The sequence below is a fragment of the Mizuhopecten yessoensis genome, unplaced genomic scaffold (genome assembly GCF_002113885.1).
Source record: "Mizuhopecten yessoensis strain PY_sf001 unplaced genomic scaffold, ASM211388v2 scaffold8361, whole genome shotgun sequence".
Classification (NCBI taxonomy): domain Eukaryota; kingdom Metazoa; phylum Mollusca; class Bivalvia; order Pectinida; family Pectinidae; genus Mizuhopecten; species Mizuhopecten yessoensis.
In genome coordinates this window covers 1,055,660-1,123,569 of record NW_018407509.1, presented here as the reverse complement: position 1 = coordinate 1,123,569, position 67,910 = coordinate 1,055,660, and the positions used below count along the sequence as shown (strand labels likewise).

The 67,910-nt window shown below is 35.5% G+C and overlaps 4 protein-coding genes across 15 annotated transcripts in view; 2 read left to right on the top strand and 2 right to left on the bottom strand.

Annotated features, from left to right (window-relative positions):
- LOC110455672 (unconventional myosin-XV-like) overlaps positions 1-1,184 on the bottom strand; it is a 125,171-nt gene extending 123,987 nt beyond the window's left edge. For all 3 annotated transcript variants that reach the window (XM_021505938.1, XM_021505934.1, XM_021505937.1), the window contains exon 1: positions 966-1,184. The gene's annotated coding sequence lies outside the window, so the exon portion shown is untranslated. The remainder of the gene's footprint in view (positions 1-965) is intronic.
- A 6,057-nt stretch (positions 1,185-7,241) lies between these two features.
- On the top strand, positions 7,242-43,816 carry LOC110455662 (low-density lipoprotein receptor-like). Of its 10 annotated transcripts, XR_002463484.1 has the most exons (19): positions 7,243-7,803; positions 16,845-16,967; positions 18,526-18,648; positions 20,824-20,946; positions 22,357-22,476; positions 23,670-23,789; positions 24,661-24,792; positions 29,003-29,186; positions 30,166-30,396; positions 32,010-32,128; positions 33,012-33,145; positions 33,956-34,106; positions 34,902-35,084; positions 35,724-35,870; positions 39,023-39,060; positions 39,854-39,964; positions 40,732-40,851; positions 41,704-41,823; positions 43,344-43,409. XR_002463484.1 is itself a non-coding variant. In XM_021505915.1 (18 exons), coding segments are annotated over exons 1-18 (2,415 nt in total). In that variant the 5' UTR covers positions 7,243-7,664; the 3' UTR covers positions 43,346-43,433. The 10 variants fall into 10 exon arrangements, 9 of the variants coding, with proteins under 9 accessions (XP_021361593.1, XP_021361590.1, XP_021361592.1 ...); XM_021505915.1 differs by lacking the exon at positions 39,023-39,060 and having other exon boundaries at positions 41,704-41,856; positions 43,344-43,433; XM_021505913.1 differs by lacking the exon at positions 39,023-39,060 and having other exon boundaries at positions 7,244-7,803; positions 43,344-43,815.
- On the bottom strand, positions 43,673-58,521 carry LOC110455665 (chitobiosyldiphosphodolichol beta-mannosyltransferase-like). Its single transcript, XM_021505923.1, has 13 exons — positions 58,261-58,521; positions 56,564-56,644; positions 55,843-55,946; positions 54,779-54,927; positions 53,740-53,826; positions 52,700-52,810; positions 51,828-51,937; positions 50,588-50,626; positions 49,942-50,007; positions 47,717-47,827; positions 46,911-47,025; positions 46,042-46,117; positions 43,673-44,014 (listed from the first exon to the last, which is right to left on the bottom strand). The coding sequence occupies exons 1-13, from the start codon at positions 58,457-58,459 to the stop codon at positions 43,862-43,864; spliced, it is 1,401 nt and encodes a 466-aa protein (XP_021361598.1). The 5' UTR covers positions 58,460-58,521; the 3' UTR covers positions 43,673-43,861.
- Positions 58,522-58,721: 200 nt separating this feature from the next.
- On the top strand, positions 58,722-65,541 carry LOC110455682 (ankyrin repeat domain-containing protein 54-like). The gene is made up of 3 exons (XM_021505959.1): positions 58,722-58,915; positions 63,105-63,716; positions 64,887-65,541. The coding sequence occupies exons 1-3, from the start codon at positions 58,841-58,843 to the stop codon at positions 65,061-65,063; spliced, it is 864 nt and encodes a 287-aa protein (XP_021361634.1). The 5' UTR covers positions 58,722-58,840; the 3' UTR covers positions 65,064-65,541.
- Positions 65,542-67,910: the final 2,369 nt, after the last annotated feature.

The window sequence follows — 67,910 nt, the reverse complement described above, 5'->3', positions numbered from 1 at the left end:
CCCGCCCACCCCACCCCCTATGAAATGCCCTTGTATTTCAATCATTGTCTATATGTAGCTGTGAGTGAGTATATATTTATATGGTTGCATTAAAACATGTTTATAAAAAAAACCAGTTACAATATGTTTGTTGGCAAAACACAATTGATCATGAGTAGACATAAATATAATCATAGATTATAAAAGTGAATGTTTATTAAATATTTATGCATACAAATTAGCTGTATTTCAGACATTTAATTCACAGCTAGATCTGATGAAGAGATTAAGATGTATCAATGTTTCAATCAATACTTATATACATGCACAGGTAAATTACAGGTATCTGAGCTAAAAGTGCAGGTATATATTCTTCAGAAGTTTAGTTGTAATTAACTTAACATAAAAAATGAAAACCAAGGTAAACTGTGTATGATACACATAAGTATATATATGTATTCAATCATTATACCATATATGTTCACAGGTGTGGATTCGACAAGCCACCTGAAGACAGGTAAATGGTTTTTACGTACCAGGTATTATATAAAGTTGACTACTATATAGGCATTGTACATGTATATAATTGAGCAGGTATATACACCAGGTAGAACTACGTAAACGAAACACTTCTAAAGACAATTACAAAACGTATGTATAACCACTTGTACGCTACACGTATATTATATATACGTACCATGCTACGTCCTACCGCATATATATAAATATAGGTAATATGCCGACGACATTATTCCGAATACAGGAATACATTTATGTCAATATTGCAATAAGATAACAGAGCTAAGCTATATAAACACAGACCATAGAAATATTATATTATGTCTCTAATTAAAAAATATGAACTCCTTCACTGTCCATACAAATGTTATAGGGCTACTTGTGTTTGACAGCTATATATCTACCCGATTGAACACGGGACATTTAGACGGAAGGCCCCCATTCATTGACGAACATTTCACACTTACCTGGACTGTAGCTACGCGCAGCCTTTGAGATTAATGGAACTAGTCTCCAAATTCGGAATATATTTCAGTATTTTCTGACACAGTCCGTGAGTTAGGTGAGAAAATGAACAACTTATTCTACTTTTGGTACATGTTTCGTGTTCTATCCTCGTCCATTGCAAACACGATCGCTATCGATTTTCTGCTCTCCACAACATAGTGCCGACAGGTAACTGTCATGAATATTCATGGCGCCCCGATCGCGATACTGCAAAGTTATTGGATGAAATAGCACGGTGTCAAAGGTCGCGCTGTAGCTATTGCCGCGAAAAACACGTGTGAATTTGTTTCACTTTTCTTGTACATTTCCTCAGTGATTGAATTTGCGTCACCGGTAAACAGATTAAGAGTAATTTATAAATTAATAATAGCGTTTGTTAATTATAATGATACCATAAAATATAATTTCATAATTTTATTTTACTTCTTTTCTTTAAGGCCAGTTTAGTAGTGAAAATAATGGGGAAAAAAACACACACAATGAAATATGAGTGAAACATTTTTTACGATGTTTTTTGGTGGTTTTTTTTTTTTGCTGTTTGCTGATTTGTTTTGATCACGAAATAAGATATAGGCCACATATGTCGCATCGTAACCTCGAGAAAAATTACCTTCAAGTTAGTCAGCAGATGGCGCTTGGATCAAATTACCAGAGTCAGGAAGGAGGATTACATAAATCTTTTGTTCATTTTTCATTTTACATTCTTTACTAATTCCGGGGGTAAAACATACACAAATAACGATTACAGCCTCTTATAAGCTTGGCCACGACGTGTTTATATGCCGATTGGATCGAAGCAGACGACTTATTTATTATGCAAAGATGGGAGGTTTTCATGTTGGTTTATAGAAAAAAACGAGAAATATTTTCCTACCTAATTCACGGACTGGGTCAGAAATATTCAAAATGAAGAAGTTAACAAGACACTGGCCAATTTTGATAATCACGAAAAGGATTGTTTCATAAATGTTTCAAAAAGTATGGGGCGCATACATTATAGTTTTTTCGGGGAATTTGAAGACATCAAAACTGATGTGCTGTCACAATTGCAGAGCTTTAAGTTTTTACAATATTTTTTTTTATATTTTTATAGATTTCTTCAATGATGAATTAGAAATATCAAAACCTAGTAAACTTTTATCTTGGGATGGCTTTCTTGTACGTATACATTGCTACCCGTGTCTTGTATATATATATCAGTCAAATAGATTTGTGTTTGCATATGCAACGATTTTATGCGAGTAATTAATACTATTTGCTTTAACTCTTTCAGTATCATCTTTCTCGATCCCTTTTGAGAGCGTGACAATTCTTGGATTTGACCTAAACTTACATGGCGGGTATCGTCGATGAAGCAGAAGACGCTGACCCATCCGGAACACCTGGTCTTATTCTCCGTGTACTTTTTCACTGGTCTCGATGTAATTTATTTTCTTTGTTCATATTTCGCCCTAGTTTCAATTAAGCATTTGTTGACACTTATTATTATTATTATTTTGTCCCATTACGTTCCTTGCTCTCTACGTTCCAGAACGCGAAAGTGGTAAGAAATTTTGATAATCAGGGTATAACCGATCACTTTTTCTCCAACCTACATTTAATTTTGAAATGTGCTATTTTCTTCTTTTTTTGGGGGGGGGGGGGGGGAGTACATTCCCTTTTCAAATAATATTATTTAAATTTATTGCAGGAAATAACTTAGTAAATGACGTGTAGTAAACATTAAATTAGTTTTTAATATCCTACTTTGTCACTCCAGAGGCTGGCGAGTTTGGTAGACTTTGCAGAAATGTACTTCAAGGAAGTAGAATACATTTATATAAGTCTGCATTATTTCCCGAATGGACCTTTTAACTAGTCATTTGTTTAAAATTGTGTCAAAAATATTTGTCTTTATACCTTTACGTTGTATTTGTTTATTTGTCCGTCTGTTTGTTTTGTTCTATTATTTTTTCTTATTGATATACAAGCCAAACAGATATGTCAAACAGACATGACACAATCAAATATCTTTGTGGGTAACTTCCTTGATATTGAATTTCATTTAAACACAACACAAGCCAAATCGACCGGCTAAACACCTGTTGTTCAATGCTAATATTTGATACCGTAACAAGAACAAAGGCAAGGCTTGGATACGTAGTGATATGACTGACAACAATTAAAACGATAAGACAAAATGACAAAGGTTTTTATTTCCTATTTACTCTTTTTGTGTGTTATTTTTTTTTAAATATTTTTTTAATAAGACGTTCATTTCAACTAAAAACATGCATTTTATGTGCAATGACGTCACATTATACATTTTTTTGTAAATACGTGCTATAATGGGGAAGAAATCAAACATATTATTAAAACACGATATGTTTCTTTTCATTTAATTTATTATCTGTCCAAGCACAATTAGCGAACACCATTATATGTAATTAAAAAATATCAACCGCTCACTTAAAACATTTCTAGTTAATACTTGGAAATATTTCGATTCAAATGTCAAAATAATTCTTGTAGCGGTTCCTATGTGATCAAGGAAACAAGAGTTATCGTCCTTGAGTTAGTCTAGGATGGAAGGAGTTGTCTTTCTTCATAAGCTCACATGTCGTATTCTTTCTTTACTTGCGTTCAATCTGTGCCTCTCTTTACTGGTTTCTGAAAAACTGCATAACAGCAAATTGAAAATTCCGTAATAAAATCACACTCAAGCCACAATAACTTATAGTTATTGCAAAAACAAAAAACACAAAAAAAACACAAAATTAAAACAAAATGGATATCTCATATACTTCAGGGGATAAACTAATTTAAATGAAAGATGTCACCTTTAATTCGTTTTCAGACATGTAAGATATTTCTATTAAAATTCTATCCAGTAAGGAATGGTCACCTTTGATTGCCTATTCCGTCTTTGCATATTGCAGAGTTATCTTCTCTTGTGAGCGTGTATTGATGGTTACGTCATTGGTTGAAATGTGCTATTTTCTTCTTTTTTTTTTGATGTGCTATATTTAATTCTCAAGATTTATTGACAAGGTCGATCATATCACTGCCAAAAACTATAACTAAATGTTGGGAACTGGTTTTTGTCCGGCATGACTATATCTTTAATAATAGATCTTTTCTGAAGGGAAAACCATATACCTTGCAGGACTTTTAACAAAATGTAATTAACAACAGTGTTATGGATGAAAAAAGAATCAGCATGGGGCTAGACCGATATTCGAACACTGGGACACTTCATTTTAGTAGCCTATCGCTCTAACCCACAGCGCTATCTGGTCCAGGAAAGTGTGCTAGTCCCAACTGTGCTACTGCTGTATTCAAACGGACATTAAAGGGAGGTAACTGTATTCTCGAAAGATACTACCGATTCTTCCACTTCAGACCCTTTTCGACATTTAGCAAGGGTAGCGCACTACTAAGCTGTAGGGAAAGGGCTTAATATAAGTTGTAAAATCTTGCGCCCAACTCCCATTGTATATAAATTACAATAAAATATGTTTAAAACAAATACTAAGCTGTACAATAAGCGAGTTTCGGATCGTGCTCGTTCCCTTTCTGGATAGTAACACCCACGCGTCCCAAACCTACGGTGTTTATATGTCGCAGTTGATTAGATATTTAAGAGTTTGCTCAGAATATCACGATTTTTCGTGATAAATGTTGACATATGATACAAGCAGCACAGAGTTTAAAAGATAAAGGTTAATGGAACATGGTTAATAAAGAAAATTGACACATGCTATGGTCGCCATCATAATCTGACTCAGATATGCTATATTTTGTGTTATGTGAAGGTCGATATTATTGATAATTTTCATTAGCGTGCGTTGTTGTTTTGTTGTCAATACCTCCAGGTTTCGCTGTGACGACATGATATCATTTGCACTTGATCCAGATTTACATGGCGGTGTCGTTAATGAAGTAGACGGCGCCTACCCTTCCGGCACACCTGGACTTATTCTCCTTTTCCCCTCTTCTAGGGACACCATGTAAAGTTGTCCTTTGTTCATATTTTGCCCCAGTGCTACCGATTTTGAGTTCAAATATCGGTTTTGTCGTCCCTTCGGTTATCTATCATTTTTCACATACCTAGACTATCGTTATTTATTGTACGATCTTTCTCTCACGAATACACTTGATCATAATTGACTTGGGGCGTTATGGGTCGTTTTAGGTCCCATAAAAAGTAAATATTTCAACTTGAACTTATTTACCAATTTCTTTCATAAACATCATATTAATTAATTGGGGCTATCTTTCTTGGTGCAGATTTATTTTATTGCGCTTGCGTAGATACCCCACGATAGAAACAAAATTGCGTTGCTATGCAGAAATAACCAAAATATGTTGTTTTCGAACAGTTAGCATGCAGAAATGAAAGCGTCCGCATGATACAACGAAATAGTCCTTTCTATAAATGACCACTGGTAATGACCACTGGTAACACTGGTAATGACCACTGGTAATGACGGTAATGACCACTGGTAATGACGGTAATGACCACTGGTAATGACCACTGGTATGACAATGTTTAAGCATGCCATTTTTTTGTGCATGCGGAGGCTTTCAAAAACTGAACAGTATTTTGTTAATTTGCTTCAAAATGGCCAGTTTTCAACGTAAAAAGCACACAATTAACGATATTCATGCATTTTATTGTGAAAATACCTGTATTTATTATGTCAAATCTCCTACACCAGATGTCGGATGAATTTGAATTTTTGTGTACTTCATTTATTCCAGATTACGAATAAAACAACTAATTCTAAATCGCTGATGATCCCGGGAATGGCCCTTAACGCCCGTAGTCCATTGTCTTGTTAAAAATACTTTAAAATGTCAGACAACCATAAAAATAACAAATGTATATAATTTGAAATGTGACCTTTCCCCTCGACGTTTTAGCGAGCGTGAGTATACCGTGGGAGAGTACATATGTGGCTTCGATTACCTTTGTCAGAACAATACAAAACAAAAATATTCCATCAACTATTTTTTAACAATACAGAATACATACCAATATTCTGCATATATATCCGGAAAACACGTGTACGTAAAGCATTTAGACCGATCCTTTCGACACGCACACTGGTTGCATAATCATATGAAACGGCCGCTTGCTTTTTCGTGGAAAATTAACTCTCCTATATAGCACGAAAACGCCCTTTCCTTGACACGCCTGCTTTTCTCAGTATTTCTATGTACGTCACCCACCTACCCAAGATTCATTTTTTACACATAAGTCGCATTGATTAAATTGACATCAACGCATACTTTCTTTATCGCACTTTCAACGATTTCCATTTCGACGTATTTGCTCTGAAACAATGCTGTTTGAGTGTTAACACATGACAAGCTCTTTGGGTGTTTGTCTATTTAAACATATTTGTATAAAAAAAATACAGAAGGGTATCTGTTTATAAAATTATACATATGTGAATTTAAATAACAAAATATCTGAAATTAGGCAAATCCGCATATAAATTCGAAGCATTTCTAATTGAAATATCAATATTTGTACTTTGATATATAAAATACTGTTTAACTGTATTTGAAATAGAGATATTTGTTTTTATTTTAAGAAGAGACATCTCCATTTTATTTTTAAATTTTAGATGAATGTAAGATACGCACGTGCGATTGCGCCTAAAACATTTGGTAATAGATAGTGTGTGCCAGAAATGATCTACAATGCATCATACAGCTGTTTCGTCCTTCTCGGTAGTGAAGCGGACGTAAAACCAATCAGTCAATCAATCGATCAATCAATCAATCATAGATATGTGTGTGTGTGAAGAGAGACATACATATATACCGAGTCAGAAAAAAGCAGTAAGATAACCCTCACTCATATTCCACCGTATCCCACAGCCCTCCCTGTCATAACTACTTCAACAGACAGAGAGACACAGACATAGACTCTGACAAAGAGAAACAGATGCAGACAGACAGGCTGAGACGAGGAGAGACAGACACGTCACACTCACAGAAAAAACAATAGAGACACAAGACAGAAACAAGGGGAGACAAATACACAGACAGAGACACTATGTGCAGGGAGAAAATGAAATAAACACAGACAGACAGATCCAAGATGAGACACAGACAGACGGAGACACAACAAATAGAAAACAAAAAAGACACAAACAGACGGACAGGACTGAAACGCTCCAGGATGAGACACAGACGGGCGGACAGACAATGCAAAATAGACACATTCAGACATGTAGGACTTAACTGATCCAGGATGATACACAGACGGGCGGAAAGATAGACCCACTACACATAGAACACAAAATAGACACAGTCAGACATATAGGACTTATCTTTCCAGGGTGAGACACAGAAAGACAGACAGAGATAAGGAGAGACAGAAACACTTCGAATTCGTAGAGAGACAAAATGGAGACACAGACAGAGGGGACTTAACTTATCTAGGATGACACACAAACAGACAGAGATAAGGAGAGACAGAGACACTTCCGATTCGTAGAGAGACGAAATTGAGACACAGACAGGACTTAACTGATCCAGGGTGAGACACAGAAAGACAGACAGAGATGAGGAGAGACAGAAACACTTCGGATTCGTAGAGTGACAAAATGGAGAAACAGACAGAGGGGACTTAACTTATCTAGGATGAGACTGTCCTGTACCGGATGCTCCATCCCCGAGTTATAAATATTACATACACATCTATTTATATACACTGTAGACCAGTCAACATGGCTGTTGGGACGTACCTTCTTACCGCTGTATTCTTCTCTTATTTCATCGCTATTTCCTACACTCAGCCAGGTAAGACATATACAAATGTTTATAAATGTTGTCCATTAGAATTTGTTCCCTTAAGAGGAAAGGTAAAATGCATTCTGCGTGCTCCTGATGAAAATGCTTACAAAGCAAGTATCAGAAAACGTTTAAAATGTATACTTGTGTACTAGATAAACAGCTTGTTATGCATGTATAATAATCTTCCATAGCTGGCTTTGTAGTATGTAGTTATACTGTTATGTAACAAAAGAAAACTTTCATGAATTTTATTTCAGTTTTATAAGTAAAAGCCTATTAGTAAAGAAAAAATCACTTCATAACGTAAATTTCATTACTGATAATATATTGAGGAGGTACCTGAACTTAACAGAAATAACCAGTTTATGAGAAAAACTATCATAACATATTTTTAATAAACTATGGGCAAAAGTAAAATTATTCGAGAAAAGCAAAGAACTTGGGGCGTTATAGGTCATTTCTGGCCTCATAAAAAGTTAAAAAAAAATCATCTTGAATTTATTTACCAATTTCTGTTATAAACATCATAAAGGTTCATTGGGGCTATCTTTCTTGGTGCAGATTTTTTTCCCAATGCGCATGTGTAGATGCCCTACCATAGCAACAAAATTGCGTTGCTATGCCGAAACAGCCAAAATACGTTGTTTTTGGAAAGTTTAGATGCATAAATGAAAGCCTCCGCATGTGACGAACAAATATCTTTTTTCTACGAATGAACTAAGGTATGATAATGTTTAAGCACGTCAAATGTTGGTTTGTTGCATGCGGAAGCTTTCAAAAATTGGAAAGTGTTTTGTAAATTTCCTTCAAAATGGCCAATTTTTAACCAAATAACACACATCAGACGATATTCACGCATTTTATCATAAAAATGCAGGTTTATTTTATGTCTCTCTTTGTCATACCATATCTGCAAAACAAGTTGTCGAATGAATATGGGATTTCATATTTTCGTATTTCATTCATTCCAGATTACATATTTAACAACTAAATCTAAATTCCCGATGAGGCCGGAAATGACCCTTAACGCCCCTGGTCCTTTAAGTATGAAATCTTAGGTGAAATCGTTTGTCATATTGCTTTCATTACTTAAGCGTATATATATATTTTACCTTACACTCTGTTTTAACTAATTTTTATGTTTTATGTATTCATGTAAAACGCCCATTTTATTACATGTTATACATGCAATTGATCTTATAGTAATCAAGCCGAATTCGTTTCAAAAAAAAGAAGCTTGATTCAGAAACAGCTGGATTACTGGGAAAATACTGCATAGAAACCATAAAATCCAATTTCTCCAGTAAAATACAAGTTTGAAAGTGGAACAACGGGATTAGTAGTTGCTAAAAATTAACGAGCTTAGGTTGTAAATTGCATGTCAACATAAAATGTATCATTACCGGGTCTGGTGTCATAAGATATACACTCGCGACAAAACACTTATGTTCGGCGATATATATCTCGCGTTTATTCGCGAGTAAAGACCTGAGGCGGATGTGTGTTTCTCTCGGATGTTTGTTTATGCAGAAATTAAGTAAACAAAAGTTATGCTTTCTTTGTTTTTTGTACCTTTTTTTTTTCTCTTTATGAAATTTGCGAACTCAATTCCGAGTGAAAAATGTCTTATCATAAATATTCGTTAAAATGACTATTCGCATAAATTAGGTGATAAACTGTATGTAACTACATATGTGGATATTTACCATCGTATGACATTGTCACTATATAACCTTACTAAATTCAGTTGGCATTCATATAGGCTATGAATGCCATGGAACGATTGTTGACGTCATGCAGACATTATTTGAATTAAATGCTGAATAATGATAAGTGTAATTATTTTTTTTATGAGATAAACAGATTCCAAAAATGGTAAATGTAAGTATTGAACTGCTTTCAGTTGGCATTCATAGGCAATATGAATATGAACAGGAGCTGCCTCATCAGGCGCTAACTACTAGTCCTATACCACCTGGCTAATATCTCCCTATGTGTGTATGCCTGCTTAATGTCAATTTGTCAGATTTCCTTTGTTAATTTTACATTTATTTAAAAGGATTTTATGAGGAAAGATTACAAAATGACAATTTTGTTCAATGCGTGCATTTATATTACATATTACAAGGTATTAATAATTTAAATATAAGAATTACATAATACTAGCGGTGTTGAAGTGACGGTATTGTCACAGTAAAAAAATAATATTATTTCAACAGATTTAAGGACACCTTAAGGCAGTGCTTCTTGTTAAAACTGATTCAGTTGCGTTAAAGATCCTCGTACAACTGGTAATAAGAAACTATGCATTCGAAACTTGTTTTTTCGGCATGACTATAGCTTTGGTAGATCATTTTTGAAAAGAAAAATATACCTTGCGGGATTTTTACGAAAACATAATGGAGATGAAATAAACAAAATATAATCAACAAATATGTTTGGACTTTTGAGTGTAAAATAATCTGCGAAGCCAGGTCGGGATTCGAACCCTGGACTTCAGATTGTTGATCTAATTCATCATTATGCAATTTGTGATGTTTACATTTCCCCAGCAAACACGCTTCATAAACGTATAGAAGCATTTTATAAACATGATTTTAGTTTTCAAAACGTGTTAGCTTAATTAATGAGTTATCAATTAAAAAGAAATATTCCCTTTCGGTGTCGGGAAAATAGCCTGCTGTATTCCACTACATTATCATATGTGGCGACTTAATTACCACCCTTCAGAATTTGCGGTTTTTATGTCTCGTTTTATGTCGACGATCGATCTCTTGCAAGGATTGTTACTCAATACTTTAGATCTTGATTTTTTCTTGTTTTTTTTTTACCCCTGCCATTAACGTTTTTTCTACTGTGTCCTTTTTATGTATGATCTTATCGTTTGATGGGCTCTGATATTTGAACGAATTAATTTAAAAAATCAAACTAAATTCTTTACAAAAAAACGTTTAACAATTTTTGGTATGTTTTCGAAGAATCTCAAGAATACATATACGTAAAATTCACGCAGGAAGTAATTTCTGCAAAATATGGATAAATCTGCTTTAAAAAATGAACTTGACCTTTGAACGAACTCTTCTGACTGTGATGAACAGTTCATTTTAATATTTTTTTTGAGATTTTAAACTGTTTTCAAGCAGATTGCAGATAAAACAAATATCCATTGAGTTAATTACATGTTTTAATGCGAGTGTAATAAATTCGCCCCGGAATTACAAACAATGACAGCTATACAGGCTGTGCATGTAATAAACACCAACGACAATCCCATGACCCGTATATACGTATTGTCACGTGAGCTTGTGCCGTGGCGCAGCGTCTTCATCCGTTTGTTCTTTTTCGTTCCGTCTCTCAATCAGTCAACTTTGCCTTCAAAATTCTTTAATTTCCTGCATCATTTATTGGAAATATTTGAGATCTTCAGTCTAAAACTACATGCATTTTTTTCTGGACGTTATATAGTATATACAACCATGCTACTAGGATCAGCCTCGGGGTCCAGCCCCGCCTCTTAGGACTTTGTCTCTGGGACACATCATGGCATCGGTTGTAATCCCCACACCATAACCATACACACACTTTCCTGGCTCGTAGAAACGAACACATCAATGCTATTAAGATGGGCTTCTGGTTTCAGCCCCGCCCTCTGGTGACTTAGTCCCTAGTTCATAACATTGAAACAGTTGAGTATTCACCCTATACCCACATGCATATTTCGGCTGGCAAATGTGTCTGTGGTCTGCCCCGCCTGTGGTCTGCCCCGCCCCACTTAGTGAACAATTGATGTGTAAAGTAAAAGTAGAGCTCACCCATCAACATCGCAATTGCTCTATTNCTGGGACGATCGGAAACTAATTAACCCAGTAGCACGGAAACGTGTACAGAGACGGTTAATTGTACACGGGCCAACACCAATATATATACAAGCAAATTCAAAAGTTTTTGTAAACTTTTTTTTTTAGTGGAAACTATGTTAAATTGTCGGTAAGAAAACCATTCGTTAAATGTATATTATAAACTCAACTTGAATATTAAATATGTAAATATATATGTTATATGCCATCTTGATAATTTGTAGTAATATATTGTAGGGAAAGGGCTTAGTATAAGTTGTAAAACTTGTGCCCAACTCCCATTGTATATAAATTACAATAAAATATGTTTAAAACACAAAAAAACGTTTTCACTGAACTCCAACACTAAACATTTAATCTCTTTACAAATTAGGTTGCGTTCATGTAATATTCATCAACATTATGTTTTACAGTGTTGGCCGCCTTTACCTGGTGTTGTTTTTTTTATCACGTTTAGGGATTCTTGTCATTATTGTAATAATAATATATCAAAAGTAGAAACTATAACATCATGATTACAAAAACCAGGCAAGGACAGACATGTCTGAATTGGGGCATTCATCACGTTGCCTCGTTTCGCCAGCTGTTGATAATATATTTATAGTACGCATGCGTCATGTGTCCAAAAATGCACGAAAAACTTGTAAATACATATTTCATGCTATGGCAATTTCACTTAGTTTAAAAGTATTCACAGTTCTGTTATAAAGACTTTAAATGTATAAAAGCATAAAAAAATCTTAGAAAAGTAAAAAAAACAAGTGAATATTTTTCCATCCAGAACTTGTTTTTTGGTCTTTCTGTTATTTATTTAGTGTAATCGGAGACAATTCAAGTGGTGACATCAAATTCAAACTTTTTGACCTTGGATCCCTGAAATACAACGATGTCCGAAGTATACCCATACTTGACCTTTGTATAAAGTTTGACCAAAATCTGTCAAAAAATGAAGTTGCTAAGTGTTTACATTGAATCGGGACGGGACGGGACGGGACGATTTTCTATATATAGCAAGTGTGACCTTGGCCTTGACCTTGGATCCCTGAAATACAACGATGTCCGAAGTATACACATACTTGACCTTTGTATAAAGTTTGACCAAAATCTGTCAAAGAATGAAGTTGCTAAGTGTTTACATTGAATTTAGACGGGACGGGACGGGACACCATATGCCCCCCCACCCATTTTATGGCGGGGGCATAAAAAGCACATCACATAATGACAATAGCACGTCATTAGCACAAGCACATAATAAATTGAGAAAAGCACATCACACAATCACAAAAGCACGCCATTAGCACAACATTATTAATTGAGAAAATCGCATTATGTAATGACAAAACACATTCGTTAATGGAGACAAAAAACATGGTTAAATGACAAAATCACATATAATGACAAAAGCGTATTGCAAAATGACAAAAGCAAATTATATCATGTTAAAAGCATATTATATAATGGCAAAAGTACGTGATATAAAAAAAAGTCACATCATATAATAATTACATGATATTGTTTAATAACGAAATCACATCATATACTGGCAAAAGAACTTGATATAAAAAAGTCACATTATATGATGGCAAAAGTACGTGATATAAAGATAAAGTCACATTATATAATGATTAAATTATATTGTTTAATAACGAAATCACATCATATAATGGCAAAAGTACGTGATATAAAAAAGGCACATCATATAATGATTAAATAATACTGTTTAATAACGAAATCACATCATATAATGGCAAAAGTACGTGATATAAAGATAAAGTCACATCATATAATGATTAAATGTTATTGTTTAATTACGAAATCACATCATATAATGGCAAAAGTACGTGATATAAGGATAAAGTCACATTATATAATGATTAAATGATATTGTTTAATAACGAAATCACAACATATAATGGCAAAAGTACGTGATATAAGATAAAGTCTCATCATATAATGATTAAATGATATTGTTTAATAACGAAATCACATCATATACTGGCAAAAGTACGTGATAAATAGATAAAGTCACATCATATAATGATTAAATGTTATTGTTTAATTACGAAATCACATCATATAATGGCAAAAGTACGTGATATAAGGATAAAGTCACATTATATAATGATTAAATGATATTGTTTAATAACGAAATCACATCATATAATGGCAAAAGTACGTGATATAAGATAAAGTCTCATCATATAATGATTAAATGATATTGTTTAATAACGAAATCACATCATATACTGGCAAAAGTATGTGATATAAAGATAAAGTCACATCATATAATGGCACACACACGTGATATAAAATAAAGTCCTATCATATAATGATTTAATGATATTATTTAATAACGAAATCACATCATATACTGGCAAAAGTATGTGATATAAAGATAAAGTCACATCATATAATGATTAAATTATATTGTTTAATAACGAAATCACATCATAAACTGGCAAAAGTACGTGATATAAAAATAAAGTCACATCATATAATGATTAAATAATATTGTTTAATAACGAAATCATATCATATAATGGCAAAAGTACGTGATATAAAAATAAAGTCACATCATATAATGATTAAATGATATTGTTTAATAACGAAATCACATCGTATAATGGCAAATGCACATTATATATTAACAGAAGCACATCATATATGATCACAGAAAAAAAGCTTTGGCGTTTCATGTATTCAGAATTTTGTTTTACAATCATAAGTGATGGATTTTCATATAAATGTTTAAGATATAGAGCTATTATGATGACCCTTTTACTACTGAAATTAAATGTTGCCAAGTATCAATTAACCCCGAGTGCATCAACCTTTGATCTACGGTCACGTGATAACAGGGGGAAGCCAGTGAAGTTACTAGTCTAGTTCAACCAGACTCTTGTTGCCTGCGCAAGCTACGCCGAATAGAATTACAAATGATCAAGCGTCTGGTTGAACGAGACTAGTGAAGTGACACACATCCGGTGCACGGACTTCCGGGCTCATAGTGCTTAAAGGTCACCGGAAAACAGCCCCCATACACAGATACACATATTCGCAAAATGTTCATACTTTTAAATAACTTAGCTATTTTAAGCTGAAGAAGCCCAGCTTAATAACTCATCAAAATAATGCCTTATTTACTGATGTTTTACTCTGTGATTAATAAAAATGATAAATTCACCATAAACCAGATTAAACATTACCGTTGGAAAAAAAGGGTCCAACAGCGGCGGAAATATATACCCTCGTCAAAGCACTTCGGCTCATTAAGATATTATACAAGTAAACAAGTGTCTAGGACAGATGGCTTAAAAGTACAAATTTTACCTGAATCAACAACCTAAAATACTTTGAAAGTAGAAATTCTCGCAAGAGGAAATATTCGCGTGATGCTGATTCTTTAAACTGATCGCGGTGTGGAAATTTTCACTTCGGCAATAGCTTTAGTCTATATATTATATATATTATATTATAAATAATCTATTGAATAAATAATTGAATAAATAATCTATTGAATAGATGATATATTGAATAAATAATCTATTGAATAAAATTAATAATCTATTGACTAAATCCCGTTCTCATATGACCCTGGTTGTTGTGTCTCCCTAGTCACCCGTCCTCATATGACCCTGGCTGTTATGTCTCCCTAGTCACCCGTCCTCATATGACCCTGGCTGTTGTGTCTCCCTAGTCACCCGTCCCCATATGACAATGGCTGTTGTCTCCCTAGTCACCCGTCCTCATATGACCCTGGCTGTTGTCTCCCTAGTCCCCCGTCCTCATATGACCCTGGCTGTTGTGTCTCCCTAGTCACCCGGCCCCATATGACAATGGCTGTTGTCTCCCTGGTCACCCGTCCTCATATGACCCTGGCTGTTGTCTCCCTAGGCACCCGTCCTCATATGACCCTGGCTCTTGTCTCCCTAGTCACCCGCCCCCATATGACCCTGGCTGTTGTCTCCCTAGTCCCCCGTCATCATATGACCCTGGCTGTTATGTCTACCTAGTCCCCCGTCCTCATATGACCCTGGCTGTTGTCTCACTAGTCCCCCGTCCCCATATGACCCTGGATGTTGTCTCCCCAGTCACCCGTCCCCATATGACCCTGGCTGTTATGTCTCCCTAGTCACCCGTCCTCATATGACTCTGGCTGTTGTCTCCCTAGTCACCCGTCCTCATATGTCCCTGGCTGTTATGTCTACCTAGGCACCCGTCCTCATATGACCCTGGCTGTTGTCTCACTAGTCCCCCGTCCCCATATGACCCTGGATGTTGTCTCCCCAGTCACCCGTCCCCATATGACCCTGGCTGTTGTCTCCCTAGTCCCCCGTCATCATATGACCCTGGCTGTTATGTCTACCTAGGCCCCCGTCCTCATATGACCCTGGCTCTTGTCTCCCTAGTCACCCGCCCCCATATGACCCTGGCTGTTGTCTCCCTAGTCCCCCGTCATCATATGACCCTGGCTGTTATGTCTACCTAGTCCCCCGTCCTCATATGACCCTGGCTGTTATGTCTCCCTAGTCCCCCGTCCTCATATGACCCTGGCTGTTGTCTCACAAGTCTCCGTTCCCCATATGACCCAGCTGGCTGTTATGTTTCCCTTGGCACCCGTCCTCATATGACCCTGGCTGTTATATCTCCCTAGTCACCCGTCCTCAGTTGTGTCTCCCTAGTCACCCGTCCCCATATGTCCCTGGCTGTTGTCTCCCTAGTCACCCGTCCTAATATGACACTGGCTGTTATGTCTCCCTAGGCACCCGCCCTCATATGACCCTGGCTGTTGTCTCACAAGTCTCCGTTCCCCATATGACCCAGCTGGCTGTTATGTTTCCCTTGGCACCCGTCCTCATATGACCCTGGCTGTTGCCTCCCTAGTCACCCGTCCTCATATGACCCTGTCTGTTGTCTCCCTAGTCACCCGTCCTCATATGACCCTGGCTGTTGCGAGGACGTTAAACCAAAAACAAACAAAACAATAGCGATAAAATATTTGGGTGTTTATATTTTTGCGCCAATTTACTTAACGCGAAAAACGCGAACATTTCTACACCGCGAAAATGCTATCATTTACAGTACGTCTTCATTATAATTAACACTACTTATATTGTATGTTGTCACGTAATATAGCATTATAAATGTTTACTTAAAGTTATCTTACCCTGAATGCACATTTTTTTAAAGTAGATTCAAGCAAGGCGTGTAAACCAGGAATGGTGCTCTGCGCAAATACCACGAAGTGTATCCCCCGGAAGTGGGTGTGTGATGGTGATGCAGACTGCCCCAACAAGACAGACGAAGTTAACTGTATGGATATGTACTCATACCGTGTTCAGTTCCGTATACCGTGCCTAAAAGATGATATTGGATATTAAGAACCATCGACTAGGTTTGCAAAAAAACACAAAAAACCTGAATCGAGCTTTTCAAGCATAATGTCATAGTCAGTGAATTACCAATTGATACCATTTTCGTAAATAATGTTGGTTTTTTTTGAAAGGTAAATTGTTTAGATAATTGTTTGATGAAGTAAACAACCTTGTTCTAGCTGCTTGTAGATGATGTCTTCACCAGAGAGAAAATAGAATAGCACAGTATGGTTCTTAACTTGCAATATCAGCTGTTATCTTAAAGAAATCAATACTTGCGCTGTTGTGTTGTCTGCTAAATAACTCATCAAAATGGAAAACCCTAACCCGTTAATTGCGTACGTATATGGTGAGATGGTTTACAATTGATGAGGATGAGGAAAGCGTGGTGTCGGCTTAATCATAAATGAAATAAGATATATGGTCACGTATGTAGTCTATTGCTGATTGCAATCCTCCTTGCGTTTTGTCTGTATTTGTTGCCTCCAGTTGGGTCCAAGATTTGCTGTTATATTTTATTTCTGACACTACTTCACTAAAATCAGCTGGCCTTTAGGCGTCCCCTCTTCCTGTTTTTTCCCCTAAGTAGGCCAGTTTCTTTAACTTTTATCCTTATTCACATACTTTTTCTTATTAGTTATTCCGCAAATTCGTATTCTGCTCACAGAAAGTTTTCCGTCATGTCGAAGTAGTTCATTATGATTGGAATAAGTATTTCTGTGTTGCCATGTTGTTTCATCGGCACTCCAGAATAATCACCAAACCAGACTGCCAAATGCCCTCTCAATGTGTACGAAAATTACACATTTAAAAGGATGTATTCCATTCATTGAACTGCATCAAGATGTCGAAAGGAATGACCTTATTTAAATTAAACCCTCGGCTGCTTCCAGCTTCTTCACGCTTAAGGCGTTGCAGTGATATGTCGCTTTGCATAAACTTGCAAGTAGTTCTGATAAATTGAAATTGCATAAAAAAACTTGTGTGTATATTCATGTGCAATATACATATATAGATTTATAGTTAACTTGCATTTTGTCAATTTTAACAATTTTGTTTATATTGATATATGTATTTATAGGCAGTTTCGTTGCATACCTACAATTGTTTTATGCGATTAGAAGGTGCGAATCATTCTATTTATTATAATGTAGTGAATATCAAAAAGGATTCCATCGACACTTTCATAATTCAAGAAATGCTAGTATAGTAGACACACATCTTTCCGTGAGCTTTCCGTTGATTTTTTTGAGAAAAAAACCTTATATAAGAAAATAAATGATGTAGATGTATGCATCTCTTTAATTTGAAATAATTGGAGAAAAAAAACCTTGTACCGATTGAATTTTGTGCTATCAAAGATGAGAAATGATTGAGGACGTTTTATTTATGTTTTCTCATTTTGAATATAGGTTCGTCCGAACATTTTCATGACTTTTTAATCAGTACAAAGCATTATGGGAAGGCCAATATAAAGTGTTTTCGGTGTTGAACAGGTGAACCAACCACCTGCGGTCCGGGCTTGACCCTGTGTGCCAATTCGTCCCAATGTATTTCGTCGGTATGGGTCTGTGACGGTGATAGAGACTGCATATCTGGATCGGACGAGGCCAATTGTGGTAACAATATTATACGCTTTGAAATTTTTTAGAGTGTTTCTTGTTTTTCGTTTTGTTCGCCCTCCTCAATTAGGCGAAACTGTCATGTCGGCGAAAATTACGACGCTGCTTACTAAATGTGCTATTTTTATTGTGTATCGCTGAAATTGCTTCAAATCTAGTGACATTTCAGAAGACACAATAACAACATATTTCATATGATAATTTTGTTTGTATCTCGGAAATGTGTCCATTGATATTGATATATTAAGTAACGCATTATATTATATCTGTCAGATGTACTGTATACCGGGAAAATTTCGCCCAGTCAAACTTTTGCCGTTCGTCAGTAAAATCCAAATGAGCTCAGTTTTAATTTCACACGTCACATTTAATCACTATGTTTTATATTGTTTATTAATGTTCGCTGTAATGATAAATTCGCCTTCATTACTGAGGGCGAAATAAAAGCGAAAATTCAATTGCAGCGATTTTTTTTGGGATACAGTATGTGACATGAGTACATATATCACTAGTCATCGAAACGTAACACAAAAGCGTTCGCTTGTTGTGATATATAAAGTCTTCACTTAACTCATTCACCCCTGAAGACACATTTGAACTCTTCCAATTCAAAATTTGGAATAGGTCATTATGAAACCCAAAGAAAATGTTTTGGAAAAATGAGATTTAGACAGAATACTGTCAACGTGGGTGTCCCTAATTTTTTTGACGCTGTATTCAATCAATGGAACGATGATTTTGAAGAATTCAAAACACATTTAAAACAATCTTGAAAGTCCTTTTCTCAATAATGTCTATTCTTTCAAACTTTTGACTTTTCGACTCATTACATCATCATACCCCATACCAAACTGAAGGCACGCATTCGTTCTCTAATAATTAGAGTTTTTGTTTCCAAGAAAGTCAAACGGCGATATCAATATATGATATCAAACGTAAAAAGGATGTAGTGAGATTGATCGACAACAAATTCGTTGAGTCAGGTGACAAGTTTTTTCCAGCAGAATGTAGGCTTTCATATGGGAATAAACTGTGCCCATTTTCTGACCGATTTATTTTGATTTTATACGTGGCTGAATTTATTGATAACCTTATCAGGACTAGTATCAAACACCTATCCGAGTCCTTCCATTTCACATTCAAACATAAAGACGATGTGCGGCCTTTAAATTATACTTGACAGACATTCCTGACTCTTCTAGTTCAGCCGCTTTCCTTGATCATTCTTTACTTACAGCGTGATCGTCAGGGCCAGCTTACTAATAAGATGTACGATAAATGGGATGATTTCGATTTTCCGACCGTGAACCTTTCCTTTATTGTCAGTAACATCCCTACTTCCCCTACCTACGGTATTTGCATGTCGCAATTGATTTGGTATTCAGTAGCTTACTCCGAATATCATGACTTCTGTGATAGATGTTGACTGCTGACGGACAAACTTACAACACAGGGTTTTAAAAAGATGCAGGTTGATGTTGACTATGGACAAGTTTGAACGGTCGCTATTATGATCGCATTCGGAATTACGCTATTTCTTTGTGTGATATGAAGTCTGATGGGTTTTTTTTAAATACGCTCATTAGTGTGCCTTAGGTTTTTCTTGTCACTACCAGAGTTTTCGTCGAGAGGAAGTGATAGTACTTGGATTTGACGTAGATTAACATACCAGTGTCGTCGTTGAAAAAGATGACGCTTACCCTTCCGGGTCTCCTTGTAAATGTTTCCTATGATCACGTTTTTTTAGTTTAAATGTGGTTTTGTTGACACCTCGGTATTTTCTTTCTTTCATTAATTTCTTTTTCATAAAGTAAAAATCATTTCTTTATGTACATTGTATATGCAAATATACGTGATTTGTTAATGCAAGAATTATCATTTTATGAGATCGATACATTGATTCACTGCTCTCAAATACTATCGAATAAATATGGAATAATTTCCAATCAATGGCCGACAGTTCAGGAAATGCAGATTACACGTAATGATGGTCAAACATTTTTACTCCAAACGTACCGTTGCTCTTCGTTTCTGATATCTTTTGTAATTACTGGTTTAATTATTCTGATTTCCCCCCTGCTCAGCTTAAGTAGTATTGAATAGCCGTTATTTTTTTTCATAAAATATATGTTTATCAAATATGATATGGTTTATGATATTTGGTTTTTCTAGATCATCATAATAAAACATGTTCCCCCAAAGAGTTCTTGTGTAAATCCTCTCAAAAGTGCATTCCAAGTAAATGGCAATGCGACGGAGGAATGGATTGTTCAGATAACTCTGACGAAATCAACTGTGAGTACCATATATCATATGCATACCTTAACATCTCGTAAATGTTAAATAAGTTACTGTAAACGCCTTATTAAAAAAAAAACCCAACACAATACCCGTTTTCCCTGAAAAAATTGTTCAATTTTTACACCAAAATCCATCTGTATTGATTCAAAATTTACAGCATTATGGTTCACAGAATATCAAGAAACATAACAACGTTCTATGATATAGGCTACTATACGGCAACACGCGTCTTCTTCTAAAGTGTCTAACAGCAAGAAAAATACCACATTTCCTCCCACAACCACTATTGGGTTTTTCTACTCCCAACTCATTGGGTAAACCTACTATGCGTTGGTAAACATTTTTGGTTACCCACTAGTGGGTGACACCCTGGACGTTATTTCACTGCCCAATTTTCCAATGATGACGTCAAGTAAAAATGCTTTGCGATATCATCTTACATAGTTCATGACATTAGTTTACGTAACAAATGATTTTCTAGATATCATATCTGAATGTTGTTGGAGAAAAAGGTCCCCAAACTTGTGATGATCGATTGTCATATATTTATCTAAGTCTGGTAAGTTAATTTTCAAATTGTAAAAGACACTCGGTAAACATAGTGTCTTTATACAATTTGAAAATTAACTAACTCGAGAAAGACAAACAAGATCACCAGTCAACCCTCGTCGGGGAACCTCTATTTCTATGAATGCTTATTTACTAACATAATCTTGATTTGAATTAATTATATGGTGAAATATTTGAACGGTTAAATACGTTTGGTTTATCGAGAAATTTCTCGTCTTATATTTATGCTAACATTACGCATTATTATTTATATCTTTAACATTGTTTTGTCTTAGAAATCAACTTCTTTTGCATAATTCAAACTAATGATTTGTAAGTCGACATGTGTTGATTGTTTCGGATTTTTGACGTCATTTTCCGTCTCTTTACTTATCCTTAAAGGGTGTCGGACCCCTTGTAAATCTTTCTTTTGTTCATATATTGCATACTTTTACCGAGTCTGGGATCGAATTATGTTTTAGTTGATATTTCGGTATTCTCTGTTTTTTTCACATGTTGTGAAAATACTTTGTTGATATTTCGGTAATCTCTTGTTTTTTCACATGTTGTGAAAATACTTTGTTGATATTTCGGTAATCTCTTGTTTTTTCACATGTTGTGAAAATACTTTGTTGATAATATTTGCTGAATAAAACAGGATTTAATTACACGAAATAAAAATAAAATAAAAATTAGTAGTAAATTAAATAAATAAATAAAAATAGATTAATAAATAAAATTAAAACCTATCTTTTATAAACAATCATAATACTTGTATAAATAAAATAAATAAATAAAATTTGAAACTTTATTTTATTGTATCATTTATTCAACTTGTGAATGTATGTATTTTAGGTTCAAGTATAACCTGCTCACCAACACAGTTCATGTGTAAAACCAGTCAAAAGTGCATCAACATGAGGTGGAGATGTGACGGAGACGACGATTGTGGAGATAATTCTGACGAAGAGAACTGTATGTTTATTTTTATTCTTTACCGTGAAATATACATTTATATATACTAGCGGAAAAAAGAAACTGTGCATGCGGAGAATTGTTTTAGAACATGTATTACCAACTGTACAACATGAAAATTCACACACATGACCGAGTATGACACATACACACTATCCGTGTGTCATTGACAATTTTTCCCGTGCAGTTTGCTCTCTATAGGCGTTGACCAGTTTGCACGTTTTTCTGGTCCAGCCATCCAATTCGACAATGAAAGTTTATTTTTCAACTCTTTGGCCCAGTTCTTCTGCCACGTCATCGTGTAGCACGTATGGACTGGTGCAGAAGGCATCTCCGATTTACTCGACGGGATTGGGCAGGCATTTTGTTTACGAGTCGCGAGTCCACCTGGATAGTAGTGAAGGTCGTTCCATAGTGTATCGTCGCGTTGGAGAACGTTTCCGTGACGCGTGTGTGGTACAATGACGTTATATCGGCGGGGGCAGCGTTATAATTTGGGGCGGCATCACAGCCAACGGGAAAACGCCTCTGGTGGTTGTTAACGGGAATTTGAACGCGCTACGTTACCGTGACGAGATCCTCCGGACCCACGTCGCTCCATCCGTGCAAGGGCAGCAACGTCACATTACGATACAGCAGGACAACGCCAGGCCACACACAGCTCGTGTCGCTATGGACTTTCTGGCCCAGCAGAACGTTGACGTGTTGCCTTGGCCTGCTGTATCCCACGATCTGTCGCCCATTGAACACGTCTGGGATGAAATGAAGCGCAGATTACGGGCATTACCGAATCAACCGGTGACGTTGGCGAATTTGGCTGCAGCGTTGGCACAGATCTGGAAGGCCATCCCAAAAGCATTATTGAACCGTCTGATAGGCTCCATGCGTCGACGTTGCCAGACTTGCATTCCGGCAAACGGTGGACATACCAGGTATTAACTTTGTGAACTTAGTATTGACCCCTGCTGTGTTTACGTCACACCTGAGCGGAACTTATTGATTCCATAACGTAGAAAATGGAATGCAACTGTTAATAAATACCAAATAAATTGTCCATGAAAACCTTGTTGTTCTACGTCACACACATTTATTTTTATAACACATTTCAGGCATGCACAGTTTCTTTTATCCGCTAGTATATATATATTTTTCTTCTTCTTGTACAATTCATTACACTCGAATTCTTTTTTTAGGTACAAACAAAACCTGCTCAGACCAAGAGTTTATGTGTAAATCAAACAGCATGTGTATCCACAAAACTTGGCGATGTGATGGGGCTATGGACTGCGTAGATCACTCAGACGAGCAAAACTGTACGTCCAGGGTTTCTTTTATCCAAACTATTATATTTTGTCGCACTTGTAAGCTGGTTCTCATTTTAGACATAGATTTTAATGGATTTCTTGAAAATAAATGAACAGCAGAATATACTGTGAGAGTAGTTAGTACAACGGACATCATATTTAGCGAAATATTGCATTTTCACAGATCAGTGCATTCAAGAATTGACGCACTCACAATATCAGGAATAGAAAAACAATATACAGACAGAAACGTTAAATAGGTTTAAAGTGCGAAAAGCACCATAAAATAAGTATACTTACCGTATCCACTGCTGTAAATCCTGCAAATGGTTAGTTTACATGTTCAGGTAAAATAAAATATATGACATTTTTTTTTATAAACAATGGTATATATATAATATGCAATAAAAGAATAACGAGTCCTTGTGTAAGTATTATAAAATCAAAGGTAAATATGAACAAAAATACTGTAGCAACGTTCCTAGGTCATTATTCACGCCAAAGGTTCTTCAGGTTATTCAAACATGAAAGTAAGACACACACATGTAACACATATGGCATTATTACATATTACAGCTGTTTCTTCCTTCAAGGACTCATCGTTGATGCTTAAGGCCCAAAAAGGTATAAATCAAATTTGGTCTAATGTCGAAACAGAAGGAAAAATGCATAACGGCCCTTAATTGTAAGGATTTTTTTAACCCTTTCATCCCTATGCAACTTTAGTAGACTCTACCATGCATTGATCTGGATAAGTCCAATATGGTCAACAGTGGTGAAAGGGTTAAAGGGTATCCTTGTAACTCTTTCCTTTGTTCATCTTTTGATTTTGATTTTGAATTACAATTTTGTTGACACTTCGGTTCTCTCTTCTTTTTAGGTACAACGAAGGCAACATGTTCTGCCGATCAGTTTGAATGTGACAAAAAAACCTGCATTGATGGTGCGAAGGAATGTGACGGCATCAAAGATTGCTTCAACGGAAGAGATGAAGCAGAGTGTTTACCTGGAGGTGAGACACAAGATATGTTACAATATTTGTTTCGCGTTATCCGCCATGAGAACGACATAGGTCTTTTTTATTCAAATCCGCATGGGTTTTTTTAACTTGAAATAAACACATATCGTATAACTTGAAACCTTCAACTTATTATCAACATGTTGTCAAATAGCTTTAAACCAACATCTATCGTATAACTAAAAAAATCGTTTAACGTGTAATCGACATATGCTGTTAAATATGTATGACAAATGGGAAGGGAAATGCTTGTCTATTTCTTTGCGTAATTTTGGATAGATAACATAAAACATACATAGAAACGGGCCAAGTTAGCTTATGCCATGGCGAGTCGTCCGTCCGGCGTCAATATTTTATTTTAAACAACTTCTTCTAAATAACCAAAAGGACTAGGATGATGAAATTTGGCAAGAAGCAAACTTGGATTAAGGGCTACCAAGTTTGTTCAAATAAATGACCTTCATCCATATTCAAGGTCACAGGGGTCAAATATGTAAAACAATCTTTGAACATCTTTTTCTTAAAAAACAAAATGCTCAGGGTGATAGTATTTGGCCAGTAGCATGCTGGGATAAAGGGCTACCAAGATTGTTCAAATGAATGACCTTCACTCATATTCAAGGTCATAGGGGTCAATTGTCTTAAACAAGAGGCCCATGGGCCTTAACGGTCACCCTATATATTTATACAGAGAGTTGATTTTGTTTTTAACACGAACAGAAATATTATTCAGTGACAAAAAACAACAAAACCACATTATTCAATATCTAGCATACAGATTTAAGACTAAAAAGTATTTGAAACTAGCAACTCTGATTCTAAACAAGGAAAATGAAGAGATTTTAGCACACTGACTCCTTTGGGGTCCACCCTACAGCCCTTGGGGCAAAACTTTCAAAGTATCAAACTTGGCTCAAAACTTTCAAAGTATCAAACTGTCAACTCAGGGTTATAAATGTAATATTCAAAGTATCATTTGCCATTATAAACGATAATAAATTTTGCCCCCCCCCCTTCCTCCTTCCCCAGGGGGTAAACGTGAGACCCTAGGGTCATAAACCTTAAGACCCTTACATCTATGAAGAGTGTTTGATTCTACCATATCTTGGTCTTTGAGAAGATTTTTTTTTTAAATTTCAGTCAATTCAACCCTTTTTGGCCCCACCCATCAGCCCTGGGGGTCAGTCAGGGCTTATATGTGCATACAATCAAACTGCTATCCAATACTGATAATGCTAACACAAATTGAATTAATTCCAATGAAAATTAAACAAATGTTGGTCCAAAATGTGATTTTCCTATATAAACTATAGTAAAGTTTACCCCCTCCCCAGGGGGAAATGTGAGACCCCAGGGTCATAAAATTCACAGTTTTGGTAGAGCACCTTAAGACCCTTCCATCTATCAAGAGTGTTTGAATCTACCATATCTGGGTTTTGAGAAGAAGATTTTTGAAATTTCAGTCAAATCGACCCTTTTTGGCCCCACCAAATAGCCCCGGGGGTCAGTCAGGGCTCATATGTGCATATCATCAAACTTCTACCCAATACTGATAATGCTAACCTAAATTGAATTACCTCCAATGGCAATTAAACAAATGTTGGTTTAAAATGGTAAATTTTGGTAAAGCACCTTAAGACCCTTCCATCTATGAAGAGTATTTGATTCTATCATATCTTGGTCTTGAGAAGATTTTTGAAATTTTAGTCAATTTGCCCCTTTTTGGCCCCGCCCCTCAGGCCCCTGGGGGCCGAGGACCAAACCGGCAACTATCTTATCGACCTATGGCCATGGAAGGTTTCTGCAAAATTTCATTGAACTTGGTTCAGGGGTTTTTGAGAAGAAGTCGAAAATGTAAATTGTTTACGGACGCACGACCGTCGACGGACGACGGACAACGACGGACAACGACGGACAAAAGGCGATCGCAATAGGTCACTTGAGACTTTGTCTCAGTTGACTAAAAAAAGTTTAAACAATATCTTCTGAATAACCAAAAGGACCAAGATGTCGACATTTGGTCAGTAGCATGCTGGGATGAAGGGCTACCAAGTTTGTTCAAATAAATGACCTTTACAGGGGTCAAATATGTTTAAATCTTTAAACGACTTCTTCTGAATAACCATAAGGCTCAGGATAATATTAGTTAGTCAGTAGCATGCTATCAGGAGGGGCTACCAAGTTTGTTCAATCGAATGATCTTGACTTATATTCAAGGTCAAAGAGGTCAAATATGTTTAAAACATTTAAATAACTGCTTCTGAATAACCAAAAGGCCAAGGATGATGATAGTTGGTTAGTAGCATGCTAGGATGAAGTGCTACCAAGTTTGTTTAAACGAATGACCTTCACCCATATTCAAGGTCACAGGGGTCAAATATGTTAAATCTTTTAACGACTTCTACTGAATAACAAAAAGGTCCAGGATGATGATATATGGACAGTTGCATGCTAGGATGAGGAGCTACCAGGTTTGTTGAAATGAATGACCTTGACCTGTATTCAAGGTTACAGGGTCAAATATGTATAAAATCTTAACACGACTTCTTCTGAATAACAGAAAGGCCCAAGATGATTATATCTGACCAGTAGCATGATATCATGATGGGGCTACCAAGTTTGTTCAAATGAATGACCTTGATGTATATTCAAGGTAACAGGTGTCACATTTTTTAAAACCTTTAAACAACTTCATCTCAATTACCAAAAGGCCTAGGATTTTGATTTTTTGTCAATAGCATGCTTGGATAAAGGGCTACCAAGTTTGTGCAACGAATGACCTTCATCCATATTCAAGGTCATAGGGGTCTAATATGTTTAAAACTTTATATCAACTTCCAATGAATAACCAAAAGGTCCAAGTTAATGATATTTGGCCAGAAGCATGCTGGGATGGAAGGCTGTAAACTCTGTCCAACCAAATGTCCTTGTTTTGAATGAATTTGAGTCAAGACAGTGACATTTTCCTGAGCTTTATTTTAGTCTACTTTTAAGGTTACAATTGTGAGATTGATACCAGGTGAGAGATGCAGGCCCATTGGGCCTCTTGTTATACTTATTAAATATGTATACCAAATATGTTATGATACGTGTATGCTTCATAGATTTTATTTTGTATTTATGTTTTTTATGATATTTATTTCCAAATAATTCGATAATCGATCCGCGTATTATTGTAACGGGACTTTATTTTCCGTTAGCAAAACCTAATGATGTCGATGTTATACTTAACGTTAGTGGCGTGGACATGCAAAGTTGTAAGTCATTAGCATGTAAAACGATCTTTTCATTTTGTGTTTAACTGAAAAAACATGAATGATATGTAAAGTAATATTAAAAGGTAACATACATACAAATGTATAACAAATAAAAAACTTATTTCTAATTAAACCGTAGTTATACTGTAGTTATACTGTATTGACCTAGTGAGTACATGTTATCACCTAGTAAAACCGTAGTTATACTGTAGTTATATTTTATTGACATAGTGAGAACATGTTATCACCAAGTAAAACCGTAGTTATACTGTAGTTATATTTTATTGACATAGTAAGTACATGTAATCACCTAAGAAAACCGTAGTTATACTGTAGTTATATTTTATAAACATAGCGAGTGCATGTTATCACCTAGTAAAACCGTAGATATACCGTAGTTATATTTTATTGACATAGTGAGAACATGTAATCACCTAGTAAAACGTAGTTATACCGTAGTTATATTTTATTGACATAGTGAGAACATGTAATCACCTAGTAAAACGTAGTTATCCTGTAGTTATATTTTATTGACCTAGTGAGTACATGTTATCACCTAGTAAAACCATAGTTATACTGTAGTTATATTTTATTGTCATAGTGAATACATGTTATCATCTTGTAATATTGAAGTTATATTTTTTAAACCTAGTAAGTACATTTTATTAACTAGTAAAACCGTAGTTATACTGTAGTTATATTTTATAAACATAGTGAGTACATGTTATCACCTAGTAAAACCGTAGTTATACAGTAGTTATATTTTATAAACCTAGTGAGTACATGTAATCCCCTATTAAACCCGTAGTTATACTGTGGTTATATTTTATAAACCTCGTGAGTACAATAATCAACTAGTAAAATTGTAGCTTTATTTTATAAATCTTGTGAATACATGATATCATGTCCGACACCCAGTAAGTTTTATTTTGTGATCTCTGATTTAGATGTACGAGTTCTCCTGGCAGACAGACACAGCCTCAAGTTGGTTACTCTATCCAGTGATACTCGTAAAGCATTGTCCCATCGGATGTCTCCTTCCCGAACCACATACAATATGGTTGGCGTTGACTACGACTATGGAGAGGGATATGTGTTCTGGACGGATGTTGGTCAAATTGGCATTTACAGGTAACCTCTGTGTCTGATATGTTTTTAGGTCAAGTGTACCAACAAGATGAACCATTTTATTACCATTGGCACTGCTGTGAAATATTTGTTTAGGACGTTTTCCAAAGAAGTGCTCCATAAAAATACATACTGTGCAATTAGATATTTACGTGGAGCCAATATTTCGTGGTTTACCGCAAAAAATAAATCTCAATTCGTGGGTACGTGAATTCGTGAATTACAAGTACCCACTAAAACCTAGAAGACGAACCTGTAATTACTTCGCGAGCCTATGAGTTAGTGATTGAATATTACCCACGAAATGAACAAAATTAAAAATCCCGCGAAAACTTGTGTTAGGTATTGGCCACAAATCCTTTGGGGAAAAACCCCCATAGAAAGGCTTATAACTTGGTAGGGGAAGTAACTCTAACCAGGAAATTTCTTTTGGTTTCGTCATCTTCTATATACATTGTCATACTTAACCTTAAGGTTTACTGTCCCACTGCACTATAGTTTTCCGTATAATCAGTAATCTCCCTTTAACTCTTTTTTTGGATATAACTGTAGCACAGTGCCTCCACTTGTGTTCTGTATGCCCGCATGTATGAATGTGTGCCCCGGAAGGAGGGTATGCTGGTTTATTTGCCACCTTGCGATAGCGCGGATCTGATGGCGATTATTTTTGTGCTATCTCACTGAAATACCATGCCGAAGGCACCCAGCACAGCATTCCTCCCGGTCACTTATATTAACAACGGATGAACCAGTTGTTGCCATTAACCACTACCAATTAACCATTAACAGATGTAGGTCAAATCATTAACCACTACCAATTAACCATAAACAGATGTAGGTCAAACCATTAACCACTACCAATTGTAAGGACCCAGTTGTGTCCTTTCTAAGATTAGATGGTGAAGAATTAATGTCGTCATGTGGTGTAAGCATAGAAAAACCAAATGCATTGTATCTTTTGGTATCGACTCTTCCATTGTAGTGCAAGATTTCTGAATTCCTCGTCTACCATTACGGACGAACGGACCGTCGTGTCCCGTAACATAAGGACAGCGGACGGCCTCGCTGTTGACTGGATAAACAATCTGATATACTGGACAGACACAGGCCGGAATGAGATATCGGTCACCGACTACAACGGAACTCTGAGGAAAACCCTGTTTCAATTCAACCTAGATGAACCAAGAGCTATAGTAGTGGATCCACTGACAGGGTAAGGGGTTTTTAATATAGAACCGAGTATATGAGGAAAGCTACATTTATTTAATGAACGGGTGGTCGGGTATAAAGCACTTGCCTTTCACCAAAGCGGCCGGGGTTCAATTCCCCGAATGGACTTAAAAAAGGTATTGGGTCACCTGCCCGACAACGTGGTTTTCTCCGGGTATTCCGGTTTCCTCCCACACTAAGATTCCCCGCGCGCTAACAACCGGGCCAACAAGAGTGATCAATTTAAGTTGAAATAACTTGTTTCATAATTGTTGTTAAATAAATAAAGTTCATGTTTTAAATGAATAGTTTTATTTTGGCTTGGGTGGGTTTATTTAGTAAAGCGTCATTTTGATTAAGCATTGAATGTTTAGCAAATGTTGTTAGGGTCCTATGTAAGATTGTCAGCAATAGAAACGTGTGTTGTAGGAGCATAACAATAATTGCTGAAATATTGATTATTGATATTTACACTTTGTGATAGAGTAGTTACGATTAATTTAGCTATTTTGAACAGATCTTTGAACAAATTTGAGCATATTAAAAGTCTTGACAACAGTGAAATTGATGACATCACAAAAGAGATTGATAACATAATAGCAATTGCTGTTATAGTCTCACAACAACATTTGCCTTCTCGGTGCATTGTAATGGAAGGATGCAGAGCAAATGTAAACAAACATCATCTCATATCATTTAAGAACGTACTTATACGTATGCAACGTTATGTGATTGTACTGGAGGGGGTTCGTTGGTATATTTGCTCAAATCTGATGCCGATTTAGAGTGCTACCTCACGCCGAAGGCAGCCGAGCACAGTAATACACCCGGTCATATAATACAAACAACGTATAACACAACATGAACGTATGAGGTGACTAATGTGGTACACATAAAATCAAAAATTTCTTTCGTGTTTTCTGCTTAGAAGACGTTGAAGAAATTGAAAAGTAATTCGCTGCACCAGTTGTATATAATTATGTTGATTGTAAAGGATTAAACGTCCCATTAACAGCTAAGCTCATTCACGGACGTGCCTCCATGTGTGTTGTGTATGCGCACATGTGTGTATTTGTGCTGTGTTACACCGAAACACCATACCGAAGCCACCCAGAATTGCATTCCGCCCGGGCACATTATACTGACAACGGGTAAACCAGTTGTTGCCTTTACCCTTAATCCTGAACGTTTAAGCAGGAAATAACTTATTCCATTTTAAGGACTTTGGAAATATGAAACAGGGATCAATAAACTTAGAATAACATGTATTAGTCATTTCCGATAAACCCCTTGTAAAAGACGAGTACTTATAAGTTAAACAAATATATAGACGATAAAAGAATGACGAATGGCTGAATTTCTGACGTCACGACTACGCTCAAAATGATGACGTGGAAATCTTAAACCATTCCCTAAACCCATATGAATTATTTCCCTTTGATTTAAGATGATTATTTAGCGAAATGCAAATAATCGAAAATACATTAGACTTTATCGATTTTCTACATCTTTTTTTACTTCATGATTTCTATTGAAACAGCTACCATTTGCCTGTTCCCTAAAATGTGGTTCTGTATGAGTATTATGGTGATATAATAGATATATGTCCGTTTGCAGGTGGATGTATTGGACAGATTGGGGCACCCCAGCTAAGATAGAAAGGGCCGGAATGAACGGACAGCAAAGGGAGACAATCGTATCAGCCAACTTGACATGGCCAAATGGCCTTACGTTAGGTAGAATTTGCATATTATCACTAGAAAGTGCAAACAACTCCACCACATTTGTTAAGTTAATGCAGACAATAGAATTATGTAATTATTTGTACTACACCATTTGACCTATATCAGGTATTGTTTAACTTTTTGGAACATTCAAAAAGTATTCTGTACATTTGTTACCTCACTTCAATTGTAATCACATGTATCGGCTCGGTTACGGAAAGTGCCGACGGTTCCCGATTGGTGCGAACATATCAACACGGGGCTTTCAGTTGACCCTTGGCAATAAGTAACATTTATCCTGAAATATTAAGGATCAGTTAACATGTCAAAAAGACATTTCAATTCAAACCCAAGAGTCATCTTATATAAAAGTTTACTTTATACACAAATAATGTACGTATTAAATGTGTCGCGTTTCAAGACCTACTCAAGCTATGAGTCTTGGCAAAAGGGACCAGTCGGTCTTGAAACATTGCAACACGTTTAATACGTATGTATATTGGTTGTGTATCAAGTACAACTTCGATATTACATATTTCCAAACTGATGACTCTTATTGAATATCAAGAGTCATTTCAAAACTAACTCTAAAGGGTCAACTGAGAGCCCTGAATTCATTTATAACATACATGCTATAACGCCGTTTGCGAAACAATCAGTAATTACGTGTGTTCAATTTTCACTTATATGGTCATGTCTGGCGTCACTGACGTCTTTAACTACTGTAGCCTTGTGTATGTCTTTATGTAGATGCCTTATTGATGTTATGCTGTTGCGACATGGGAAGCTTACCAGAGAAACTTTTCCAGAAATGAGATATTTAAAAAAGATTCTACAGTGATACCATGCAAATTATTCAGATATTTCGGAAACCGCTGTTCGTTGTATTTAACAGATAAGAAAGACGGGCGACTGTACTGGATTGATTCCAAATTCAAAATGGTGGAGTCTTCTCAAACTGATGGAACTGACAGAAAGGTTGTCAGCAAAGGAAAAGTTAACCATGGTTTCGGTATAACGACGTCGGAGGTAAGTCATGTTCACTTCAATGTTTGAGTAAAGCAACAGCGGAGGTAAGTCATGCTCACTTCAATGTTTGAGTAAAGTAACATCGGAGGTAAGCCATGCTCATTTCAATGTTTGAGTAAAGTAACATCGGAGGTAAGCCATGCTCACTTCAATGTTTGAGTAAAGCAACATCGGAGGTAAGTCATGCTCACTTCAATATTTGAGTAAAGTAACATCGGAGGTAAGTCATGCTCACTTCAATGTTTGAGTATACCAACATCGGAGGTCAATGTTTGAGTATAGCAACATCGGAGGTAAGTCATGCTCACTTCAATGTTTGAGTATAACAACATCGGAGGTAAGTCATGCTCACTTCAATGTTTGAGTATAACACTTTAATGTTTAAATAAAGACACATCACGGAGGTAAGGCATGGGCCCCTTTCGCGTATCCGTTTCAACCAGTTGAAATGGTTAAATCTGAAAGAAGACGACAGGCGCAGATCTTAACCGAGGCCGACCTCAGGACTATTCATGCGGCACGTGTAACTTGATGGGTCCAGACGTGCCTGACCGAAACTAAAATGCTGACTATTGCTAGTTTGGGTTATTTCTTTGTAAAACGGACGAAATGGATGTCATGCTCAGTTCAATAAAGATTTGATTATCTTGAGACTCTCTCAAGTCGTGTCTAAATACAAATTAACCCTCCAGCAAAGGGACTGTTTAATACGTTCAAATATATAAAATATAACTGCCTACCAATTTTTTCTCTCGAATATATTTTAAAAAGTAATAATATTAGCATTGTGACAGTGTTTTTCATTTGTAGTTCGCCATTTACATTACGTCCTGGGTAGACAAAGGCATCACCGGATTAACTAAATCAGACGGTCGAGTGACACGCTTCACAAACGAGGTGACGGATTCTATTACGCAACCAATGGGATTAAAACTATACAGCAATACATTGCAAAAGCAAAGTAAGTGTCAATGCCATATACAGTGAATAAAACAGGATTTCCTGCCCAAAGTCAGATAATTATCTCCCCTCTTATGATAATTACCCCGCTTTGTCGACCTTTTTTTTTTTACATATTTCATTTGATTTTACATCATTTTTGAAACAAGTCTTTTCAACTTATATCAGTCACTCTTGTTTGCCTGCAAAAACCCCGCAAATGAGGTCTTAGTGTGAGAGGCAACCTAAGTACACGGTGAATTCCAACGTATTCGGGCGGGTGACCCAATAATTTTTCACGTCCATTTCTTCTTTCTATTTATTAGATATAATTTTATATCGTTTTAGAATACAATATGAACTCCATTAATTAATTTGAGGAATTTCCCGTGTTAATAAATATGAGGGATTACCCGTGCTAATTAATATGAGGGATTACCCGTGCTAATTAATATGAGGGATTACCCGTGCTACTTCAAGGATACCGATACACCTATATCTTATCATATAGGCTTACTAAATTAACTCCCTTTATCCGAATGATTATCCCCCTTATCTCAAAAGCATATCTTCATTTATAACACCAGATAGCATTTATAGATATAAGGGCTTATCTCCCTAAAATGAAATATTTACGTCTTCTTCAAAAAAATATCTGGATTATTCTCTTTATTGATTAAGATATTCCTTTCGACCTAAACAAAATAACCACTCTTAAATAAAAGGCTTTCCCTATTGGTTGAAATACTACTTTCCCTCCTTCGAAATTTAAATCCACTTAATTGGATCTGACGCATGTTTTATTTTCCTATTTAAGAGGCAAGTGTATGCTACACTAACGAGTTTGAATGCAAGTACCTTTGTCTACCTGGCCCCGCGAAGCCACCATCAACTGAGGTTCGGTACATTTGCGCATGCCCAGACGGGAGCACGTGTGACATAGGCTCGACAAAAAGCGGACCCGGAAGTAGTACAACCACGCCAATGACAACAACTGCAGGTATCATATCTTAAATAGGTTGCACACCACTAAATCGAAGTTCAATAATTACACGAGTGCACTCTGTTGATATGAAAAGTGCATAGATAAAAGAATTTCACAAATCTTGGAATCCAATTTTGTAACAATAAGACTACATTTTGTTGCAATGTTGCAAACGCTTAGTCCTGAAAATTCAAGGGAGGGGGACTTATTACTTCTTACTAGTGCCAAGAGCAATCTCGTGTAAGTTGAGGGAAATAATTGGCCTGCTGTCATCGTATGAAGCGACATATGTGGTCCCCTGTAAAATGCGATTTTCATATTTTGTTTCGGGACATTGAAAAAAAACCCTGATCTGCTGTCACACCGCAGAACTTGGGCTTCTATCCTTTTTGATGGTATTCCAGAGGCAGCTCAGTTTATCCCGATATCATATGTTTGTGACTTAGTGGAGTGTTAGGCTAGATACTGTGTTCCGGTTAAGACATTTCAGTGATATAGAATTTTGAAGTGCAAATTATGCATTTGATTATTACAAAATATAACATATAGTTTATATAAAATATAATGAATATCTTAGTTATATAAAACATAAATGAAGTGATATTTTCTCAGTAAAAAAACAAATATTCAATATATTTCTTTGTAAAATACCAGCTACAACAACAACAGCAACAGCAGCAACAACAGCAGCGACAAGCGATCCAAAGACTACAGATGTCACAAATCTCTCCACTTCCGGTACTACTACTACGCAGAAAGCGGTGACGTCAACAATAATTCCAACCACATCCCAAGCTCCAGGTAAATGTTCTTTCAGATTAAAAAAGATCACACTGTGCTTATAAGTGTAGTGAAGTACGTTTACTAAACTGCATAATTCAAAGTGCCATATAACTTTAATCCAATAAAAGAATTTGTAATCTCGTTTGCTTTTATAGTTTGCTTACACAGTAAAACACGTTGGCAACGAATACATGGTTGGTTCTCTATAGCTTCAAATAGTCAACATTATTTGGTGTCACCTCTGTTCCTGTTGTTGTCTTTTTATCTCTCAATTAGAGTTTGAAATGATTTGTCCTTAATATTTGATGAAGAAATTATTTTAACGAGACAACTCCTTGAACATCAGACTTCCATGTAAGAAAGAAATTATTATTATCCTACATTCGTAGTCAACGTGTTTAAAGCACACATAATATTTATACACAAAGTAACAATTTATTAATTAACACTATGCTTTATTCAGTTGTATTAAGGAAGAAAGTCCCACCGTTCTGTGTAGTATCTCCAACATAAGAACATTTTGGTTATTTTCACTCTGAATATGTTGCCTGCACACTTACTGCAGCAAAGACTAATACTTGTACAAAAGACGGGAGAACCAAAAACCTTTATCATTATAAAGTATGGAGCTTCTCCAATGCATCATATTTTTTTATGTTAATACTTTTCCTATTACACTACCGGAAATATATATATATTTAATCGTTTTAACTCAATAGCAAATTGCCCACAACCTTTCTTTGTTTTCAGTGAAAGTTTATGAAATAACATTAATCTTTTAAAAAATTAATGTTTATCACCTGTATATACCTTAACGATATTGCAATTTATATTGTGCATGTGTTTTGTTTGATGTCGTAACGATGGGAAAGTAAAAATAATATCTCACGCTTGGGAAAATATTTTAACATTCAGCTATAGTGCAGCGTGTTAAATCAGAATTTCTGTAACATACAAAGGTGAATCTATTAAAAAAATCTGTCAAAAGGATGCATACTACATTTCTCTGATAACCATATCGTAACCAGAGTTCCAAACTGATGAAGCATATAAAAGTATTCTTCTACAAATGATAATTTGGAGATGTGTAACAAACTTATGGTACATTTGAAGGTTTACGAAGAAAATCGATTTTTTACTAGTTGTGTAAGGAAGCTTATATTCCTAAGTCCATTTAAAAAACACCAAAACAAACAATCATGCAGAAATGTTGTCTTCAAAGTTATGCTATAGACATGCTTTTATACATATTGTAGTTATGCTATAGACATGCTTTTATACATATTGTAGTCATGCACTGGTGTATTCCGTCTTTGCGTATTGCAGAGTTATCTTCTCTTGGGAGCAGGTATTGATTGTTACGTCACTTGTTTGTGAGAATAAGGTCATCAATTTTTGAGAAAACGACGTATTTTTCTCACACAGACCAATAACGTAACAATCAATACCTGCTCCCAAGAGAAGATAACTCTGCAATACGCAAAGACGGAATTCAATTCAAAGAGAAATGTTTATTGTACCGACGACTGAACTTTAGACCTAATTAAGTCTACAACTCAGTAATGTCATACTGCACATTAGTCCGAATTATTCTGACGTTTTATCGACGCCAGACAGATATAAAATCAAGTCGATAAAACGTCAGAATAATTCGGACTAACTGCACATTTACAACTGAAAACATGCATGATCTTGAAATTTGTGAAGTTGAAACAAAACTTTTGATCCCGAAAATTAAGACATTGCTTAATATCGCGAAATGGACATTTTCGTGTGTCGCTGTTTTTGTGACGAAATAATAAAGGTAAGTTCTACTATTACGCATTTTTATATGAAACACTACAGTATGTTACTTCGAATCTTAGAGTTCTGTCTTCGGACGCGCCACAAAAGGTTTGTGAAATAAAACAAATGTAAAGCAATATGACTATGCTGTATACATAGATATGTGCCTTGGACCTTTTCCCCCATCCTCGATACTCCAGGAGTTACGCTCACTTTCGCTCTCTTCACCCCTGGAATATGTCATAGAAAAATCTAAGGCTCAGTATGCACCGCTTTGTGGATAAGACGAGAAGACTAGGTTTATCCTTTGATGTACATCAAAAGAATCTCGCGGTCGCGTAACGATAAAACTTATTTAATATAAGTCGGGCGTCGCTCCTCTGAAATCTTCAAAAGAAAAGTATCAGCCTAGTGCTTGGTCAGGTTGTGTTACCTGATACCAATAAAAAGCCAGCCGTGTGATTTCAATTTTGCTATGACATATTTCAGGGGTCCGTAGAGCGAAAGTGAACTTTCGTTCTCAACACCCCAGGAATATGTCAAAGCAAAATTGAAGGTACGCGGTTAGCTATTTGATTGGTCTTGGGTAAAAACACTGACCAATCGATAGACTGGAACCTGTCCTTAAAAAATAGCAGAGGAGCAACATCCGACATCAAAGCCAGTCAATGTTACCGTTACGCGACCGAGAGATTCTTTTCAAGTACATTAAACGATCAAACTAGTCTTCTCGTCTCATCGTCAAGGTTGTGCACACTGAGCTTTCAATTTCGCTGTGACATATTCCAGGTGTGCAGAGAGCGAAAGTGAGCGTAAACCCTGGAGTATTGAGGATGCCTTTTCCAAAAATAATTCAGGTCCCATTCCTGTCTTTAACGAGGTAGAGATCAAGCTAGTTTGTTAGGCATTTCTTTGATTTCAAGTTGCTTGCCCATGTATTATATCAAATATACGACAGAAATATGCTTATTATGATTTTCTTTTTTTGCATATAATCTCCGCAATTGGGATAAGATAAAGGGAGCTTATCCACGAAGCGATTGGAAAAGATATATGTCCTGTTGGTACTTTTCTGTATCGTGACTGCAAATATGATTTCAAATATTCCAACTCCTGAAAAAGGCCAGCAAGATAAAGTTGAATATGTGTAAATATAGGGGAAATAGCATGGATTTAAAAACAAAATAACTGTTGATCAATGAATGTATATGGAAGAACAGTGTCTCTCAATCTATGATAAATTGATATATTAAAGAATATAAATCCAGACCTGATATATAACACTATATTACTAATATTACAATATTTTAGGTTTTGTTTGTCAAAGAATGCCTTTACTTATACTGTTGATATAATGAAGCTCTTTTGTTTTTGTTTTTTTTCAGGAAATAAAATTTGGTGGTGGAAATGGCATGTGGAACGGGTATGGTTAGTTTGCACAAGACGTTCGTTTTGATATTTATATTAGCGTGGTGACATATGTAGCACTGTCTATTGCATGTGGAATTTGACACTCATCCAGGATAATAATAGTACCTATAAACATTTATATAGCGCCCTATATAAGTTGTAAAACTTCTCTAAAGCGCTTTACAACCATTGAATAAGTGTTTCTACACAGTATATTATAAATTTAGTAGATAAAACGGGCTTATAAATCAGCATTATATATTGCGTTACAAAACATACATATAAATGCATATATAGATAGAAAAAATAAGATTAACGACCGACTAAAAAGCCCTGTGAAGGGTGAAAGCAGCTAGTTTTAGTCGGTTAATAATCTTATTTTTTCTATATTTACTTCCTTCACATGGACATTTAATCCCTTTATATTATATATATATATATATATAAAGGGTGGTGTGTACATGTCGTCTGGGCAAAGAGCCTTAAATGCAGACGTGAAGAGATAGATTTTATATCCTTCTTGAATTAAACCATGTTTTTTTACTTACTGATATCAGATGGTAAGCTATTCCACAATGGAAGTTTTCGTGTATTGCGTTTGTTTGGATCAATCATTAGTTTTAGTCATTTGGTTCGACATCTTTCTATATAAATATATTATTACTGTAGTTTGAATTACACATTAAGATGTATTTTTTAGAAATGCTGAAAGTGTTCATTTTTTTACAACTTGGATTTTCGTCACTTTCATTTGTAAGCCCCATTTTTATGTTAGATTTTAATTCCTATTTTTACTATCCCCACAGGGTGCAGGTCTGATCAGGTGCCATGCGACGACAGTTCGTCCACGTGTATACCACTTACGTGGAAATGCGATGGTAAACAGGACTGCCTGGACGGGTCAGACGAAAAGACTTGTGAGTGGACACAAAAATAGCAATATGTGTTTTAAGAGTTAAAAAACGCCACGGACTAAAGTAGGATTCGAAACTTGGAACCACGTCCCTATCATCTGAGAAAAAATAGTCATCATGAAAATCAGTGGGTGTATCTAATGTTTAGTCTACAGAAGGAGGGTCCCTTAAACATCATTTATCAATCTGGTACATGAACATCATTCATACTGTAAGTTCGTTATATCTACTCTCACAAATAACTCCAAAACAACGTATTTCATTTGCTGGATTCAAGATATTTGATATTGTCCTTAATGCAAACGGAAATTGCTAATTCTCTCTGGCAAATTGTTTTTTAAACGAATCTCTTTCTGTGAAAAACCCACAACATTTTCTTAATCATTGAAAATGTTGCTAAAACTATTAACACCTGAAAATATCATGTAACATGTTTTATAATATTCATTTAATTGGTCACAATTATACAAGAATAATTTTCTTGTCAATTATTCAGTGAACAAATTAATTCAATTTTACAGATGTTTTTAAAGAACGTTTTGTTTTTCTTTCGGCTTTCAAGCGTCTCATACCTCAAAATTGATCATAGTTAGGTTAGGTTTTGTGCATGTTATCGACTAAAAAGAAAAAGATATTGCGTTATGATTAGATATTGCACGTGCACTAGTAATTTATTAACACACGTTATTAATAAAGGTTATCCCAGCTCGGTGTTTCATTTAGTGACTGGAATCATATGACATTGAAGATTGTCTTGAATATATTTGAAGGTCCAACAAGCGGCGCATGCCCAGCGGGGTATTTCGAGTGTAGTAACGGATTTTGTATCCCGGATAAGTGGATGTGTGATGGCGAGATTGACTGCTGGAACGAGTCGGACGAAGTCGGCTGTAAGTCGAGGTCATTAGGTCACACATCAGCCTGACTCTTGAACAGTAGATTCAAAGCTGAAGGGGTTCAAGTAAAGATACAAGCTTTCTCGTATAATTCAAATTTTTTTGGCCTAGTATCACCGATGAGTCATAGAAGAACGAAACAGCCGTATGGTGCATTGCGATTCATTTTTGGCAGAATTTATATTTTACCATTTTTTGAAAGGTACAATCGCCTATGTATGTGCTGCGTTCATCATACAACTGTATTAAAGTATTTGATATTATCGAATGATGTTAATTATGTATATATGATAAGGATGAATTATTTCAGTTTGAACATTTCCGTAAGAGTGTAAATGGACTTCTATTTCAGTTGTGATTTAAACATATTCATTGCCCCTAATTTTAGTACAAATTTGAGGATTAGGCACAGTATCAACTTATCCATGCTTTTACACTATTATACAGTGCATCTATAGATATATATATATATATAGATGAAACCATTTGACTAGGCATACGTATAATTTTATTGGGTTTTTTAAAACCAAATATTTGTTTATTCAAAAGCGTACGTTTAAGTAGTGTCATTCGTTCTGCATTTAAACAGTCATATTCTATTAATAGCGAACATCCTCACAAGGATGTCCGCAAAATCAGGCTTTCTTAAACAATAATCTTAACTCGGAACAAATCAGATTTCAAGAATTGCACTGATGCCCGAGTTTCATCGAATATCCATGAAAACAAAGAATTTCGTTTTTTTAAATCACAAAAAGAGATGATTCAATTATGGTTAAGCAACTTTTGAAATAGTCGACAACTGAAAGATAAAATACTTGCTTTCGCCTGTTTTGTGTATCCTAGGTTCTGCCCGGTGCCAGAAAGGTCAGTCTTATTGCCGAACCCAAGACAAGTGTATAGCTCAGACCTGGGTGTGTGACGGCGACTACGACTGTTTGGGCGGCACAGACGAATACAACTGCAGTATGTATAAAAAAATCCTACTACGACGGCGTTGTAAGTCATTTTTCATTGGTGGATAGCAATGTTTTACTCTGACGTCATTTTTCATTGAATAGCATTGTGTAACAAAAACAATTATGCTTGAAAGATAACACGTGATGATACACCAGGGTTATGTTTTTTTCTTTCTTTTTTTTTTTTGTGTGTGTAATATTTTAGAATTTGTTCTTATACATTATGTTTTTGTTTTTATATATTTTATCATCAGAGTTTTGTTTTTACATTGCTTTTCGGGGATATTTCATAATCATTTGTTAATGCATTGGTAATGGTTACCATCGTATCTTTGAGAAATTTTGTAAATGAAAAAGGTGAATGTAAAGAAATGTGAAAACAAACCCACAATATAAATGGCTTTAAGATATGACAAAAAGTGGCATAGATTGCTAAAATGAAGATGTTAGTATTTGTCCAAAGTGCTACATAAGGTATCTGCGCAAAGAGAATCTGAAAAAAAGAACACTTGGAAGATGAAACCATGTGATGTTTCTATTGTCGAATTCGCGACATATTTTTCAGTATCATTTTCACCCGGTTTCCTGGTTGAAAAATATGCTTAGCATTGCCGAAAAACATCGTTTGCCCGAATCATGTTAATACATTGTGGTATGTCGTGTTGATTTAATAGATCATTATTAAACATGTTGGCATTCAGAACAGAAAACACTATATAATATATCGGATGAAAAGCCGAATTCGGTGTTAATCATCACACATATTAATAAATATTCAGTAACAAAGAAAGAGTTATTGAGGCTAAATGTCTCGGGGCACTATAAATACACATAATTATAGTATAATACTTTGTTTTTACATTGCGTGTAATGTGTGATGTTTCTTGATAAATATAAAACACGGTAAAATTACTAGAGGAAGTTCATATCTCAAATCTTTGTACCAATATACACTTATCTACAAGATATATCATGTATATTAGTTGTATACATAACACAAGTGACGAAAGAAGTTACTTTTATGACTTGTGCTCTGTCCGGGCTCAAACTCGCTACCAACGTCACCAAATCGTCTAGTCGAAAATTAAAATATACACATCTCCTAACACTACGCCACCTTTCTTACCTCATTCACCACTGAAATTCAAAATGAACTCTTCCAACCTTTGAATTTGAAGGGTTCAAATGTGTCTTCAGGGGTGAATGAGTTAAAAAAAGTTTTGATGATGCAGTGGTCACCAGCCCGATATACTCAACAAGGTCATAGTGACAAATAAATCATCTATTGATGATATATAACAAATACAAAGAGTTTCTTAGTATCTCCCTAACGCTTTCACCTCTTTAAAGGTTCATCAGGGGAACTCTGATATATATTGTTCTTTTGAATAAACCTGACGAGCCCTATGAAGGGTGAAAGCAGCTAGTTTTTTAGTCGGTCGTTAATCTTATTTTTTCTAAATGTATATATATATATATGTACTCTTCTAATTGAACATTCATGAGAGTACTTTCTTTTGTTTTCAGAGACTTCAACATCAGCGGCACAGGACTGGAACACCAATCCTCTTTATGATGGACTTTTATTTAATTTTCTTGTTAATTAAAATATTGTATATTACACTGTATATAAGTAGTAAATAGGATATGTTTCATATCCAAATCCATCATACCTTATCGTGTTGTGATGAATTCCATTTCATTGATCGACAGGTTGATACAGATTTTTCTGGCTGCGTTCTATGAAAATTGTCTGGATAAATGATGAACACCTATAGAATCTTCAGCTGTTCAAGGAAAGATGGTCGCGCTACTAACGCAGTCAAATTATTATCGGCAAAATATTTTTAAAGATATTTGCAGTAAAGCTTTTATTGGAGATCTAAAATGAATATACATATACGATGTCTATAAATATCAAACGGTTTTTTTTTTTATAAATTAAAAACTGTTCAAACAAATATCACCTGATCAACAGTGAAGAGCCAATTTTTATTTCAAAATACAGATCTATATAAAAACTGTGCTTGCATAATATGGTTGAGTTATCTTTTCTTCTTGTCTTTCCTGTGTTGCTTTAACAAAGGAAGAACAGTTCTTTTCCAGTTGTCGTGCCATCGAATAGCTTGGAAGGATTTCAAGTTGCATCGCATTTTCTTCAATGTTTTTTGGTCATCGGGGAAAGATTCAAGGAGTTCCTGCAATGGGAAAATGATTAAACAGAATTTTGAAAAATGATTTAAACTACTTTTTTACCATAAAATTGTTGAGTTTTCAGGCGGCTCCAAAATTGATTATTCAGGTGGACTTGAATAGAATTTGAATGATAACAGTATCGTGATATAATTAAATTCTACTCATACAATTTCAGTCTTTTTCAACGCTGCAAGATTCCAAGTATTTAGCAATGGCATTTCGATTCTCAAGGTCTATGGACAGCAGAAAGTAACATAATTTTACAATTTTGTTCAATCATTCTCGCGACTTTGACAATGCATGTTGTCAAAATCCCATTTTTTGCATTGAATATAATTCAAATATCATTTCATAGATGTGATAAAGTTTAGTTCACAGACTCTAGTCTTAAATAATTTGCATCAGGAAACACCCATTATAAAAAAAATGCTTACTGCATCATCATGCATTTGTCACTCGATATAGATTTTTTCTTGCACACTAATCCCTAAAATGAACTATGCCTGGATTTGACAGGTTTTTCGGTCCCATGTTGTTCAATATAAACATGTGTTAAAGTAAAGAACATGTTTATTCTGTCTCCTGTCGTAAAATATAAACATGTTTCAAAGTAAAGAACAATTTTTTTCTGTCTCCTGTCGTTCCATATAAACATGTTTTACAGTAAAGAACATTTTTTTTTCGGTCCCATGTTGTTCAATATAAACGTGTTAAAGTAAAGAACAAGTCTATTATGTCTCCTGTCGTTCCATATAAACATGTTTTACAGTAATGAAAAAGTGAATTCGGTCCAGTGTCTTATAGTAAAAAAATAAGTAATTTTTTCGTTCCCCTGCCTTTAATATAAACATTTTATTGTTGTAGAGAACAAGTTTTTTCGGTCCCCGGTCATTAAATTAAGTTTCTTCTGTCCCTGTGGTTTGTTATAAACATTTTAAATGTAGCTAACTAGTTCTTCATACCTCTTGAGTTCATTATAAACATGTCTTACTAGAGAACAAGTTTCTATTGTTTCTGGGATTCATTATCAACATTTCTACAGTAAAGAACAAGTCATGTTTCCAAGGTCCCCCCTGGATTTGATAGAAATAATGATTTACTGTAGTGAAAAGGTGTCTTTTGTCCCCTGCAGCTTGTTATAAACATGTCTTGCTGTAGTGAAAATGTTGTTTTGGTCATCTGGGGGTCAATATCAAAATGTTTTACTGCACTGAAAATATATTTCAGTCAAGTGGTATTTATAATTGTAATAGGAGAAAGAGAGATGTACGGCCAGAACGGGATCCAAACCCTAGACCGACCGAACTCTAGATGCACAATCTACCAGTTGAGCTATCTCATCACAGATGTTCTACCAAGTCCAGTTCACTACCTTTTTTATGTCTTCGCCCCCTAAAACATCACTAATTATAACCCAGGTCTAGGTATCCACCTGTCGAGCATTCACCCAGTGCTTGAAACAAGGGTTGGTTACAGGAACCAATTTTGCAATATGCTATCCAGGGATTTGAACCTTAGACCCTCCGAATTCCAGACTGATGCTCTTCCAATTGAGCTACCTGATCACCAAGATCAACCAATTGAGCTACCTGTTCGCCAAGATCAACCGATTGTGCTACCTGATCACCAAAGATCGACCAATTGAGCTACCTGATCACCAAGATCAACCAATTCAGCTACTTCATCACCAAGATCAACCAATTCAGCTACCTGGGGAGAGGGGGTAGGGGAGGAAACTGGAGTAACTAGAGAAAACCCATGTGGTACACGGGCAGGAGACCCCATACCTTTTCATGTCTGATTGGGGAATCGAACCACGGCCGCCTTGGTGAAAGGCACCCTATATAATTTGTAAAATTACTCTAAGGTGCTTTGCAACACATACAATATATATATATTATGACTAATTCCTTTGGTCCCCTGCCTTCGATATAAACAGGTTTAATGCAGTGTAAACGTGTCTTTGGTTCCATTGTGTTTGTTACAAACATCTCTTGCTACACTCAAGTAGATTCCCTATATAACTTACCTGTAATTGGTTACACAGTTCCTGACTGCTTTTGAAAATTAGGCCACTGTGACCATGTTTTACCAGCTCCGACAAACTGCAAGGAAAAAAATCGTAACCACGGTACTACACCACATGTTACATATGAACGAAAACAATTACAACTACAAAGTCCAGACTACATTTCCTAGTATCAAAACAGCATCACATTTACTGATTTACTATCAAAAAGTACAAAAGAGCAAAACATTTTCTCTTATTTCCATGTGTGTAAGATAGAGCTGTACAGGGTAAGAAAGGTTTGAAGAAAATTTCTATCTTACACCCGTTTTCACGTGACGTGACGTCACAATGGCTCAACAATGACGTGGCGTCACGGATTTAGAAAACACTGATGCCGTAATGCGGAAAAGACAATGTGATGAAATTAAAACCTTTTATGATATATTTACCGAACATGTTAGAAAGATGTGATTATTTTAAATATCGGGTATGCTAAATCTAGCTGACAAGTTTGTTTGTGTCAAAAAAGCTCAGGGGAAAAGTTGATATTTTCAAAATGGTAGCCAGTCAAAACTCATTTTCATGGTTTCTGAGCTTATTATGGTAGTTGGAATGAGAGAAAAATACTCTTTCATGCCCATGGGTGTAGGAAAGGATAATTCCACCCTCAGGATTTTCAAATTTGGCAAAATCCTCGGCTTTCATATTTGAAAACCCCTCGGGTAGAATTTCCCTATCCTACACCCCTGGACATGAAAGAGTCTTCTATTCACTGAAGACACATTTGATACATTAACGATGCGCAGCATATTCACATTAGCTTAGGAAAGTCTCACTTACAAGTAAATCTGATCTATTAGCCATTTCAAAGGAAAATGAACTCTTACCACGGATAATGGACAGCACAGACTGGAAGACCACAACCAAACATGTCAACAACTTTCATAGGAAGGTCAAGGCCACTGGAAGACATATGAAGGCACACACCAAGGTCAGCTGATCCTGTACGTTAAAAGAAAAAACAGTCAAAATCTTTGTCAAGTAAAACTGTTTTAGACACGACATTTTGAACATGGTAGAATCCATTATAGTGCAGAACCTAGTTAGCTTGGACACTTTCCAAAACAGCAGGATACAATGTGAAGCAGAATTTTTTCAGTCTGGACACTTTCGTAACTGTAGGATCTAATACATAACTGCCAACCTCACTTCATATTTATGCTGAAGACTGGGCCGAAGGCTTTACTGAGGACCATATATAGGTCCCACCTGGCCGGGGAGTATAATGAGAGAAGACCTTCCATGTGAAATAATGAAATCCATGTTACCTAATGCATAAATCACATGCTTGTCACCTTTTTTTTTTTACCTTTGAAATATAATCCAGTTTGTAGAAACTAAATATACCTAGTATACAGAGTGGGGAAATGACTATTCAAATAACAAAATTGAATGATGAATATTGGGTAACAAAATCTGCAAAAAATTTAAAGATTATATCGAATGAGGAGTTTAATTTTAAAATCTGCAAAAAATTGGAGGAATTGGCAGATATGCTAATATAATGCAGGATTTTTTTAGGCAAGATTTTTGGTAAAAACTGTAGATCCATTTTAATGCTGACCCATACTAGTCTGGGCACTTCATCAAAATATGAAATAGACAGAAGCTTATATAAACTGTCTTTACTTACCTAGTAGAACAGGATAGTCCTCCGCCTCAAGCCAAGGTAAACAAAAATGTATGTGTTTCCACTCGATGCTGTCAATCTCCTGGCTGTAAAACTCTTTCAGTGGTCCCTTACCTAAAGATAAATTATATCAGAGTTCAAAAGAACTATTTATCATGTGTTTTGTATCTGGTTTAATGTGCTACCGGATCACATAAAACATTTTCCTATTGACTAAATTTGATATAATAATTGCCCCGGGTTTTCAGCTATTTCAGAAAATAAGACTGATTGCTGGACATTCCAAAAGTCTCTAAAAGTGGCTATAATTGATTTTTTTTATGCGAGTTGGTAAATTATGGTGAGAAGACGGGACTCTCAGACACACAGAAAAAAAAGATAGATAGTGTTTATATGGGTGGAGCACTTATCAGGTCTAGTACTGTTAGGATATCAAGTTTTACCAGAATTGACTCAAATCTACTCCTACAGTTGGGTTGATATTTAAGAAACTATGATATATCTCAGTGACGGATCCAGAGGTTTTTTTGGGGCTTCAGGACCCCCCCTGATAATTTTCTTTAAAAATCATGTATTTTCACCATTTTCCTCAATTTTCCCCCCACATGGAACCCCCCCCCACACACACACCTAGTTTTTCATCATCAAACGAGATTTAGCAGGCAAGGCAATCAAATACGTCACTTTCCGTAAACGAGAAAAAAATCTGTTCAATGTAGAGAAATGGTGAAACTATCTACCTTATGTTGTGAACCTCTCACGTAGAGCGTGTTTTTAAAGATTCATGTCAAGTACGTGTAATTTTGATATCCCTGATTCAAATTGAAATCAGGTAATATTTCTATACGTTTCTACATTTTTATGGAGCTCGTTTACACAACAATCTTGAATAGCGAATTCTGATTGGTCGGATTTCCATATAACCGATCAGATTGTGAGTTTGACTTAGAGCGGTCAAGTGACAGGGGCCAATACCGCGAAATCTACCCAACCCACCAAAGTGTTTTCCGTGGTGGAACAAAGTGATGTAATTTTGATGGAAGATATTCCTTTGTGTTTTTAAATTGCCGCAGGCGACATTGACAGTGTCTTGAGGACCCGGATTTAAATCCCTTCAATATAGCGATGTTCTGTGTGTAACGATATTTAATTTTGTGAGGTTTTGCCCGGCCGTCCGACTACTTGCCAAATGCTATTGTCGTTTTACACCTGAATGTATTAGGATGGTCTGAGAAGGATTACAACGTAAATTAACATATATATCAATATCTATACGTTTCTGAGGAACATCGGTTGGATTGAAGCGGAATGTGTGTGTGGAAAATACTACAAATGAAAAAGTCGCTGCTGGTACGTAATTTTCCTATAATTCATATATTAGATTTAGTTAAGATATTTTATATTTATCACATACTGTTCATTACTGTTCTCTGTCCGTCATATGTAATGGGAAGTTCTGTTATGTTTTTGCGATACCTCATTGGTTTTAAATCCGACCCAGCATTAAGCAGAGCACAACAGCTTATTTAAAGCAGTGAATGTTTGCGTAATAAACAAACATAAACCTCGTTAGACTGCCACCATTTATGCAGAGAAATTTCGACGTAATAACGAGATTTGTTGATGAACTGAGGGGAAAAGTAGAAAGANTTCCCCCCCCCAGGGCCCCCCCCCCCCCCCCATCATATACTTTTGTTTTATTGCAATAAAAAAAAGTAAGCTAGGGCTCACTATGCGCTCCCTCCTACAAAAATTCCTTTAGTAAGCTGTGATCACCATTCAAAATTCAGTAATTTTTATCATATAGGACTAGATGTCAATAGCGGCAAAAAATACTTTCATTTTAATTTAATCATCAGGGAGTCGGAAGGTTGTTTTTATTTTCATTTCTACAAAACTTATTGATGAATATTGATGATAACAAAAAACCTATCCTAGCCCTTTCTTAATAAGGTTACCATTTGTGGAAAAGACCCAAGCAGATTGCAAAGAACAGACATATATCTTTCACAAGTGAAATGGAACTGGTTAATACCATCTTCAGGTTAACATTGATGGAAAAAAAACATTCTTAAATATGTTACCCTGTCTAAATAAAAAAGAATTTATTATTGAATAAGAATAATACAAGTTTTAAAAAGGAAAAACAACACAAAATTTCAATATTAAACAGAATTATTATTTTACAAGTGGATTTTCATGCATCATTATCATTAGAAGCTACAAACCTGTGATGACACATAAAATATCTGGTATGCCTTTCTGCAAATTTTTTGAAGCTACAACTTCATATTCTGTAAAAAAAAAAAAAAAAAGAAGATTAAAAACAGATATTGACACAGTTTATAAATATGTAGCATCAGTGTGCTGGTTTTGCAAGAAATGCAGGTTTTTAATGCAATTTATTGTCATTTTTGTACCTTTTTATACACACCTAGTTTATAATAATGATAATTAGGGGTTCTTATATAACGCTAGTTCGTAGGTTGTCTCAAAGCGGTTCACAAATCATTATCCGTGGTTATAGGGCCTTTGCAACTAGCCAATGTATTTCTCAACTCCCTGGGGAGCATACAGCTAGCTGCAGCTGCCATTTCGGCGCTCACAGCTAGCATTCTACAATTCTAGCACTGCCCAACCACGTACTCATTTACAGCTGAGTAGACTGGAACAAACTGAGTAAAGTGTCTTGTTCAAAGATACAACACAGTGCCGTGACGTGACTCGAACCCGCAACCCTTCGGTCACGAGCCTGGCGTCCTACCGTGATAATAGCTACCGTGCCTCCAAAATGGAGGATGTTACAAAAGTATTTTAATGTTCTTCCTGATTGAACAAATTTAAATTCTGGTGATGTGACTGCTTCATACTTACTTTGCAAAGTTTTCAATAAAATTCCAAAGTCTTCATCTTCTGTAAAAGATATAAAAATAACTTCATAAATTGCTTGTTCAGAATGCAAGGTGTGCCAAAGAAAATTGTGCATAAAATGAAAATGAGGCGTACAAATCCCAAAACTTGGATGCGGTTTTTAAAATAAATCATTTTTCACAATATAGTGTAGTGTGCATGGAAGTGTCCAGGAAATATTTTCACTGAAGCATGTGAGTTTTTGTTTTGTTATGTAAGTGAACATAGGCAGAGTCTTGTGTAAAAGCAAAAAGTTCTTATATAAATAAATGCCTGATGAATCAGACAGTAAAACACATTTAAGAATCCCTGTCCCACTGCACTGTTTTTCCTATATATAGTAACCTCCCCTTAACTTCCGTCTGTGCTAGGACACTTCCGGGTTACATTCGCGTATTCTGGTTGAAATAGTTCAGGTGGCACACAAATATATTCCATGATAAACGAACGCACTTGAACCGAACCATAGGCAGAGCTAAACAATGCACAGTTTCGGAGAATAAATAACATTTTATGAAGAATAATATGTCCTTTCACGCGTCGACAAAGTTATCTTAAAACTTACATGTGGATTGACTTTGTTTTATAAAGAAATAACGCAAACTTGCAAAAGTGAGCATTTTAGTTTGGGCCAAGCACATCTGGACCCCTCAATCTACACGTGCCGAATATTCTTAAGGTCAGTCTCGGTTTAGATCTGCGCCTGTCGTTTTCTTTCAGGTTCAACCGTTTTAACTGGTTGAACTGGATAAACGAAAGGGGCCTGGATAGCGCAGTGTAGCCCTGCTGAATTTTTACGCTCAAAAACATACTTAATCTATTATTTTCTCATAAAAGTACTGCAAGGTAAATAGTTTCCAATACTTACCAAATTATACCTTTAACCCTTTCACCACTGTAAACCATAATGGACCCATCCAGATCAATGTATGGCAGAGTCTACTCAAGTTTTATAGGGTTTCAAGGGTTAAATCTAGTACACAAATATCATTGGTACCTTCATTAAAATATTTCACTGTTGTTGTTGTAATTTGATAAGAAAGTGATGTGACACAAGTTTACAATTGCAACTACCCTAGTTACGTAACAAACAGGCACGGCCTGTCAAAATGTATACCAGCCGCTTGGGCAGGTGATGTCTCTAATCTGCAGCTTTAAGCAGACAAAAGATGAGATGTCATTTCACTTTGTTGGAAAAACTGACCAGTCCAGCTGGTACTGCTGACTAAAAGAGCGGGACGGTCATTTCGGTACTGTATCTTTCCGGAGGCTGACCGGTATGTAAACACAGTGGAATCCTGTTCCAACTCATTTCTACAAAAGATAAATACCTCTTTTTTATGAAGCATTGAGTCGCTAAATTTCCAGTTCATCAAAGAATATCGCGTCAAAATGACCTGATTTATTGTTTTGATTTCGATCCTGGAGCGAATATGTTTTCAGTGTTTTCCCAAAATGAGATTTTTTTACCCCTGCACCATTTGTTGTACCCCAATTTTCAAGGACTGTCCTTGACAATGAAGTACCTGTAGATACAGAATCTTGAAAATCTATAAAATCTACCCAAAATATAAAATCCTTTGGGAACCCTGGTCAAATATCTTGATACAACAGTCTCAAACAGCTTAATGGTAATCTTCCATTTTGGAAATGGTTTACCCTGCAGACAAGAAAGACTGTGGTATTTCATTGAATATCATTTAGTAGTAGGTTCCTCTTTATCGACTGACGGACTCACTCATTCACCCCTAAAGACACATTTGAACTCTTCCAATTCCCAGGTTGGAAAAATTCATTATGAAATTTCAGGGGTGAACGAGTTAATGAATAAACAGGCTATTTGCATAAGATTTCTCAGGACAGGACCATTTCCTATCTGCCTAAGAAATACCATTTATTTGCAAAGGAAAAAATTATATTATATTTTCCATTTAAAAGCATGGATCAAATTTTTTTGGAGGAATCTTTTTAATATATTTTTGTACTAGTCTATGGCATAAGTATTAAAATCAAAACAAAAAAGAGTTTTAGACACAACAGTACCTGTTGATTAACATGTATAATTACTAGACGTACCTGCTGCCAAATATAGGATATGCCAGGGAAAGTTTACTGAACAGATCATGTCTCTCTTCCACTGTTGCTTCTTGGAACAGATCCGCTGGTCTATCATATAGAGTCTCGGCACTGCAATGGAATATAAATTAATGACGTATTTTGCAGAAAATTCACAGAATTGTAAATATACAGAGTAACAGCCCTTTGCTCACAGTGGAACACATTGTCCTGGGCATATCTCAATAATTTGGTAATTGTAGGGGCCTGTTCGTTTATGCATTTGAACATTTTCGGATATAAATCCTGAGGACTTGCAAAAATGTATGTAGGCCTTGCAAGGATCACCTGAAAGCAGCATCAGATTACCTGGTCCAGCCCTCTTTCATAAATGAACAACTCTGGTACAACAGTTTGGATCACGATAAACGAAAGCGGCCTTCATAACACACTATATGGGTCATATGGTATGTTGCCCACCATTTGGTATGCGTGTACTACTTGGGATAGGTTGGCCCTAAACAGCTTCAAATGTCAATGGGACAATGCAAAAACAAATCTTGAGATGGAGGAATTGTTAATAATAATAATAACAATTTGAGGTTCTTATATACCGCTTTATCACAACTTAGTTCATAGGTCGTCGCAAAGTGGTTCACAAATTATTATCTGTGGTTGTAAGGCCTTTGCAACTGGCCAATATTTTTCTCAACTCCCTTGGGAGCATACAGCCGGTGCTGCCATTTTGGCGCACACAGCTAGCATTCAAAAATTCTAGCACTTCCCAACCATGAACTCATTTACAGCTGTGTAGACTGGAACAAGCAAAGTAAAGTATCTTTGTTCAAAGATACAACACAGTGCTGTGATGTGACTCGAACCTGCCACTCTTCTGTCACAAGCCTTGTATCCTACCACAAGACTATTGTGCCTCCGTAATTCTTGCATGCTGCAAAGGGGTCTTGTCATCTCTTGTGCCCCGCTATATTCAGAGTTATGACCAGAGGTGGGACACTATCAACTGTTTACATTTCTCTGCCTAATTTATAGTAAATTCTTACCTTATTCCCCAAGTTTTTAAATCATCACGCATTGCTTTTGTAACACAGAGGTTTGCCTTGGAAAATCTGCCAAAAAATTTCTCATACCTGAAACATAAAATAGGACAGAAATATAAAAAGATCATTAGCTATAAAAACAAATATGAAAGTTTGCATAACATCAATAATTTTAAAAAAAAATAAAAAAATCAGTGATCAGATCATGCACAATCACAACTCTGAGTCGAGACTGTCCAAGTCCTGTCAGCCAGCCCAAGGCATTTCACAATTCCAAGACAATTGCAAACAAAAGTTACTTTTGAAAATATCTCAAAATGCACCACAGATCTTTTACATTTTATATTTCTTCTAAGAAACGGATTGAATGGTGGGGAGGAATTTTGCTATTTTGGTGCTTGAATTTGTAATTTGCTCAAGGATCTCGGCCAAAGACCATTATTGGCTTAAATCAACTGTAGAGTTCCTTATATAATTGGAAAATTGCAATTAAGGATATACACCTAATTAAATCAGTTTCAGGTGATTTGTGTAAGAGTTATCTCCCATTTATTAAAATTCCAAAATGCCCTAAAAATCACCAATACATGCATACGTGAGTATATTTCAATTAATTAATCAATGACATAACTAAGTCTATTAAAAAATGTGTCTAAATCACTATAAAAGTGCTCTATTTTGAAACTCTTTGGAAAGGAGGTACAATATGAAACATTAAGGTACGTTGCATATATCTTTAAGTTACAAAGTAGACACACTTTATACGAAAGTACGTTTTTCTGAAATAACTTGCTCTATTTTTGTAAGCGTGTTTATTGTAAAATTACATAGCTGTATTTGTTATATTGATTACATATATCATTTATTGATTGATTAAAAGCATTAACTATTAATAAAACCAACAACTGCTAGTGCTATGTCCCAACAGCAAATTTCATAACAAATCTATGAACCCGCATAACTCGAATACTCGGATAACTCAAAGTTTTTCCACGACCCCGTCGACTTCCAGATAACGAGGTTTGACTGTACATGTACTGACCATTTAGAAAATTTGACCAGGGGATGATCACCACCAAGTGTAAGAGCCAGTATCGTAAAACCATAGTTATGCCAATCAATAAGAAGGAAACTGCCCCTCAGTAAACACACGATCAGTGCAACAAACAAGGTAGGTATGGACGGAGGATTCTGGAAATGAAAACATTAAGTTAGTTACAATAATTAATTCTGATGAGTCCTGTTATTTAGGAAACATTCGTTAAATTGCAGTTTAAATTAGTCAAACGCTGGTTACATAGTCAAAAGACAAGTATTGTTCACTTTTTCATAAAAAAGGAAACTACTATGATAAATCAATGGGTTAATTTATCTCATTCACCCCTGAAGGCACATTTGAACTCTTCCAACTCAAAGGTTGGAATGATTCATTATGAAATTTCAGGGGTGAATGAGTTGAAGATACAAAGTTATTAGAGAGAAGTGTAAGATATTCCCTTTTTCAACGTTATGTTCAAGAAGAGCCGCAACATTTCCCCGTTACTTGTACGACACTTTTTTGAAAACACTTTGAGTGGTCTTCGTAATTAATTTTAGACAATCATTGTTGAAATACAAAAGTCATAGATGAAAGACATCACAATTGTCTGGATTGACTCACAGAGTGGTATTCAAATCAAAACTTTATTTATTTTTTCATTACTTTCACCACAACACTCAAACATCAAGGAGATGGATTTCTAAAATTGTGATAAGTTCTATCATATCACCAAATATATCAGTATTTATCCTACAATAAGCCCAGGGGGCAAACACATAACCTGACATGACTGTGGGTGATTTGCTTATTATTCATTATAGGATAAAGAAATAGCATTTGCTTGTGTTTATTGAACTGCAATAGATATGAGTGGGCTTATTACCAGGCATGGGCTTGTTACCGGGCATGGGCTTATTGACGGGTCGACACAATAACTTGGAACATTCATTCCATACTTTTTTTGTTTGTTTTGGTGGGGGCTTTTTTTGTATTTTGTTTTTGTGTTGGTGGGGATGGATAAATGATTTCCAAAATATTTAGATTAAATAATAAGAGATAAGTCTTACCTGTATAAGTAAATAATTGGCCTTCGGAAGAAACAACAATTGTAAACCTAGTGATGTACTCTGCCAGAAAACTTTTAACACATACGCTAAAAGTCGCGGAACATCTGTAAAATGAAAAAAATATTAAAGGGCTATGATGAACACCTAAATGTCAATTTCTTCATCTTTTAATTATCGCAATATATTTAGATATCATGTTACACCCTTATGCTTCCATTTCGAAAGATGAAACTTTATTTCAATATAGAGTGTAGCATTATGCTTGCTTAACTCATTCACCCTTGAATACACATTTGAACTCTTCCAAATCAAAGGTTGGAATAGTTCATTATGAAATTTCAGGGGTGAAAGAGTAAATGATATCATCAGCTTAATTCTTTCATGTAGTTGCTACATCGTTCTAAACAATAATCTTATGGATATTGGTGACGTCATTATTTTGATCATCAAATTGATTCATACATCTAGAAACAGAAATACCTGGTAAACTTATACACTGAGGGTTACCTGTAAATTTTTAAACTATATAGACTAATATGTACACCATAATGAATGCTCCTTCTGAATACAGAAAGGTGACAATATAGTCGTTCTATCTATAACAATAATTAAAAGACATACACAAATCAAATTTCAGGAATGAATAACACATCAAACATAAAAAAAAATATTATCCTCATTATTTGTATACACATAAAAAAACACATATTTATATGATTACATTTTACGAATATTGGTGGTTCCCAAAGATAATGCCGGCTTATCCTTCTGTTTATCTGTATGTCCTCATGCAGCTTGGAGCCTATAAAAAGAAACAAATTGTAATAAAAAATAATCGAACTTTGATTACAAAATAACCCCAATTTTCATCACGCTGCTTTGTATTTAGCTCACTCTTGCTACTAAAACAAAGTTAACAAATCAGCATCAATTGAGAAGTTCCTTGAAAATGAAAGCTTGCCCAGTGCCCATGTAAAAAAGACAGCACCCTATCTCTTCAACGGAAAAAATACCAACAAATGAGTGACCAGGTGCTCTTATTGTTGAAGTGATCCATGCACCTCATGTCCCACCCAACACTGTTCTTGTCAATTTCAGAAAAGTAATTGTCAGTAACCAACAAAACATTAATACTTTGTAGATATTTATACCAGCATATATTCTTTGTAAATTTCTTGCTTCTGACACATTTATTGAGAAAACCAAATTTGTGTGAGATTTTGCAGATAATGTGCTAGTATATATATATGTACGTAGAAGAGGGAACCCATAAAAACCTAGAACCTTCAACAGATGCTCCACCAACTGATAATGCAAACTGTTCAGGTCACTGGCGATTAGCTATAGATATCTCTAATATTTTGTAATTCATATATACAGATAAATACTGGGACGTGTTTTTTTAAAATCATGTTATCTTATATAATTATAAACGTACCATAACGTATAGCATATATTCTGGAAACACACACAGGCTTTTACTTCTTATTCTCGCTTATAAAAATTAGACATTTTATACATGTATTTGATATATGTGCTAAACTATTAAATTGTCTTATTTTCTGCATGCTTGTTATGTTTCTCTTAAATGTTACAGCGTTTTTTCTTATTTTATGGTAGTTCGTAAAAGCCTTTAACCCTTTCACCACTGTAGACTATAATGGACTCATCCAGATAAATGTATGGTAGAGTCTACTAAAGTTACCTAGGGGTGAAAGCGTTAACAGGTGTCATCATGTTTAACTATGTACTGACTTGCAAATAAATTTTACTCGACTTGACTTGATAGTCCAGACCTACTACATTATTATTGTAATTTAAAGAATAGATTGTTTTCAAAATGACAACTTTTGTGTCTGATCATGGCTTTCCAAATGATGTTTAACAGGAAAGAGGGTAATGTGCTTCCACCGGTGATCGAACATGCGATACCTAGGTTCCTAGTTGGACACTCTACCACTGAGCGAAAAGGAAATTCCCTCTAGCATGTAGCTAAAAGGCTATCGTAATTATATGTTCAATCAAAACCTACCACAGATGTGTAAAGTCAATTTCCCACTTATCATAATCTGCTCGTCACCCAAACTTATATGAGCTGTTCTACTTTCACTTTCAAAGTGACTTATATGTACACAATGTTGGTATATAGATTCCTCTTAATATTGCAATTCAATTAAAATGTGAAGTTAGTATCTCTTCAAACCAAATAATGCGTCTTAAATATTCAAGCATGTCTATTTTACATTGTGAATAAAAAAACAAGGTTTTTAAAAGTTAATAAAAAGACCTGATAAGAACTCTATTTTTGGCTCATCATTTATCTGTAGAAAGTTGAATAATATATCAAAAAGTAAGTGTATGGTTTTGGTTCATATATTCAATGTGGAAAAACGCATCTGTAGCCAAGGCGATATTTACCCGAGTAGCCAACGAGATCAACTTCATAACCCTCTTTTGCAAAAGATTTTGCATGGTATAGCATTCGAGGACTCCTGCCCAAATCACCAAGAACAATTATACAGACGGAGTGTCTTGGTTTGGCAATGTGATTTAGAACTATATACAACAGAACAAAAAGGATTGGCCATAATGTAAGAATGAAACCAAGGAACAGCATTTTCTCCACCACGGCAGGACCGCGAAAATCTGCAGACGAAAAACTCCACGATACACTTCCTGTCGTCGCTTAAATCATCATTTGCTAAGGTCATCATTTTTTTTTACTTTCTATATAAAATCATTGATTATTGATTGATTTTATTACATATTATTCTTAATTATTATATAAATTTATTTTAAATGAAGGTAGTATGTCAAGTTTTAATCTAGATATGTATTTGTGATTTTTTTTGTTTATTTATTTCTAACGTTGTAAGCGGCCCAATGTTGTCCTTTATTTCAGGATTTGTCAATTCACATACGTAATAGGCAAGGTTATTACTACGTGAATCAAATTTAAGAGTTTGTTCCCATAAAATACTTCGGTTTTTTACATGTCATGGACGATGCTAATGATAGCGACAGTACCAGTTCACTCGGAAATAATATGAGCAGCTCAGAAGGAGAATATTCTGTAAGTCGAGATCACGTACAGTATTTAGTGGGTTTTTTCCTGCGGATTGTAATATTATCCTCGGGTTACCGGTTTCCGCGCACTTAAGAAGCATCCGCGATTTCGTACTCATATCGGCAGAAAACTGTTGAAATTACGGATGACTGTCATAAACATGTATACAATCTACTAATAGAAACAAAAAACTAGCAACATAAAACTGTATTTTAAAAAAATCAGAACAAACAATTTTTAACAAATTTCTCCCGTCGGAAGTAGCCGTCATATGTTTCCGTTTGTCTATTTTGATTTAGTGTTCAAAGAAAGATAACTCGAATACACTAAAAAGAACTTCTCTACAGTGACCTGCAAGAACAAAAGCTGCGTTTGGAATACAAAAAATATCTTTGATCGTCAAATTAATTATCAAAATAAGTTTTTTTAAATTTCACATTTTTAATTGATTTTTCAAGATGTCAAATTGAACGAAATCATGTGTTTTTTTAAAATTATTTATTATATTTATTTAGTTATAATATAGAAACTGTTATTATTTTTTTCTGCAGTTTTATATCGGTTTTGGTTGATGGTAAGTTATTTCTCATTTTGTTCTGTTTAAAATTAGTGAAAATTGGAAGTTCATTGCATTACAAGGTTTACGTTTCATTAAAAACACTGTTTATCGATATAAGATGTTTCCTTGGCTCTTCGGAAGTGGGAAAAAGGCGGAGAGGAGATGTGGCCATATTTGCATACAACATTTTCTTACGTTTGTCAGACTACAAAAAAGACCGGTTCATGAATGATATATATCATTGTTTTTTCAGATATGGGCTCATTTTGAGCAAGATAAAAAGTGCATGAAGCAATACTGCATATTTATGTGTGTTTTTTTTAATCGGTGATTATTTCTTATGTTTTCCGGACGAACTTCCGGTAATTTTTGTGTCAGTTTACAGACGATGGCCAAACATCTAAAATATCCTTGTGGTGTGTTCAGCAGGTCACGTAATTACGAGTTATAGCTTGATAAAATGGCTGCGCGTAAATACATAACGCGCGGAAACTGATGACTAGACGATACTATCTTATTATAACCACATATAACAACAAATAGGATTATGTGTAGTGACCAGTACCTGTGTCGCAAATACATAGATCTAGACCAATACAGTGTGTCAGAAGCCAAATACCTTGGTGTCATCAGATCAGACATGAAGTGGGTGTCCCTTGTCAGTTATATCACTAGAAACGCCAATACTACCATGAGCTTCCTCAGGCGAAATCTAAAGATATCATCTTCTGACATCAAAGAAAAGGCGTATAAATCCTTAGCATGCCCTCAGTTAGAATACACTAGTCCAGTTTGGCACACATACCTGAAAAGAAACCTCTGACAAGATAGAGATGGTTCAGCGCAGGGCTGCCCGTTATGTTACCAACCGAGTCGAACCTCAAGCGTTGGTAACAACATGTTAGATCACCTTAATTGGTGCAGTCTTACCAATCGTAGAAAAGATGCACGGCTGACCATGCTCTACAAAATATGCCATAGTAAAGTTGCCATCAACCCCACTACAAGACAATCAAGGCACTGTCATCAAAATTCTTTCCCCAATATATGTCCTGTAGAACGTCTGTGAGGAAAGGATCCTTCTTTCCTCGGATAATCAATGATGGGAACACACTTCCACATGAAATTTCATCAGCAGACACCCTATCCTCCTTCAAATCAGCAATCTAGTGCTCCAAGTACATATTCATTTTGTTCCTTTCCTTTTCATGCCACAACCGATATATGCCAAAATCTTCAACCAGTTGAAGTAGCTAGGTCACTATCTGGCAGAAGTACTAAAAGACAATAGTTCCTCTACTTTCAATTTTTTGTAAAATTGTTTTTACCAGCTAGCTTTTATCCCATGCTGTAATTAATATATAGCCCAAGAGCAGTAATTAATTGCCATACTGAATATAAATATATGTGTGCAACAGGATGATTTAATTAAGTATCTTGATGCATTTCATCTTTATAATCCATTCAAGGATTAAGTTCTCGATATACATATTCTCTACACTGTTTTTGAATACAGAATACTGGTATGTCATGAGTGCGTTTAATAGCGTGATATCCTGTTCAACAATTTCTACCTGAAAAGAAAACGACAGGCTCAGATCTCAGTTGCGGCTGACCTCATGAATATTCGGCACGTGCACATGCATATTGAGACATGCCAGGCCTAAAGCTAAAATGCTGACTTATAATGGCTAGTTTACATGATTTCTATGTGAAACAATGTCGATTCATGTGTATTTTAGGAATTGATATAAAAGTATAAGTGCACATATGAAAGAAGGACATATATTGTTATTTCATTGTTACAAATCTTTGGAAACTGCATTGTACGCTCTGCCTAAAAGTTCCGGTCCAAATATGTTCATTTATCACATTTTTTTTCTATGCTACTTGAACCATTTCAAACAGGTTATGTAAAAGCGACCAAGTTAAATTGAAGGCCTAATTGTATATGCTCCATCTTGCAAGCAGATATATAGCAGTTGACTATAGTCCGAAAAATGTTGCTGAAACCTGCATACCTAGCTTTGATATATTATAATGGCGCTTCAGCATAACAGAAAAATTGAACAGCTTTGAATTTGGTGTAGCTCTTTTGTTACCTTCAAATGACAGGTATATCATGATCAGTCTATTAAATAGTCAGTTTTGATGTCTGAAACGAATCATATTGCCAACTGTGATCCACATTTTCTAAGCGTGAAGAGAAGATTATAATGCATATCAAAAGTTGAGCCCATGGATTTCAAAGATGGAAGTATTGAATCACAATTAAGGCAGAACTTTTGTCACATGGTTTTGCTCTAAATCCCATTCTAGGTTTTTTTATGTTAAGTTTTTTACCTTTTTTTAGCCTGTTTCGTAGTGATAGGCTTTTACATTCAGCTTTCAAGTCAGTAGGAAGCTGCTGGCAACACACTCCCCCCTTCACGAAAGGCCTATCCCAATTTTTCCAGGGGTCATATAGCAATTCTTAGGGAAGTATTGCTAAATATTTTTGTCATTATTTCCCATGTCCCTATATATTTGGGCAAAAATGTAACGGAGGTCATGGTTATTAATATAAGTGCCTGATCAGCTAGGAGTCGAACCTGGAACCTTTAGTTTTAATAGTCTTGCGCTCTACAGAATCAGCTGAAGAGAAATTCTCCCTGGCTGAGTCAATATATATAGGTAACATAAAAAAAGTATTTCACCAGCTGGGTGACATCGGCATCACCATAGGCATGTATAGTACCGGGTATAATGTGACAATACATAAGCTTTGGTAAGAACATTTATAACAACATACATACTAGTACGTGTATATGACAGCTCGCAAGATTCGTATCCAACACTGAAAACAGTTCTTTATCTTCTCTTACAGGTTGGTGAGTGTTTTAACACATCATAAATCATTTGAAAATTTGCTGAAGCATTCTACTGTTTCTGCTAAATTTCCAAGCCTTGACATCCAATTACTGATGCTGCTGATTTTTGTTATCTTGTATTTTGCATTAGAAAATTGTATTTTGCAACGTTTTAACAGATCAATAGTAAATTAAAAACACAATCTAACTTTTTCAACTTCTGGTAAGATTTTTCTAAAACAGACACTTATCAGGTTTTCACTTTCAGGGCGAACTTCAAAAATTCTGGTAACCAATTTTCCTCTGAAACTGGTTTTAAGGCCAAAAAATGTATGGTGTTTGTTTCTGTTACCCAATGCAAGCTACCTGCCCTAATGTTTTGCACCTACCCAAACCTTATTTTTCAATTTTTATGGAATCATTTGTTAACCCATTCACCCCTGAAGACACATTTGAACTCTTCCAATTCAAAGGTTGGAATAGTTCATTATGAAACTTCAGGGGTGAATGAGTGTAAAAACACTCTCCTATATAAACCTTATATAAAAAATGAAAAATAAAAGGATTACCTCCCTACCCTATTTTTTTCAGGCACGTACATGTACATTGTAACATGAAACAAGCATGCTTTTTTGCTTGGCATATATATGCAAGCTACAGACACCGATGTGAATATATGTTTTTAGTAATCTGTATTAAAATCACATCAGAATCCAAGCAAAGTTATTTGCAGAAATCGATAGTTATCAGAGGTAGTCTTTATACATTGTTGTGCTTTATTTTTCAGATGATAGATAATCTTGATCATGAGCAGACAGATTTTCCAAAATTCGACATGACGTCGTGGAGTCCAAAGAGTGAGAGTGCTGGTGTTGACTATCTCTGCCTTGTTCCATTTGCCTCCAACTACAAACCTGAATATGACCAATCGTTTCACACGGGGAAATCTAAGAACAACTGTTCTGAACGTATACACAGAAAACCATACTCCAAAAGCAACAGGTTAGATGAAAGACGTTTAAGAATGGCAGCTAACGAAAATGATTCAAGTTTAGTGTTAAATTTATTGGAAAGTGGCATAGACACATGTTGTTTCGATGAGAAAAACCGGACCCCATTACACTTCGCAGCATCCCAGGGTAACGAGACTATTGTGAAAGCTTTATTGGACAAGGGAGCTGACCCCAATCAGAAAGATGCTGTTGGGAATACGCCCCTACATCTTGCAGCTTGTACAGGCAAGGTATCAATAGTTACACTGTTGCTTAAGGCTGGGACCAACTTACAATCAGTGGACAAGTATGGACGAACGCCTCTAACAGTTGGCAAATCACGCTTAAAGTTTCTGTCCGAGTCCAAGGTTTATTCTTCGAAGCAGGTCAAAGACGAAACTTTAAAGGTACGTTGAAGTGAAAAACTGGGGTGGTTTGTAAAGATTTTATTTGGTTGACTGTACGTGTTAACCCTTTCACCACTGTAGACCATAATGGACTCATCCAGATCAATGCATGGTAGAGACTAAAGTTACATAGGGGTGAAAGGGTTAAGCATCCTTACAAGAGCTAAGTTCATTTAATTATAAGGATTCCCTTATCTACCACTGCCAGAAAATTGTAAATAAGTGTTGGACATTTAATATTTATATGTAGCTTAAATAAACCATTTCTGAAAAGAAAACCATACCTTGCGTGACTTTTATGTAAAATGATAAAGATGAAATAAACAAAATTTAATCAACAACAGTGTCAGGAGTTTAACAATTCAACAAGACTAGACCGGGATTCGAACCCTGAACCTCACATAGATAGACGCTGATATAAATAACAATGAACAAATTATCTAATTATTAATTGATATTTTTGTATTTATATTTTCCCATGTTTCCACATCAATGTATGTCTGATTGATATAGGGCATCTCACTGCCGGTTCAGACAACATAAAAACGACCGAAAACAGCTTGATCGGTTATTATGATATATCGGTTATTATGATATTTTTCTCTGGCAAATAGAATATCATAATAAGCAGGTTCCACTGTACTATTGCTCGAATCGTTTGAGGGGAGGTTACTGTCTGTAGTAAAAACCAAAGTGCAGTGGGACATGGATCCTTAAGGACAAATGTCGATGCGTATAGTGTATGTGTGTGCTGGCATGGGGGTGGTATAATGGTGTTTTTGCCTTTTTTTGTGACTGCACAGGTCTGATGCTGACTTTAGATTGCTACGTACACTGATGACCTCACTGTCACTGAAATACAAATGTACCATGCTTAAGATAGCCAGCAAAGTATTATTCTACACAGAAAAACTTCTTCAAGAAAAGTTACTTCTATCACTTCCATAACAACATCCCTTGGAGAAATATCTTGTCATATCATTTTTTTTATTTTTTTTTAAATATATATATATATCTTTTCTTTATATGTAGTGAAAAGTATCTTCATGGATATTCATTGTAAATATTTCACAAGTTAAAAAAAAGTTAAAAATTAATCGAATAAATAATAAATAAATAATTAATAGGACAATGTCATTTCTTTTTATGTATGTATGAATTTATTTTCAGATCTGTGATATGATGAAAACCTATTTGAACTTGTCCGGGATGTCCGAAGATGTAACGGAACTGGATCGCCTGTGCGACAAACTTCAGCAAGTGTCGACAAGAGAGGATGTGAACCATGTTAATTTATTACTGTCGGACTTTGCGGGACTCACATTACAGAAGAAAAACTCATCGTGACATCGGAAAAAAACCCGTTAACTTCATCAGTAACTTTAGAACCAACGTATTTAACCCTTTAACCACTGTAGACCATAATGGACTCATCCAGATAAATCCATGGTAGAGTTTATTACTCAAAGTTACATAGGGATGAAAGGGTTAACCTGCAAAAAGCCCAGGAGACCAATTCATAAACACTGACTCAATGTTTGGGGGTGGGCATATAATATAACAGGACAATAAAATAGCATTTGTTGGCATTTTTACTTAACTGAAATTTTTATGGGTGGGCTTCTTACCAGGCAAAGGCTTATTGCCAGATATAAATGGTCATCGGACTTAAATATTATTTCCGCATACCAAGGTATATTAAAATGTAGGTCAAAGTAAGGAAGAAACTCAAACAGTCATCAAATAGGGTTTTAACCCATGTAATATGACCTATCAGCCCTGTGATTGGTTGTAAGTTTCAATTGTTTCAATTGTGAAGTCACGCCTAGGACAAGTACATGACGTCACAGACTTACACACTGGAGTCAAAATGGTGGCTTTTTACATTTCATGGTTGCATGAAAATTGTCGTTTAAAACGAATAAATGCCACAAATCTTGATTATGTGATGAAAAGGATTTTACACTCGTTTTCATTTCACATGAAATTTATGAAACTTGATGTTGGTGTAAGGTTATGTTAAATATACCAAATGCTATTGTAATATAGGAGATACATGTACTAACAATGGACTCAAATTAAGTGTCACAGGGGTCAAATTTGTTAAGATCTTTTAAAAAAAAACACATATTAACCTAGAGACATACATGTAGGACAATAGCATTTAGCCGTAGCATGCTGTGCAGAAGGGCTATCATGTTTGATCCAATGACCTTAACACTTCGTCAAAAGACCTATTTCTGAATAATTAAGAGACCTAGAGTCATGCTATATACTATGGGGTAAAGCACTATGAAGTATGGGAGTAAAAGGAATGACCAAGACCATCTTTGAAGGTCAGATTATTAATACAAGTTAAGGTGAATGTCACTCTGGTAAAATACTAGCCGCTTCAATTCCTACTGACTCGGCTAGGGAGAATTTCTCTTTAGCTCATTCGGTAGAGTGTAAGACTAATAAGCCAGAGGTCCGGGGTTCAACTCCTAGCGGAGACATTGAAAAAGTAATGACCTCTGTTACACTGGTGCCCACGTAGGGACCCGGGAGATATGACAAGCATACTCAGCGATACTTGCAAAGAAATCGCTTTGACCCCTGGAAAATATGGTAGTTCTTTTCTGGAGGGGGAGTATGTCACCCTGGTAAAATACTAGCCGCTTCCTACCGACTCGGCTAGGGAGAATTTCTCTTTGGCTCATTCGGTAGAGGTTCTGGGGTTCGACATCCTAGTGAAGGCATTGAAAAAAAAATGACCTCTTTTACATTACCAGTTAAAAAAAAACTTCCAACAGAAACCGTTGATGCATAGAATAATGATTACTTAGGTTATTATTAAATAAAATTGCCATAGACTCCCAGGTCACAGATGTGTAATGAGTAACCGGTGAGCAACACAGGCCCATTGGGCCTCTTGTTTAAATAAACTCCTGTGTTGTGTACAAGTCATTTGAAATGCAAAATTAGTTGTGGAAAACAGAAGGTAATGTCAGAACTGTCCAAAATGACCCAGAGGTACCATAGAGTTTAGTTTGAGATATTGACAGTCATTGTACATGTACTTTAGAATGAAAAGAAATCATGACATTATAATATCGTTTGAGATATCGACAGTCATTGTACTTTAGAATGAAAAGAAATCATGACATTACAATATTTTTTGTAGCATTCCAGGGGCTGTTATATATGTTATATGTATGTAGTTACCATATTTATTCTGCAATAAGCCCAGGGGGCCAACATGTAATAAACTCAAAAGAAAAGTGGATGGGCGTATTACAGAACAATATAAAAAAAAATGTTTCCTCTGATTTGCATTAGATAAGAGTGGGTTTTTTACCAGGCATGGGCTTATTGCTGGATAAATACGGTAATATTATAGATGTGGTCAAAAGGGTTGGGTATTGCCAAAATTTCATATTACAATGTATCATGATGTTTGTTCAAATATTGCGATTTTTATTGCAATATTTTGTCTATAGTGTATATATATATATAATGAAAGTACATGTATACATGACTTTTTACTATTTTTGATTATTTTTTACCTCCCCTCGACCAAGATTAGTCAAGCTATGAACACTTGGAGGGTCTTTTTCAAGGATGTGAACATGGGGTCAACCCTTTAATTCATATAAGAATCCACTAAAGAAAAATATAGCAAATACAAATCGAAACTGCCGATTCCAACAATTTCTTTTAATGTAAATACTCAATAATTATGTATTTAATCATTTAAACCAAATACTAGTCTAAACGTACTTAAAAATTGTATATTGTATAGGTATTATGTTAATATTGGTGGTCAAACAAGAGGGAATTGATCCTGCAAGTCATGAAGAACAAAACGCCCATGAAAATTTCATTTTTTATTACAATTCAGTGAAATGAACTTATTTGAAAAAGATTTCAACTGTATGTTGTAACAAAAAACTTGCTGTTTATTGTACAAAATTTGTCAAATAAAAATTGAAATGAAACTTAAAACTTTGTCAAATTCTTCTACAGATTTTGGCATATTGTACATTTCTCTGTTTATTTAATTAAGGATCCCTGTCCCTCTGCAATGCCATTTTTAGCTCACCTGCCCGGGGCCCAATAGGGGGAATATAGCAAATTCTTTAAAATCCTTCTGCTTCTGTAGGAATGAAAGGATTTGTTCCATATTTGGTCTGAAGCATCCTTGGGTGAAGGGGA

Excerpts from the sequence above, each read along its gene's own strand:
- LOC110455662 (XM_021505913.1), top strand. The coding sequence starts at position 7,665 with ATGCTCCATCCCCGAGTTATAAATATTACATACACATCTATTTATATA. Across the intron at positions 23,790-24,660 it reads TCACTCAGACGAGCAAAACT|GTACAACGAAGGCAACATGT; the intron begins GTACGTCCAGGG and ends TCTTCTTTTTAG. Across the intron at positions 29,187-30,165 it reads GGTCAAATTGGCATTTACAG|TGCAAGATTTCTGAATTCCT; the intron begins GTAACCTCTGTG and ends CTTCCATTGTAG.
- LOC110455665 (XM_021505923.1), bottom strand. The coding sequence starts at position 58,459 with ATGCTGTTCCTTGGTTTCATTCTTACATTATGGCCAATCCTTTTTGTT. Across the intron at positions 53,827-54,778 it reads CTGGTCAAATTTTCTAAATG|GTATGAGAAATTTTTTGGCA; the intron begins GTCAGTACATGT and ends TTTATGTTTCAG. Across the intron at positions 50,627-51,827 it reads CAGCAGTACCAGCTGGACTG|AAGATGAAGACTTTGGAATT; the intron begins GTCAGTTTTTCC and ends TATCTTTTACAG.
- LOC110455682 (XM_021505959.1), top strand. The coding sequence starts at position 58,841 with ATGGACGATGCTAATGATAGCGACAGTACCAGTTCACTCGGAAATAAT. Across the intron at positions 58,916-63,104 it reads GCTCAGAAGGAGAATATTCT|ATGATAGATAATCTTGATCA; the intron begins GTAAGTCGAGAT and ends TTTATTTTTCAG. Across the intron at positions 63,717-64,886 it reads TCAAAGACGAAACTTTAAAG|ATCTGTGATATGATGAAAAC; the intron begins GTACGTTGAAGT and ends ATTTATTTTCAG.